Genomic DNA, 72,089 nt, shown 5'->3' with positions numbered 1-72,089 from the left:
CTGCTCTAGGCCACACCGTGTGGCTTGTTTTCACAGTTGTCGCAATACTACTGAGAGACTGTTTGTAGACTGTAGTCCGTGGTTTTCTTCCGGTACTGAACATTGGGCCTCCCGTTGTTGGTGGTCCTAGGGATGGTCCAGGACTGGCGGCTGCCTTTTTCTTCATGGTGCCGTTCTGGATCCTGCATGAAAACAGCCCTTATGGTCATGTACCTTTGTTCCTCTTAATATCTGCTGCGAGTGTTTTTTCTTGCAGTTGAAGAGTTTGGTACTGGATGGCCAACTTGGCTAGTTGTCACCCTTTGTGCTTTGATGATCATTGTTCGACTTATCAAGGCGGACTGAGGTCCATCTAGCTGCTAGACGAGATTAGTACGAGTATGAACTAAGGATCTAAAATTGGAGAAATCCTACCACTGCTACAGGCTATGAAATAGCTCAAAAAATCATATATGCAAGTTACTTCTTCCAAATTATCTATTGTAGCAATTACAAAATCAATTTCAAGTTCCGTTTCATTGTAATTAGAGATCCATAACTTTCTATATGATTTTACATATTGCAGATTAAGATGTTTGAATCAATCCATTGTTACTTTTTAGTAGGGGTGGGCGATCAGGTTTTTGGTTTTCAATTATGGCAAATGTGTACCAAACATCGAGTTGAATTAGTTTGTTTGATTCGGGTTTTCCGGTATGAGTCTGATCCATGGGCTATTTTTCTGCAAATGGGCTACCTTTTAAATGAAAGATGGACTAATCTATGTTGGACAGTGTGTTACAGTTGAGTAAACTTGCTGAACTAGGGAGTTTCTGGATCATAAACTATCCGAAAGACTCGTAGCGAAGTCAACGCTAAGCTGGAGGATTGGAGACATACCTTGGAGCCTAAAGTGTTTAAGCTGGGTAGGACCAAGACAGAGTACTTGGAGCGCAAGTTCAGTGAGACACCTCAGGAGATTGGCGCGGAAGTTAGGCTTGGTGACCAGGCCATCCAAAAGAAAAGTAGTTTCAAGTACCTTGGATCTATCATGCAAGGCAGCGGGGAGATTGACGATGATGTCACACATCGTATTGGGACAGGATGGATGAAATGGAGGCTCGCTTCCAGTGTGCTATGTGACAAGAAGGTGCCACCACAACTTAAGGCAAGTTCTATAAAGTGGTGGTTAGACCGGCTATATTATATGGGGCAGAGTGTTGGCCAGTTAAGGTCTCTCACGTTTAAAAGATGAAAGTTGCCAAGATGAGAATGTTGAGATGGATGTGTGGGCATACCAGGAGCGACAGGATTAGAAATGAAGCTATTCGGGACAAGGTAGGAGTGGCCTCGATGGAAGACAAGATACGAAAAATGCAACTGAGATGGTTTGGGCATGTGAAGAGGAGAGACACAGATGCCCCAGTGCGGAGGTGTAAGAGGTTGGGCGTGGATGGTTTCAGAAGAGGTAGGGGTAGGTCGAAGAAATATTGGGGAGAGGTGATTAGACAGGACATGGCGCAGTTACAACTTACAAAGGACATAACCTTAGATAGGAGGGTGTGGAGGACCCACATTAAGGTAGAAGACTAGTACATAGTCTCGTTACTCTTCCTTATTAGTAGGCGCATTAGCGCACTATAATTTTTTGTGCTCTAATTTCTGTTATTATCTATTACTATCTATTACTTTCTGTACTTTGATTACTCTATTTTATCTGTGTCACTTTCGTAATTTGCTTTCCCATAACGCTTTGAAATTCTTAGCCTTATCTGACCTCTTTTTATGCTTTTATTGAGCCGAGAGTCTTTCGAAAACGGTCGTCGTAGCTTGGTAGAAGTAAGGTCTGCGTACACTTTACCCTCCCCAGACCCCACGTTGTGGATTTCACTGGGTTGTTGTTGTTGTAAACTATCCGAAAGACAGACTTTTTTCTTTTGTATAATCTGATAGTTGGTGTTGAGAGAGGGAGAAATACAAATGGCAATTCAAGTGTATGGAAGGGACTTGTGCAGAATAAAGCGACGAATAGAAGAGAGGAAAAGGAGGTGAGGAGGATTGGGTGCAATGGGGATAGTTGTGTGGAGAAAGTGAAGAGTTATATAGTTTTCCCGTGGTCTAAAATGAAGCTATGGATGATAAAGGGCTACAACAATGGTGTTGTTGTGAACTTGCTTGGGCCACTTGACGATATTGGAGGAGCTTTGGGGGCCTAAAGATGTTCCAAGTATACACTACATATACACTCCATTATATATCCTTTCGTTAGTTATTTAACTAATAAGTTCCTATATGGGACATGATAATAGAATACAAAATGCATAAAAGATTGGTTATCTGATCCCACAGCTGCAAAAACTTCATAATATTAAAATGCTATACAAATTTGATGGTGGTGATGATTATATTTCCATAATGATATTAAGGTAATCCACATACTCAGAAATGAGAAGGAAAGATCATAAGCCAGTGGGATAATCTAATGGTGTATAAGGAACTGCAGATAGAATTGGCCCTTTCTGACTGTCTCTGATAATCAGATTCAAGTTATTTACTGTCCAATGTGCTTACAACAACATATCTAGTGAAATCCCACAAGTGAGGTGTGGAGAGGATGAAGTATATGCAGACCTAAACACTGCCTCATGAAGTACTGTCCAGTGTGCTTAAAAGTTAGAAATCCAATAGCTGCATAATACCATATGTAGATTACCTTAAATGTTTATTCTTCAAAAAGTAAGTTGCCGGAAACCCCACTTATTCAAATGCATTACATATGGGTTGCTGGATTGGACAAAGATCATTAAAATTGCCTGTAATTTTATTTTACAACATCTTCCAAGATATTATCACAATTCGCAGAACTCTTGATTGCAGAAGTAATGTATTCGAACAGAGAGTTATTCTTATACGTGTCACGTGTAAAGGTAATGTGTAACAGTTACAACAAAAAAGAAAAGAAAAAGACAATCTGTAAACTTGCTGGATGAGAGGTATCATCTATATTAGTGGGTAGGTTTTGGTTGCAGAAAGATTGGCAACAGAGGAGGTGGGAGGAATGTATTTTAATTCCATGATTGGCAGTTTGACCATAGATTGTTCACCAGAAAAGCAGGAACAAATAGCAAAATCTGGACTTGCACTTTGCCTTTTCACTTTTTCTTCCAGAAATTGATCTAAATTCTTGTGTACTTTTCTACAGCATATTCAACTTCTTCAATTCCTATCACTTGCTTCTGTAGGGAATCAGTTTATGTCGACAACCTGCTTAACCGAACAATGGAGCCATAAATATGTCTACAACAAATTAGATATAGTGATACTTTTCAGCAAAAGCAAAGGGTGGAACAGAGAAGAAATCAAGCCAGAGCAATATCCTAATTAGGTAGAAAACACAGTTGCAAGAAAGAATAGATCAATTTAGAAGAATCATGATCTTGATGCAAATATATACTTGGCAAGATAGAAGCAGGAGAATGCAAAATATACCTCAATGAAGTGAAAATTGGACGGACTCGTTCAAATATCTCTTCCTGAGTTCCAGTACCATCGACCTGCATGCATTTGCTGGTGAATAAAAACTGATACACCAATAAGTAGCTTGGTTCCAGCCGAGCAGTAAGTAACAGAAAGTACTGACAAATATATAGCACCTTTTGTAACATGAAAGAGGAACGAGGGGGAGAATAAAAAAGGATCCTGTCGAGCAAAAAAATTTGGACATTTTTGAACTAGTTGTCACCCTTGGAAAGAGTACCTTGTAAAGCTTTCCTTTCTTGGCATAGTGGTTGGCTACTGGAAGAGTTATATCTTTATATACTTTTAGGCGCTCCTTCACTGTATGTTCATTATCATCAACTCGCCCCTGAAAACGAAATGTTATATTATCGTTTTCCTCTTGAGAACGAAACTAAAACATAAAAGCACATAAATTCTTTTCTTTACAAGTATTAACATCACCTCATTCCGGTTCAATACTCGTTTGACCATTACTTCTTCAGGGCAATCAAAGAAAAGAACAAAGTTTGGTTCAGCACCAATCTGCATTCACATCTGAACTTCATAATCTTAACAATCAACCACAGGTCACTGAGTTCAAAGTGCAGTGGGTAAACTGGCAAAAGTTCCTTTTAAGCAACTATACATTCCTAGAGAATATCTTAATAGATAATGCTCATTACAATAAAGAAAAGATAAGCATCCAGTTAAAGAAACTTACAATCCTCTCATACGCCATTCGATTCTCTTCACTTCTTGGAAAACCATCTATTAGAAACTTACGATTTTCAGCTGATTCAATTGCCTTTTTAATCAGCTTGACAGTCACCTCTGATGGAGCAATACTTCCTTCCGTCATTAACTTTTGAATCATGGCACTGAATTCAGACCGAACGACATTACAAATTTTGTTGGGAACTGAACTAAAAATCCACAATGGGAAACGAGGAATTCATACCCATTCTCAGAGCCGGAATACATCTCTTTCCTCAATAGATCTCCTGCACCTATGTGTTCGAACCCAAAAGTTTCAGCTATTTTCAGGCATTGAGTACCTTTACCACTACCAGGACCTCCTAAAAGGACAGTAAAACTGCTCAGTAACTCCATATTTTACCCAAATAATCTAGTAAATAGCCATTTTTTCTATTCACGTGTATAATCATGTGTCTGGAGCTGGAAAACTGCCATTAAGAGGGGAAGAATCAACTAGTTTCTTCATAGTCATTAAACAAGCCGATATTATAGGTTGTCTGCAAAGGAACTATGTTTATTCACTTTCCACTACAAACTAGCAAAGAAGGAGATGAAGGCAGACTCTTTAGCAAACTTGAAAATTTTCTGATCACACAGGCATGTGGAAGGTTGACAAAATATCTCTTAAAAACTGGTTTAAACAAAACAAAAGAGATATGAGCATTTGAGCATGTAGCTCAACAACAGACATAACAAGCCATATGATATGTTACTTCTAGGCGTATTCTCTTCATTCCAACAAGAGTGTCCTAATCAATACCATGAAAATGTCCACTTTGCCATAAGGAAATCTTTGTACCTCATTATCTTTTGATTAATGTTATGCATGATTAAATGAGAACCACTATCAAAATTCTCAAGGAAAAAAAATGTTTGTATTGTTCATGTGAAGAAATGGATCTTGGGGCTAACTCAATCCCAAAAGCTAGCTCATGAGGGGAGTCCAAATTCTCCTCATCCCACCAACATGGGGACTTGGCACCCGCCTCATGTCCAGGACTGGATATCTAGAGTGTGAACAATTTAATATGGGAGCCCAACATTGAAAAATCATAAATTGGGATGAGTCTGGTACTAATAACGTGTAAAGAAATGGATCTTAGACCTCACTCAACCTCAAAAAATAGTTCAGGATAGCTCAAGTCCATATGAGGAGTCCAAATTCTCCCCATCCCACAGCTTTGTGACTTAACAGTTCGATCCCCTCTCATCCCCGGCCCTAGCCCAAAAAAAAACACCAAAAAATGAGAAAAATCAAATACTTTTAACAAACAACGACAAAAGAGTAGCACTGTCTACTTAAGAGGTTGGAGTGATATCTATCTCAGATGAGCTACAAAATTTCACCGAGAAAAAGTAGATTAACTTTTAGTATCCGAATAGTGCACGGTTAATAGACTAAATGTGAAATTAAATACCCAATACAAAAGCGACAAAAGGGCTATTTCTTCTGGAATGGCTTTCACCTTCTACCTACACGCATATAAATGATTAAAAAACAGTAGTCAATAACATTTTGTACAAAAAAACAATTCACGATTAAAAAAAAATAATCAAATGGAAGATAATGAGAGGGAGAAAATGAATAACCGTCGGTTTGATGATTTCAGTACAAAATGCCTTCAGCTCATCAGCTCTTCTCACCTATTTAGAGTAGATAAAATCCAGAGAAATTGATAACAATATTGAGAGATTTGATCAATTTGTGAAGTAAAAGTACCTGTTGAAGATGCGAAAAGAAGAGAGGGAGTGAAGTGAAACGCCTCCACATCTCTGATCCCTTGTGTGTTTCTTTTTCTTGATTTGGATTTCAATGGTGAAAGAGCGTTTGTATTAAGCACGTCGAGTGAGTGAAAAAAGTATGAGTCCCAGAAACAATACCTGTCTGCACGTTCACTAGCATACACTTTCGGGGCCGGGTTTGGGTCTTTCCACTTGCCCCTTCTTCAATCACATATTTGAGTTAGGTGAATTGTCTTTATTTTGACCGCTCTTTAATTTTTGTATATATTTTTTATTTAATAAAAAATTATAAATGAAAGTATTATTATCTATTTTGATCTAAGCTATTTCACCTAAGTTTTAGAAATTTTATCTCATTCGATATAAGTTGCATGATATTTTTCAGAATTTATATAGTGTTCAAAAATTTAAATTATGTCTTTGGGAGCATATATATATTGATCATTATTAGAGAAAAAAATTAATAGTTAATGTGAGATGCAGAATATATATGTGCGTGAGTTGCTTTTTTTTTTTAAAATACATTATGTCCTCTCGGCATACAATATAACTCGTGGGATATTGTCATCCCGATATACAATATAACTTTTTATGTTTTTACTATACAATTTATGGGATATTATGATATGAACGTATAAACTTATGTCGTAAAAAATTATTTGTTATTTTAGTGTTAAGGATTTATTTATTCTTGACCACTTATATTACTTAAAGTGCTAAAAAAATTATCAATTTAAGAGATAAAAATTAAACACCACCGCAAGCGACATCTATAGGAATGACCCCTATCTGGTACTACCGAATAGGCAAAAACAAATGATGAGTTTTAAGTTAGGTTCAATTTTAACGGTTGAACAATATTTTATTAAAGTTAGAAAATAAGACTATTTGAAGTTAAAAGTTTGAAAATTTCACTTAAAAATTTTGCAAATATCATTTCTAATATGAATATAATTCATATGGACAAATCGGTTAATTTGTGTTTGAACAATATTTGATTGAAATTGTGTATGGACAAAATTTTCATTTGGAAAAAAGGGATCTTTTGTGAATGAAAAATCATTATTTAATAAAATACTCCACTATACTTAATTCAAGACTTCTCCATGTCAAAAGTATAAGTTGATATCCAGCTATGTTTAATTCAAGATTATTTTTTTGCGTAATTTTTATTTATTATTAATTATTTTTTTATAATAAAAAAACAGCAATCAAACCATACGTTAATCAATGCTAATTCTTATGTGAAAGTTAAATTTCCTACATTTCCGACCAAATCTTATATAGTATAAATTTATACTGATTTTATAGGGATATTAACTCTTCTAAAAACAAAAGAAAACCACCCCTTATTCCATTTGTTGCAATAACTATTTGATAAATCATACCTTACTTAAAATGAGCACCTTGCTTTTCATTTCCTTTCTAGATAAGGGTTGTTCAAATCCAAAGCGAATCCGATAATTTGAATTGAAAATAAAAAGGAATTCGCTTTATCGTAATGAATTATTGATTTAACAGTTTGATAATAATTTTTATTTTATTTTTATTGGATTATTAGTTATATAATAATTTAGGTTTTTTTTAATGGATTAATCGATAACGCGATAATAATTAAGAATAAATCTGATAGATTCATCGTATTTTACTAATCAAGTTTGACAAATAATACAAAATCAGTTGATTCATGTTGTGTCAGATATTATGCTTGTTATTTTTTACTTGCAATTAACCTTCATAATATTGTGTGCATTGTGTTGTTAATACTGATTCTAAAATGGTATATCATATTCAATTTAATGTAACTTGATGTTCAGGTTCAAATTACTTTATAACTTTTACCTTATAACTAGATTTTATTTATCACATTGTTTGTAAGTGATTTTCAATTAAAAAAATAATTGACATGGCTAATAATCTTAATGTTTAACCCAATATTTTTACGTGGACAATATCCGTTTCATGCAAGTTCAGTCATTTCAATGACTAGCGACCTCTTCTTCAATAGTCCCTCTCTCATACCATTCGCCCAAAAGAAAAAAAAGGGTAAAATCGATTTGCTAATTATTATTTGAAACAAATAAAAGAAGGTTGCTCAAACTATAAACACTCTTTATATTTAATTTAATTGTGCATGCGTTCGAGTCAAAAAAGGAATTTTTTTAGGAAGGGGTGAATAAATAAAGTGATATTGAGTTTGTTGCCTTTTCATAAAGTCTTATTATTTCTTTACCACATTATGAATGTGAAGAAATAAAGTTGGCTTTTTGGAGCTACAAAATATCTTAATTATTTGTGGATCTTTTAAAAGGTTATGGAGTAATTGCCAAGAAAATAGTACAATATCGATAGTAAATAGAAATTATAATAGTAAGAAACTTATCAACAAACAATACTGTTGTGGTAAGTCAAAGAGGAATTTCTGTTCAAAAATATGAATTGTATATATAGATAGATGACAACGTATGAATTGTAAAGATTAAGATCAGAAATGATTATTCTGTTAAATTTATTTGATTAGCTTTTACTTTTAGGAAAATAATAACGATTATTTAATTTCAAGTAATGAACCTTGATTGTCTTTTAGTTCTAGTGAATGAACCTACAAAATTTGAACTAGGCCTTACGTATATATCTCGCGCACAAAAAGGCAAGTTAATTCATTTTACCTTACAAGTTCATTTCTTTACGTGTGTGAGGTCACTCCTTTTTACTAGTTTTTTACAACCCCAATAAAAGACAACTCAATATAAGGAAGAAAAAAATATCTTCCTGCTATGTTAGATACTTATGTCTTTCACATCAGATAAGAAATAAGAGTGAAAAAAGGATCCACAAGAAAAAAGAGAGGAAAAACGACCCAAAAAAAATTCGTTATTCTTTGCATTATAGAAGAAAGTTTTAACGTCGATAGTAATAACTTTGTTTTGTATTGTCCTAAAGAAATATTTAGATGTCCTAGAGGCTTAAATATTTGTAGTAGATGATATAATTGTCTAGTTACATTTGTATTTAAAATCAATCCCTAGACAAGTTTAGGTAGAGATGGCTTTAGGCATACATTTATAAGCAGGTCAAAACAAGAAAGTTGTTTTTCCATACAAAGTTCTTCTTTCATAATTTCTTTACTATTGGAACGTCCAATTCTAGAGGAGGCAAAGTAATATCAAGATGAGGTATTGATCCGATGACTAAACTATTAGATAACTAAATTTCAGCAAATGCCTTTTACTGCAGTAACAATCAGAAATCAGATAAATCTGAGTTTGGAAAAGTTTCTGGAGATCACAATGATTGGCTGATTGCTCGTATTACTTTCATCTTCCATCAAGATACTATATTCTTTGGTAAGGGAGGAGCAACTTTGATGGCCTCCCTAGATTGATTTGGTTATGTCTTTGTATCCCCAAAATTCAGGTTTGATATTGAAATTTTGAGAATCTAGGCTTGGGCTTCCCAATAGAAGGGACAAACTCAAGAACACAAAGATGTCCACTATTTGGACTGCCACAAGCATTGTCAGTGGTTCAATGGACATTCACCCCGAACACTGATAAACTGCAAAATTTTACCATATTGAAGACCACTTATGTACAATCCCTAACAAAAAGGGTTGAGGAGAAGGAAAGGGTGCAATTAAATGGTATCTACATATTTTCCACAGCATTTGAGATCTCTTCTGTCCCCCTTGAAAAACATCATTGAATGTCAAGGCAGTACCATTTACTGCACAACCCTCAATTTGGCAGGACGCAGAGCTTTTAAACTAAATGATCAACATCTCTTCACCTGGGGCCTTAGCTGAGGTGGAGAATAGATCCTATTCTGGTTGATGCCATCACATTTTTGGTGTGGAAATGTCACTCAGCACTTAGAAATAAAGTGAGACAGCATGTAACTGCAAAAGCAACAATCTATTTTTTCTCAAGGAACCGATGGATTTGCAGTTTCTACTGATTCTTTAGTTGTCTTTTTAATTAAATTATAATTAATAAAAGCCAGCTATGATAAGTTCTGGAAACATCCAAAGAAGAAAGATGGAAGGCGAATGAGATAGAGAAAAGAGGTCAGTTAAAACATTTGATTAGAGAAATATACTAATGAAATCCACTGTGCTCACTAGTTCCTCTCAAACAGCAGCAAGAACATCAGGTGAAATGTGCTCGTCAATCAATACTCAAGGATTCATCAGAAAGATACGTAAAGCCAAAAAAAATGGCTTCATGTTCATGAATGTTATTCAAATAATAGAAGAGATTAGCAAGGCAACATTTCTCACCTTAAATGAAAAATTACTGACGGAGTAGTTCACATTCAGGGAAGGGGTACTAAAGTCTGCTAGATTACCGCATTCATCTCCCTGTTATGACAAATTATGGGTTAGAATAGTGATAACAACAACATATACCAGCACTAAGTGGGTATAGAGAAATTTTTTTTTGTTAATTTATCTATTTGAATAACAAAGGGTAAAACGGCAGGCAGGTATAAACCAATAGTCCTCTGTTAGAAAGCCATGTCGTAATCAAATTTTAGTCTTTGATATGCTCTGCAATTATGAGAAACATATACATTTTCATCCTGTGGATTGTTGTATGAACTACTTCCACAAGAAGCACTGCCACTCTCACTCAACTCATAAAAATCACTATCTCCATTGACATTCTCATCTTCTGGATTTCAAATGTAACGGCTCATAAAATAGCTAGTGATATGTGCATCACCAGATGCGACAAACGTAGCCTGTAGAAAGTTAATTACAACATTATTATTCCTCCACTGTATAAATCCTTTTTATTGAAGAATGGAGAGAAGATAGAAAGAGAAAGAAAACCTTTTGCCTTGCAAGTGTGTCCTAGTTGATATCCCTAAAGAAAGGAAGTCGCGTACCTGTTAAAATAAAGGTGGTAAAAAGGAATAAACTTGACTTGTCTTTTACATTTTATATTTATAGAAGTAGTTGGATTATAGTGTAACTTGTTAATGGGAGATTTTTGCCTCTCCTTCTCCTGTTGCACCTAATCTTTGAATTGAGTTTTCGTTTAACAACCTAACGAAAGAAAAAATAAAGTTAAGCACAGAAGCAGGCAGCTTCTCAATCACGTATCAAGTATCTTCTTGATACAGGCTCTGAGACTTTTCTGAGTAGTTTAGATAGATTATTTAAACATGTAAAAAAATTTGGCAAATATCAACTTTTTTATGTATTTTTTCTAGAAAGCATATAATAACTTTGACGGTAGATGATAGGATTTTGTTGGCCATGCCAATTCAGAACCACAAGCATTTCTGGTAATTAACTAAAACCAAGATCTGATAATTTACTAAAACCAAGACCTTTGTAGCAAGACCTATTTGTTAATCAAGTCATCCGCTTCAAAGCTCATTTCCTTTGGTATCTTGGGCCAAGGTATGTCCCTATTAATGATATTGTCAAAAATTTATTGCAATAACATAGGAGCTTGATATTAGATTTTGTCACACGTTTATATATGTCAAGCAAAATGAAAACACTATAAACTAACAACTCATTAGCAAAATTCCTCAAAACTCAGATGAAATGAATATAAAGGATTTGGCCAATTGGTTCTAAGAAAAACTACTATCCACAGAAATTAACAGTTGAGAAGAAACTTGTTAGAAGCTGTGATGTTGTGTTCTTTGAAGACCAAACAATTGAAGATCTTGATAAAGCTGAAAAAGTTGATTCTCAAAGTAGTGAGAGTTTAATTGATGTTGATCCAGTTTCTTTGACTATTGCACCTAAAGAAAATCTTTAAAATAATGAAAATCAAGTTGATAATAAAGATGGTGGTTATATTCAGAATAACCAGTGTGATGTTGATGCTCTAGTGCAAGATGATGTGGTTGATCAGCAACCAACTGTTATTGATGCTTCAAAGAGTTCTCTCAAAAGATCTACTAGAGAGAAAATACCTTCATTTCGTTATTCTCCTAATGAGTATGCACTCTTGACTGTTGGGGGAGAACTAGAGAGTATCGATGAGGCCATGGAAAGTGAAGAAAAAGAAAGGTGATTTGATGCTATGGAGGATGAAATCAAGTCTCTGCATGATAATCATACCTTTGATTTGGTTAAGTTACCTACAAACATAAAAGTTTTAAAAAATATGTGGGGGGGTTTAGGGTGAAACATGAAGATGGCAACCCAATTCCACGGTACAAGGCTAGATTAGTTGTGAAAGAATTTAATCAGAAGAAGGGAATTGATTTTGATGAGATATTCTCTCTAGTTGTGAAGATGTCATCCATTCGCGTGGTTTTGGGCTTGGCTGCAAGTCTGGACTTGGAAATTGAGCAAATGAATGTTAAAATTGCTTTTCTCCATGGTGACTTAGATTAAGAAATTTATATGGAGCAGTCAGAACGCTTTGAAGTCAATGGAAAAGAGAATTATGTTTACAAATTGAAGAAGAGCTTGTATGGTCTAAAACAAGCTCCCAGACAATGGTATAAGAAGTTTGGTTCTTTTATGAGTTAGCAAGGCTTTAAAAAGACTTCTTTTGATCATTGTGTTTTTGTGCAAAAATTCTTTGATGATGACTTTATTATTGTTTTGCTTTATATGGATAACATGCTTGTTGTTGGTCGGAATGTTTGTAGGATTCAAACGTTGAAGCAATAGTTGAATAAGTCTTTTGCTATGAAAGACTTGGGATCAGCAAGATAGATTCTTGGCATGCAGATTTTTCGTGACAAAAAAGCTAAGAAGTTGTGGTTATCGCAAGAGAAGTACATTCATAAAGTACTTCGTAAATTTAACATGGACAAAGCTAAGATTGTAAGTACACCTTTAGCTATGCACTTTAAATTGAGCACGAAGCATTGCCCTTCTAGTGATGATGAGAAGGAATATATGAAGAAAGTTCCTTATGCTTCAGCCGTTGGTAGTTTGATGTATGCAATGGTGTGTACAAGATCGAATATTGCTCATGTTGTTGGTGTTGTTAGCTTTCTTTCTAATCCGGGAAGAGAGCATTGGAATGCTGTAAAGTGGATTATGAGATATGTTTGTGGCACTTCTAATCTGAATTTGTGTTTTGGGACAGAAAAGCTTATTCTCTATGGCTACACTGATTCAGATATGGCCGGTGATGTTGATACTCGTAAGTCTACTTCAGGATACTTGACTATTTTTGCAGGGGAAGCTGTGTCTTAGCAATCTAGATTGCAAAAATGTGTTGCTCTATTTACTACAAAAGTTGAGCTCATTGCTGCTGTTGAAGCTTGTAAAGAGTTGCTCTGGATGAAGAGATTTTTGGAGGAACTTGGTTATGCTCAGGAGAGGTATGTGATTTATTACAACAGTCAAAGTGCTATTCACTTTAGCAAGAATTCTACATTTCACGGTCGGTCTAAACACATTGACGTGAGATACCATTGTATTAGAGATGTGTTAGATTCCAAGTTGCTTGAAGTTGAGAAGATTCATACAAATGATAATGGTTTCGATATGATGACTAAAGCTTTGTCAAGAGGGAAGTTTGAAGAATATTGCATGATTGTTGGGATGGCGGTCTCCTCCATATAGTCGGGAAGGAGAGAATTGTTGGATTTTGGTCTTTTTTCTCTTCGTATGTTGATAAATAAAAGCCCAATTTGGACTAGCTCACTCTTGCCCATAAGCCCAATACTTACGGTGTATATGCAAGACTTTGTAAGTCTTATTTTTTGAATATTCACAAGAGAAAGAACAACAGCCATATAGAGAGAAAAGAGATTAGATTTTTGCACCAAATTCCAACCCTAGGAGTCAAACTTCAAATAGCGATTTCCACTTCGTTTCTTGCTCGATTGAGCTGATATTTGGACGAATTGTTCCTCTCAACTTAATATTTGATTGGAAACTGACAGAGGTGGATTTAAAGCCCTGTAGCTCCAGATTTTTTATAGTGAACAATAGCAACATTTTTGGTAATTTTACTCCTTTCTTCTCTAGTTCTTTAGTGTTATGTTGTAGCTGTTGTTGCTCATTGTTTGACACTTTTTTGGTGACCATTTTGGAGAAAATTTGTAACTCTTGTTGATTATAGTGGAGTTTTGACCTTGTGGTTATTACTCTTCACACCGAAGAGGTTTTCCACATAAATTTGGTGTCTCATATTGTTGATTTATTCTTGCTTTGACTTATTTGGTTTGGTTGATATACTTGCTGCCCAAATATTATTTATGCTTGAATTATTTTACCTCATTTTGGTTCAAATAAAAAGAAAAATTTAGATTTGGATTATCTTCTGCTATTGACCTATTATGCACCATTGTTTGTACTTGTTTTTTCCAACAAATTGAACTCTAGAAAATATTCCAAAAAATATAAGTCAAGCTGTCACAACCCAACCCCATAGGCCATGACTCGTGTCCGAATTGGACATCCGTACGTACCCTTAGCCAAATTAGCATATTAACAGAATAGATAAATATAGAGATCAAACGAGGTCGCTAGAATAAACCAAAAACAGATATTGCACACGGACGCCGCTACGGTCGTCACGAAATACAAAACCCAGATCATATACAGATCCCACAACAAACATCTACATACCTCTACAAAACGATAGTCTAGTCATAGGATGTGACAGGGCCCTATCGTACCCCTGACCAACATGTACAAATATACAACAGAAAAGTCAGTACCAAAGTGTGGGCCCCAGATAAAGGAGCACTGTCAAACGGCTAGGTGGATGTCCTAAGCAGGCGAATCGGCAAATCGAACATATGTACCTGCGGGCATGAAATACAGCCCCCGAAGATAGAGGGTCAATACGAAAAATGTACTGAATATGCAAAGCATGAACTGTAATAAATAAAGCCATAATTCGAACAACATGTACAAAAACTGAATGAAATGTCCAGAATATCAAAAGGTTTATCATAAACACATAGAATGCATGCATAAAACATATGCTATATCCGGTCCCCTTTATGGAACTCGGTGAATAAAACGTGGTCACCATTTCTTAACTGGCGCCCCAGCATAACATACTCCAAAGTAGGGAATATCTCCATAACATATCATGTCATATCAAATGGCCACATCATATCATATCATCGAACATCAGCATAAGTGTACATGACACAGCATACTCCAAAACCAATGTACCCATCATACCTGCCCCTCACGTCGGGGTACGGCGAACAATGCAGAGAAGTACGCTTGATAACATATCCTGGCCCAGGCTCAGTGAAAGAATAGTTACATTATGCACGAATAGAGTAGTGAGAAACTAAATGCAATTTAAAATACAAAACACTTATAGAGACTCAATAGCATAATTCTGATGACAAATCATATAAACAAAATTGAACAATAATCATAGCACATGTCTTTCTGATGTCACGTTAGTTTATGTCAAAATAATCTTTTTGAAATCGTCTCCATATTTCAAAATATATTATGGAGCTTAATGGACTAATTAAAATAATAGTCATTTAATATTTTAAATTCTACTCAATATAAGTCAAATGGAATAAGAAAAAAAAAGTTCGGAAATAGTGGGCCCACCTCGATCGAATGAGGTGGCGTACACAAATTATGTGTGTTAAACTTCATTACATTACTTATAAGAATTTTAAGGTAGTCGGATCCTATTTGTGCAAGTTCTAGATATTGAGATAATTTTTTCAACCTATTCATAACTATTTAATTCAATTATACTGAATGAAAAAGGGGCAAATTTAAGCGTCGATTTCGAAGAGTAGAATCGTCCTCGAGGGTCGTATCCAAACCTATTACACCTAATACATGCTAAGAGAAGAAAAGATAAAGTTTTACATACCTTATTTGCCTGTTACACTTGTCTGAATTCAAATCCCGTTTCCTTCAAAATCTACAATTGGTCACATTTACCAATTACTAATTATAAGACTTTAAGAATTCAATCCTAACCATTACTTCTACAAAAATTTGGGCAACATCTCCCCTATACATATAACATCCCCGAGATTTCAACTTGGCCACCAATGTCAACAACCATACCAACAACAATACCAATAACATCAACAATCGATTTAAAATGCATTCAAATATAAATTGTCTTTTTTTCTAAATAGTGCAATAATTTTCAACCCAACTATGCACTTTCAAATCAATATGAATATTTTCATGTTCATTTATTAATTTAAGCTCATTCAAACATAGGCCAAGAATATTTCAAGCAATCTATACAATATTCACCAATTTCCATATTTCACCCGAAATCTCTATATATGCAACAAAACTATCACGACACATTTTCTACTTTCAAATTCATAATCAACAACAACAATCCACACTTTAACAACTTCATTTCCATAATATCATAAAACCATGCTAAAATGACATAATTTCCTACAATCCATTTTAATGCCAACTTAAGCCATTTAACCTTCATTTACGTTGTAAGAATCACAACACCACCACTAACATACTAAACAATATTATTTCATTTCTATCTCATCCCCCTACACCACATTTCCAACTTCAACCAAATTCATTCAACTTCCATTTCCAATATAAAATCCACAAGAACTACTACTAGAATACTACATAAAATTTAATTCATCTTGCCTATACAATAATACACATACATGGCTATATACACCTATGCACACCCACCATGCAAACTTCCATATTTCCATAACTTCTACCCATTTCTACATACTACAAAATAAGCAAACCTTCATAACATTATAAAAATGAATTAATTCTTACCTTTTTCTTTCAACTTCTTCACTTGACCAAGGTCCTAAATCAATGAAAAAAGCATCCTATTTTTCAAAATAAATCCACAATGTTATAGAGGACCCTTGAATTAGGGGGAATACTAGAAGAAAATAATTTTTGGAACAAGATTTCAAGGAAAAAATTTCTCCTATGTTGGCCGATTTTCTCTTCTTCCTTTTTTTTTTCTCCTTATCAATTAGTCTTGAAACTTCTAGGAAATTTATGACTAAGTGGCCCTTTTATTCAATCATCCCATGGATGAATTACATGGGCTTGAATCTTTTTTTCCCCTTTTTGGACCATGGCTTATGGTTGGGCCTATCTTGTTGTTTCTTTTTTTTTTTTAAGTTCCAAGCCCAATCAATTAGCCCATATTTTTTCATAAAACTACATTTTGTGAAATTCCAATTTTACACTTAGTCTTTTTCAATATTTCCACCTCCAAAATTCCATAACCAACTTATGTGAAATTCCAATTTTGCCCTTAACCTTTTTCAATATTTCCACCTTCAAATTCCAATTTTGTCCTTAACCTTTTCTAGTATTTCCACCTCCAAATTTCAATTTTCATAACCGACTTATATATCAAACAAGATCAAAATATAGCATTATCCTTAACTCGTTACAAATATCCCAAAATATCCAAATATGAAAAATACGGATTATAACATCAGCTATAAAAAAAATTAAAATGGTACAAGTGGAATTCTAAGAATTTTTTTAAATGGTGCAAGTGAAACTCTAGGAAAAACTCCACAATAATATCCCTGAGTTTGAGAAGGAGACAATTCAAGCATTTAAGTCGTATATTTTAAATTTTTAGAAAGTTTTCAAACTTCAACACACTATGTTAGAATTTTATAAGTAAAGATTTCAAAATTTATGTGCTGAAACTTTTTGTATTTTAACTAAATGTATTCCTATTCGAATTTTATTTTCGCATTAAAAATGGCTTAACATTGATAGTTTTGAATAGTGATTTTATTTTAATTAGCAATTCGAAAAGTGTGGATGTTTGCCATTTTATTCAGAGCCATTGGATTTTTTTAAATATTTGACGTGGAAAGCAGAAATAGTTTGTTGATTTTCTCAAATACTTTCTTTTGAAGTCACTGTTTATATTTCGTCTTTGTTCTAAAATATTTGTAAATATAACTCTCGTTCTACACTGTTGGAATCTATGAAATTTTTCTGAAGAAATTTTAAATCGTGATTGTCTAAAATAAATTTCATGATTTTTCTTTTTATTTCAGTTATTCACTTTAATTTTAGTTACCCCTTTAACTTTGAGGTAGGTCAAATATTGTTCCCTTTCCTAAATATACCTTGAGTAATTGTAATTTTTTCAAAAGTGGACACGTTTGCTCTCCTTTAAATATTTAACAACCTCAATTGTTATATTTAACACAAGATGTTATTTTAAAAAAATTAATAACACTAGAAAAGTCAGGTCACATTCGAGAAACTATAACACTAAAAGCTACCCTAAACATCAAATATCTTTATTAAACTTTTTTCATTCATGAAAAGACTCTAAAATAAAAGACTCTTAAAATATATAAGAAAAATAATTAATATGAATAGTTTTTTTTTATCAACTTTTTAAATTTCAAAACGTTAATATTGCTTAACTAACTTTAGAATTTCAAAACCAAAATTATTTGGAACAAAAAATAATTGGACACTTCTTTATATTAACGAAACAAAGTTACTCGAAGGCAACTTGTATTTTTTGTTGTTTCTCCCTCGATTGGGTCATGTTTGTACGGCTTCCTGTAAACTGGACACTATCTATTCTCACTAACTTATTTTTATCATCATTCAAAAATTGAAGTTCTTTAATCTTTAGTATTGTTTTTATTTACTTATTTTTAGTGAGTTATAATTTATTTTGTCTAGTGAATCTTTATTTTTGTGTGTGTATTTGTGTTCAGTATCAGTCCAAATTTATTTTTTGATCAAACTCATTGTTAGTTTATTTTGGCTCAGTGTTTTATAAGAACAACGTTGATGGACGAGACAAAAATCTTGTTATCCTATTTCTTGTCCCGTCACTGGTCAGGTATATATTTATATATGTCATTATGCATAAAAAGTGTTCCTTGCGTTTGTATCATGCTTATTTTTATCATCGTTCAAAATTGAAATTCTTTAATTTGTAGTATTGCTCTTATTTACGTATTTTTAGTGAGACATAAATCTATCTATAATATTTAAAAGTTCTATTTTTTTATGCAACACACGTGCAACAGATGTAATCTAAATTCAGTAGATTAAAAGCTGCCAATAAAAATATAACGAATGTTAAAAATAGATCAAAATAACATAAACTACACCTCTACATATAAATTTTCGATAAAACTTAATTTTTCACAGTTTATGTAAAATCTAAAAATAAAATTTTTTAATATTAGGAGATCAAAATGGCAAATTTTGAGTTTTGACAAACTTAAAGATCAAAACAATTCAAAGTTTTGTATAATATAAATTATTTTAAGAGATATAGTAAATTTAGCACCCATTTTTTTAATACAAAATTTAGCCTAAAAAATAAATTCACGTCATAGCTTACTGTTTACTCCTCATTCATCTTTTTATCTTTTCCTACTCTCTTCAATACATGACTGGGATCTTTCAATCCCTTACCTCTTTTTCTTTTATTACATGAATAACAAGAAAGAAATAGCAAATCGTGATTTAGAATATTGATTTTGTAAGATTTAATTGGTGAAATAAAATTAGAAAAGTAACCTATTCATTGTTGTTGAATAAGTGAGTTAGAATTTCAATCTTTTAGAGAATTTTTAAGTTGGCGTTGTTTAGATTTGTTGGAAATAAACTAAGGAGGTTATTTACAAAGTTTAAAATCATTTGATGGAGATATAGACTTATTTTGACTTATAACTGAAAATCACAAAACAATTTTGATGCTGTAGCTAGCGACCTTTATATATTTTGTTATACATTTTTATACACATTTTAAACCATTATTATATATTATGCAGATGCATTTCATATAAATGTATACATATTTTGTGTAATAATATAAAAAGGTGCATCTATAAACACTATTGTTAAGAAACTATTGGCTATGCGGGTGTAATCATAAAAGTATGACTATGTAGGTGGTGTGTGTGCTCCTTCGGGGACATTCGATAAAAAAAATATAGGTGTAGTGTGTTAATTTATCCCAAATAGGGGTATTTACGAGAAATTAAAAAAAAATCAATCACAACAAAAAAATCGAACGAAAAAAATTAATAATATTTGATTTATTTAATTTCAGGAACTAACAAATATTGATTTGACTTAAATTTTAAATAAGAAATAATCAAAAAATTGAATCAAACGGACAATTACAAAAACTTTTACATATTTTATGGCACATTTTTAATCTTTTGCCCTTTTATTTTCTAATCTAGTTCTTTATTTATATTCGCATATATAATCGTTATTTTGATAAGTTTACTAGTTTACTTTATGATAAAAATATTTTTTTGTAAAAAAATAATTTAATTATCATAAAGATATTTTAATAAAATAATTTAGTATATCGTAGTGCTAGGTTGGAATACAGTAGTGTAATTGGAATATGTACTTACAAATCGACTCAAATCAAACCAGGAATGCCCGTAGTCCGAACTCCGAAAAGCGCCATTTCTCACCGGACTTGTTTTGCCGGTTTGCATTTTCTACTCCAATTAGAGCCGGCACCTTCTGCAGATTGAAGGAACAAGAGGAGCAGAAACCTCGTTGTTAAGAGTCAATTGCAGCAGTTTCTTCTAGGGCGAACGCCATGCACGCTCTAATTCGCAAGTCCGCCGCTGCTCATGTACGAGCCAGCTCCCACTTCATCCACATTTCAACATCTACAGCTCCCTCAATCAAACAGACCGGTCTCTACGGCTTTCATCATTTGAAAACTCCTAAAGGCTTTCAACGATTCGTTGACGATGCTATTGAGAGGTAAGCATTTACAAAACTGATAGCAAATTCTCTACTTTTGTTCAGTGAATGTCGATTGTTTCGCTCGTCTCTTATTGCAATGTTCCAGAAATTGATTTACTTTATCTGGAGTTAAATAAGTGTTTTCTGTTTCATGTCCTTCATGTGTTTGATAAAAAAAATCACATGCTTATTAGGTCACAAGAACTTGTGAACTATATAGCTGGCATGCCGTCATCTCCTGAAATTATCCGAGCAATGGATGAGATTTCTGATACTGTAAGTTTGGTTTTTTGTGGTCTAATTCTGCTTTTGTTGAAAGAAAACGCCAGACCATAACTGACCTATTTAATTTGATAGGTGTGCTCAGTAATTGATTCAGCTGAATTGTGCAGACACACTCATCCAGACAGGTGGTGGCTAGAATTGACATAAACTATGGATCCGTATCTACAGTTTCTGATCTTCTTTTCAATTGCTTTGAGTACTTACATAAAAATTGTCACATTTTAGGGAGTTTGTTGATGAGGCAAGCAAGGCATCCCTAAGAGTAAATGAGTTTTTACACGTAAGGTTCCTGAATTTTGATTGGGTTTATTAGTTTGTTTTTTGCCTTCCTGGTTATATCAAATTTAAAATAATAGCTGCTTAAGCTGTATAATTCCCTCATCCAAGAGCTCTTTCCCACTCTCTACAGGAAAGTAAAACCTGGAGATTCATTTTATAAGGAATACAAAATGACGTTACTTGTGTTTGCACCGACTGTTGTATTGGACCTAAATTGCCTCAAATTTCAGCTAGCTAGTGATGTCAGAGAATAAATAGTTGAACTATCTAATGGTAAACAAGAGTAGGATCATTAGGATTTAACATTTTTATGTCACTTGACTGTCTCATTTGGTGTATGCTCCTTGATACACTTTGTGATCTTTGTCTTTTCTCACACTTGATGGTTGCCAATAACTAGACGTAAACTTCAGTAGACTACTGAAGTTTGAGGTGATCTGGTTTCAGTTTATTCGTGGTATAGTTATCTATTCACATCCAGTAAGCATCATTTTGATATATTAGCTAAATTTAATGTAAAGTTCTTTTACCTCCCTGTGTGTCGTATAGCACTGATTATCCTTTGCACATGTCTTTGTCAAATTAGCAACAAGGGCCATGAATTGAATAATCAGATTAATACCAAGTAGAAAATGAAGAATGTAAATGTAAATCCACCCTCATGTAGAATCTGTTCCTACCTCCTCCCCACCCCCTCCTGGAGGTGGAGAACCAAAACTGTCTCCAAGTTGGCAATGTTCACTAGATTAATGAAATACTTGTATAAGGGTAGTCTTATTCTGGAATTTCACTTGCCAGTGATGGATTCTCTTCAAGATGTAGTTGCTTCAGAAGATTCTCAGTGCAATTGGTTTATTGACTCTTTTGCTCCTTGTTATGCAGTATCTTAATACAAACCATAGTATATACAAGGCAGTGAATAAAGCAGAAAAAGACAGCAATTCACTCACACATGAAGCGCAGAGGGCAGCCCGCTTTCTACGAATGGACTTGGAGAAGGGTGGAATCTATCTTTGCTCTGGTACTTGACTTCTTACAACTGCTGTTTTTCTCGGTAAATCATTTCTGTTGCACTAATTTAAGAACCTTTTGTGGCTTCACAGAAAAACTGGATCGAGCTAATGAGCTTTCCATTGACATTATTCAGTCGTGTAGAGAGTAAGTGAAAATCGCCTCCTTATTGGTCTTCCTGGAATTTTATTAATTGATGGACCATTTTGATGTTTTCTGTAATTTTCACGTTGTTGTTAAAAGAGATCACATGATGCTTGTAGGTCTAGAATTGGTTTTATATTTGAAATGGGATTTCCTCCCCACTAAAAAGAGCGATTGAGAATCTCGAGAACCTAAAAAAAAATGCAGAAGTGAGCGTACCCTAAGGCTCTCCTCTCGTTCCGTCGTTGCTATTTCTTTTCTCCCAGAGCAGAGCTTGAAGCAAGGGACGAAACCTAGAAATCGATCACTGATCCAACCCACTATTTCTTTCCCTCTTGTGTACTGTTTCTTTTATATCAATTGATATTTGAATCACAATTTATTCTTCAAATAAGTGGATTTACGCCATGGAACAATTGAATTTTGACTATATGTTGGATTCAGTCTACTGAATCTTTATCAATTATGCTATTCTAACTTAAATTTAATTTCTGGGGGTGGTTATCAAATTTACTCATATTCCCAAGGGAAAAAATTATTTTCAGTTCTTCACAGATTTGTAGTTGAGTTAAAGTGAGCACCCATACAACCAACTTTTTTTAGATGATTTACTGAACTAGCATTTGGAGAAGTTAAAATTTGGTGTTTGACTGAGATTTGTTTTTTTTTTGAGAAAGTTAATATTTTATAGATAGTAGTAATTATAGCCTGTGTCCAGGAGACAAAATGGGTCGGCTCTAAAACTAATGAGGTAGACGGGTATAAGCTTTGGTTTTCTGGTAAATCGAAGTATAGAAATGGGGTAGGCATTTTAATAGACAGTGATTTAAGGGATCAGGTGGTGGAGGTTAGGAGAGTCAATGATAGGATGATGTCGATTAAAATGGTCGTTGAAGGGATCACGTTGAACGTTATTAGTGCTTATGCGCCGCAAGCAGGCTTATGCGAGGGGGATAAGAGGCGCTTTTGGGAGGAGTTGGATGAGTTAGTGGGAGGCATACCACCTACTGAGAAGCTTGTCGTGGGAGGGGATTTCAATGGGCACATCGGGTCTATTTCGGGAGGGTATAATGATGTGCATGGGGGCTTTGGCTTCGGGGATAGAAATGGGGGAGGAATCGCACTTTTGAATTTCGCAAGAGCTTTCGGATTGGTGATAGCCAACTCGAGTTTCCCAAAGAAGGAGGACCACTTGGTAACCTTCCGTAGTTCAGTGGCTAAAACTCAGATAGATTTTTTACTCCTTAGGAAGGATGATAAAGGTTTGTGCAAAGACTGTAAGGTCATCCCGATCGACAACCTTACAACCCGATATAAGCTCTTAGTGATGGATTTAGAGATCAAGATAACGAGGACGAGGAGGGTCGGGGAAGAATGACCTAGGATCAGATGGGGGAGTTTGACAACTGTTAGTGCCCTAGAGATGGGAGAGAAATTGAAGGATATGGGGGCCTGGGATAGTAGTGGGGATGCGAACGGTATGTGGGATAGGACAGCTAGTTGTATTAGGACCGTAGCAAGGGAAGTGCTAGGAGTCTCGACAGGTAGTCGTAGTCAGCATCGAGGGGACTGGTGGTGGAATGGAGAAGTGCAAGGGAAAGTGGAAGAAAAGAAGGTGGCGTATGCTAAGTTGATGGAGAGCAAGGATGAGGTGGAGAAGTGGACGAATGGAGAACTGTATAAGATATCGAGGAAGGAGGCGAAGTCAGCGGTTGCAACGGTAAAAATGGCAGCTTTTGAACGCCTTTATGCTGAACTGGAAGAGAAAGGTGGGGACATGAAATTATTCAGGCTAGCCAGGGCCCGGGAGAGAAGGGCACGCGATGTGGATCAAGTGAAGTGCATTAAAGACGAACACAAAAAAGTATTGGTAGAGGAGACCCTTATCAAACAAAGATGACAGTCATACTTCCATAAACTTTTGAATGACAAAGGGGACAGAGAAATTGTGTTGGGAGATTTGGAACATACAGGAAGGAGTCACGATTTTGGGGGTTGTAGGAGTATTACGGTCGATGAGGTTAAAGATGCTGTTCGTAGGATGCGCTGGGGAAGAGCGACCGGACCTGACGAGATCCCTGGAGAATTTTGGAAGAGTGCGGGCTCGGTAGGTTTGGAATGGCTGACTAAGTTATTTAATGTCATCTTTACAATGGCAACGATGCCCGTAGAATGGAGATCGAGCATCATGATCCCGCTATACAAAAACAAGGGGGATAGCCAGAGCTGCGATAACTATAGAGGTATCAAGCTTCTAAGCCATACTATGAAAGTGTGGGAAAGAGTGGTGGAGATGAGGGTGAGGAGAGGTATGTCTATTTCAGAGAACCAGTTCGGATTTATGCCGAGACGCTCAACTACAGAAGCCATCCACCTTATGAGGAGACTAATGGAGCAATATAGGGAGAGGAAGAGAGACTTGCATATGGTATTCATCGACTTGGAAAAGGCTTACGATAAAGTCCCACGAGAGATACTATGGAGATGTTTGGAGGCTAAAGGTGTACCTGTAGCGTACATAAGGGTGATCAAGGACATGTACGAGGGTGCCAAAACCAGGGTAAGGACAGTAGGAGGGGACTCAGAACACTTCCCAGTTGTGATGGGGTTGCATCAAGGATCAGCTCTTAGCTCGTTCCTATTTGCCTTGGTGATGGATGGATTGACACGACAAATTCAAGGTGAGGTGCCATGGTGTATGCTTTTTGCGGATGACATAGTCCTCATCGATGAGACTCGTAGCAGAGTTAACGCTAAGCTGGAAGATTGGAGACGCACCTTGGAGTCTAAAGGATTTAAGCTGAGTAGGACCAAGACAGAGTACCTAGAGTGCAAGTTCAGTGAGACACCTCAAGAGGTTGGCGCGGAAGTTAGGCTCGGGGACCAAGTCATCCAAAAGAAAAGTAGTTTTAAGTACCTTGGTTCTATCATGCAAGGCAGCGGGGAGATCGACGAGGATGTCACATATCGTATTGGGGCAGGATGGATGAAATGGAGGCTCGCCTTCGGTGTGTTATATGACAAGAAGGTGCCACCACAACTTAAGGGCAAGTTCTATAAAGTGGTCGTTAGACCAACTATGTTATATGGGGCGGAGTGTTGGCCAGTTAAGGTCTCCCACGTGCAAAAGATAAAGGTTGCCGAGATGAGAATGTTGAGATGGATATGTAGGCATACCAGGAGCGGCAGGATTAGAAATGAGGCTATTCGAGACAAGATAGGAGTGGCCTCGGTGGAAGACAATGTGGGATTTCACTGGGTTGTTGTTGTAGTAATTACATCAGGAGTTTACAGTAAGCAAAACCAAAGATATCTATCGCCTATATTCCTCCTAAACTATCTAGAAAGTGAGTAATATCCTCCACCTTTTTGGGGAGGACATAGTTACACCAAAAATAAAAGGTTATAAGACAATTCAACTTCAAAATTTGGAAAGGGATGCTCTTGTTTTCAAAACATCTTTGATTCCTTTCCTTCCATAGTGTCCACAGATGCAAACAGGGACAATCTTCCATCTCTCTTTGTGGCCTGACATATTTCCTTCTCTATTCCAGCATGTTAGAGCTTCTGAGGTATGCCTTGGCATGGACCAACTGAGATCCCTCAAGTTAAAAAACACCTGCCACAGTTTCTCTGTCACTCTATAATGGATGAAGGGATGGTTTGTTGTCCCTATGTCTCTTTCACAAAAAAAACCACCTGGAACATAATTGCCTTCCCCTTTTCATTAGATTGTCCTGAGTTAGTACTGCTTGCCTGGCTACCAACCAGGTGAAACAAGCCACCTTGTGAGGTACTATAACTTTCCATATCATCTTCCAAGGCCATGGTAAGAACATTGCAGCTGGCCTGTCAAGGTGTCTGTAGGCTGATTTTACTGTGAACTTCCCATTATTGTCCCTCAACCAGTGTAGATTATCTTCATTAAAGTGAAGGTTATTGGCCTGCTCCAGAGAATTGTAGAAATATGCTAGGTTGTCAATCTCCCAGTCATTCAGAATTCTCCTAAAAGAGAGGTTCCATCCTTGGTTGTCCCTGACATCAGCTACTGTTGCCTCCTTCTGTTGGTTCAGATTGTAGATCACAGGGTACAACTGTTTTAACGGGTATTGACCAACCCACACATCATTCCAGAATGATGTCCTCCTTCCATTTCCTACTACAATTCTTGAGTTTCTCCACATTTTAGGCCACTGATTCCTGATTGTTTTCCATAGATCTATCCCATAAGGGCTTCTAACTTCCCTAGTGATCCATAAGTCTTCCATTGTGTATCTAGAAGCTATAGCAGCTTTCCACAAACCTTGTTCCCCTGTTTCTTTTTAATTAATGTTTCATTGAATTTGTTGTAACAAAGCTCGTATCTCTTTGGCTAAGTTTATGCATCTAATTTGAAATGCATCTAAATTTGCGTAAGTAGAATTAAATAGATGTTCAGTATTTTGCTTTTCAACTATGAAACTCTTGAGTAATACCTTTGAGGGCCTCTAGCTGGTGCAGGGTCAAAAAGAGCCGTTCATCTCCTCCTTCCTTCTCCTCTTCCTCAGTGTCAGTCCAATTTTTTCTCTCTGTTCATTGTAAATGGCATTTATGGGACCAATGATGTAGTCTTTGCAAATTCATCGCTGGGTTATCTGCAATTTTTCTTGATGGAACTAGACTCTATTCAGCTCTTAATTGCAGTTTGACTATTGTTTATTGCATAATGTATCAATTTGCCCTTTAATGTTTCTAGTCATGCAGCTCTGCATAACTGAATGAATGCTCAGTTTTCCTTTTTCTTCTTTGTCAGGTATAATGAAAATATTATTACTGATCCAGGTCATGTGGATATATTTCCAGCATCTAAGATCCCTAAAAAATTGCACCACCTTGTCAGCCCTATCTATCGTAACCTGCCAGGTGCATCTAAGGGATCTCGGGGCACAAGAGATAACATCAAAGAAAAAGGATTTCGCTTAGCAACTGAGTCAAGTACTCTGCAAGGCTTTCTTCAATGTGCACCAGATGCTGGGGTAACACTGAGCAACCTCAGATTTCTGTTAGTTATAACTTAATCCTGTTTAGAATTTTTTAAGAGTTTTTTTAGAGTAATCAAAATTATGCATATTTATATTAGTACATCGACTTCTTCTCTGTTCACTCTCTCCTAGTGTTAGGAAACTAAATCGTTAGCAACTCAAGGTAAACCTCTTACATTAACATAGATAAGCTTGGATGACAGTGCAAGCCTAATAAACATAATATCTATTACAACAATTAGTGGGTTTATGTATGGGAGTCTTGAATGATGAATTTAGGGCTTAAGACTTTAGGCTTAGGGAAGGAAAAGAGAAGATCACCTAAGAAAAGAAAAGAAATGATTCTGGCACCAATTCATGAATTGTGCATCATTTTTGGACTTGGCAAATTGGAGAACAGAAAAGATGTTGATGATCCTTTGCTTTGTGAATCATGATTTTTTACTTTGTTTCTACTAAGTACAAGTACTTTGTTATTTGTTTCCTCACATAAACACCTTTCTACGTCCAAATGATTCCATCTAAATCTCTCTATACATTGGCAAGTCAAGAAGAGACTACAACATATATATATATATATATATATATATATATCTCCCAACTGTTGTTACCTTATTTGTTTGTTTTCATGAGGTCTTGTTCAAATACCGGTGGGAAAAAGAAAAGAGATTTACCGTTCAATGCCTAAATGATTTAGTGTATTTTTCTCATGATCTTGTCCAGGTCAGGAAAGTGGCATATGTTCAAGGAAATTCTGTTCCACATGCAAACCTTGAGGTTCTTGATAAGCTTATTGCAACTAGACACGAATTTGCGCAGGTTGGTGTGTGAACACTTCTGGTCTAGCAAAGTGATTAGTTTTTGTTGAATTGTGTTATGTTCTCATCAAAAGAATTGAGTGATCTTCTCATCAGGAAACTTAAGCTATTAGAGAAAGGGCACTTCTAAATTACTTAGTTCTAGAACAAGCCTCCTCATGTGCAGCCAGATTCTAATTTTTGGGCCAAGCATGTGTGATTTTGTTTATTGGTAGAAGTAAGGATCCTACACAGAACCTCTGCATGTTGTTGTTCTATGTTAAATTTGGTGACCATCTAATTTAAAAGGTTAAGTTGTTAGAGAAGGGCATACTTAATTACCATTTTAGTTCTGAAATATTGTGTGAAATAAGAGAGGACAGTTGATTTGATGATAATGAAACACAAGATACACTTATTTATTGGTGTGAGATGTATTCTACAAAAGGTGATTTGATGATAATGAAACACAAGACACGACTATTTATTGGTATGAGATACATTCTATATATCTGCATTTTAAATTAATCAATGAGCGGCTACCTTAATATTAACACGTAATGTTGCGACACTCAAACATGTCCCTTGAACTCGTGGTAGAGAAACCTAGTTGAGTTTGCTTATTTTGAAAACATGTAAAGCAAATAGTCCAATTGGTTGTTGAAAAATTTGCAGCAAAATCAGTAAAAAATTTATCATCGCAGAATCTCATCGGAGAAGTCTAGTCGTTGGAATCTCATTGGAAAATTACGGCTGGAAAATGGCTGGAATAGTGGCTGAAAAGTGGTGTGCCACTGGAAGATTCACTGAGGAGGCTTGTTGAGAATACAATTAAATAATAAAAAGTGCACTCTCTCTCTCTCTAATAGCTTTATGAGATGGTGACACACTTCAACATTGTATCAGTGGTTTCAGACCAGGCTGAGGTCCTTGGGGATCGAATCTCACCGCCATCCATTATCAAAAAAAATCCATATGCTTTCCCCATGCAAAAGAATCAGGCTCGCACACGAGGAGCATGTTGAGAATACAATTAAAATAATAAAAATGTGCTCTTTCTAACAACTTAAGCTTTTAGATGAGATGGTCACACACTTTAACAAGGTTGGATATTTCATCATAATTACAGGAAAAAAAATAAAACAAAAAAAACCATGGGAACATGGTGCAAAAAGGTACTATTGGAGTAGAAGACATATGGACCTTCCATTTATAGTTTCCATAGGAATAGGAGCATAAGAAGATATGTAGTAAAATGTCTTGTCACATCTAAATAGGAAAGTAAGATAACCATTTCAGGACGGAGATTGTAACTCGTGACTGGTAATGCTGAATTTATATTTTCCTGATTCGGTCGATCATTATTCAATATTTATTTTCCATCTTTGGTTCAAATCGAATTTCAAATGGAAGAAATCCAAAGATATTACAGCCAGATAGCTCTCCTTGATTCTCATTATTCACTATTACTTCCGCTTGTGCATTTATCAATGATCTTTTTGATTTTACTAAGCATCTTTGGCAAAAGAAAAAAAGAAGAGAGATTGTTGTCAATACTAATATGCTTTGTCCTGTTAACTTGCAGCTTATGGGGTATAAATCTTATGCTGAATTTGCTCTGCATTCTACTATGGCTGCATCTCCTGAAGTGGTCATGTCCTTTTTGCTTGAGATGAGCAAACTGGTCAGACCCAAGGCTGATAAAGTATGTTCTGGAAGTAGATTTTACTTTACACTGATTATGTTACTCTTGCAGCAGCTGTTTCAAGCCCTTCTAAATGTTCATATGTTTGAATAGGAGTTTGAGGCGATTCAGGATTTCAAGAGAGAGAATAGTGGTGATCCCAATGGAGAGTTGGAGCCATGGGATGAGGCATACTTTACGTGGTTGATGAAGTCTGCAACATACAAGTTGGACTCCTCGGTAAAGAGTTAAGCCTAACGGTTTTTTTATTATCTTTGCTACTTGTTTGAGCTTTTACTGTCAAGATGTATCAATGATCTTCTGACTCCGCATTTTTAGACTATTGCTAACTTGTGCTCTACTATTGATCCTTCGTTTATTTTAGATTATCCTTTCACTAGCGTATATCTGCTTTCTGGCTTTAGTGAGCGATGGTAGACTAGGGTCATGTTCTTGGCTGGGATCGAGGGCCAGGGTTGGGGGGGCTAAGGGGGCTGAGGGAGCTTCTAGATTGAGAGTAGGGTCTTGGAATATTGGGACTTTATCGGGAAAGTCCATAGAGTTAGTTAAGATTCTTAAGAAGAGGAAGATTAATATAGCTTGCGTCCAAGAGACTAAATGGGTAGGACCTAAAGCTAAGGAAGTGGATGGGTACAAACTTTGGTTCTCGGGCAAGTCGAGGTATAGGAATGGGGTAGAGATCTTAGTAGATAGCGAGCTTAGAGATCAGGTGGTAGAGGTTAGGAGGATCAATGATAGGATGATGACGATTAAGTTAGTCGTTGGAGGGCTTGCCTTGAACATTATTAGTGCCTATGCGCCACAAGTGGGGTTGGACGAGTAGATAAAAAGGCGCTTTTGGGAGGACTTGGACGAAGTGGTGGGCAGTATACCGCCTACTGAGAAGCTATTCATAGGAGGAGATTTCAACGGGCACATTGGGTCTATTTCGACAGGCTACGACAAGGTGCATGGAGGATTTGGCTTCGGGTGCAGGAATGGTGGAGGAGCCTCACTCCTGGATTTTGCAAAAGCTTTTGGATTAATGGTGGCCAACTCGAGTTTCCCGAAGAAGGAGAAGCACTTAGTAACCTTCCGTAGCTCAAGGGCGGCGACGCAAATAGACTTTTTGCTTCTTAGAAAAGATGATAAAAGACTCTATAAGGATTGTAAGGTCATACCAAGTGAGAATCTTAAGACCCAACATAAGCTATTGGTCATGGATTTGGAGATAAGAAGGAAGAAGAAAAAGAGGGTCGTGGATGACCGAACTCCGTCTAGTGCCCGTATCTTGTCCTTGAGTCCTCTCTATGCCTCTCATGTCGATCGGAGTCGCGGTTTGAAGATGATGATTTGAAGATTCTCGCTATTTCATTCCTGGTTCTCTCTTTCAAGCTTCTTTCCATCTTGGGGATTTCTTTTCATTCCGTGTTTATCTCGTAATCATTCGATTCCGCCCCTAAAGCTAGCTCTTAGGGGAATCAATGCCACATCTGTGATGCCACTTCGAGCATCCAGCTTCACCACTGCTGCTTGGGCGATTTCCGACAAGTCTTTCTGAATTGGAAGAGCAAGAAGCAGTTTTTGCTTTTTTTGCTAAAAACTTTGGAAAAAGTCTTCAAAGAGCCTATGGCTATGGGGGCGTGGGATAGTAGGGGGGATGTGAGTAGTATTTGGGATAGGACGGCCAACTGCATTAGGGAAACAGCTAGAGAGGTACTAGGGGTCTCACGAGGCCGCCGTGGTGGGCGCCGAGGGGATTGGTTGTGGAATGGAGAAGTCCAGGGGAAGGTAGAAGCAAAGAAGCAGGCATATGTGAAGTTGATAGATAGCAAGGATGATGAAGAGAAGCAGACGAACATGGAAAAGTATAAGATGGCGAAGATGGCAGTTTTGGCGGCTAAAACGACAGCCTTTGAACGCCTTTATGCAGAACTAGAGGATAGAGGTGGGGATAAGAAGCTATTTAAGCTCGCCAAGGCGAGAGAGAGGAAGGCACGCGACTTGGATCAAGTGAAGTACATCAAGGACGAGGATGGTCAAGTGTTGGTACAGGAATCCCGCATTAGACAGAGATGACTGTTATACTTTCACGAACTCCTGAACGAAGGAGGGGACAGCGACTTTGTGTTGGGAGACTTAGAGCACTTGGATAGGCGTTGCAACGTTGGGTATTGTAGGAGTATAAAGGTTGAGGAGGTTAAGGGAGCTGTTCGTAGGATGTGCAGGAGAAGAGCGACCGGACCTGACGAGATCCTTGAGGAATTTTGGAAGAATGCAGGTAGGGTAGGATTGGAGTGGCTGACTGCGTTGTTTAATGTCATTTTCAAGACATCGAAGATGCCGGAAGAATGGAGGTCGGAGTACAATGATTCCCGTGTAAATCATTGAATTCATGATCAACTCATAAACTCATCTTTAACTCATAATCATAGCTTGAAAATAGCTTTATGCATGGGCATCTATAACTCAACTTAAAATCATGCAATTCATATGAGAAGATGCATATAATGATTATTGATAACATCTAAAAACGGAATTAAATTAGCCTAATGCAAATCATCAAAATTAGGGTTCATAATCAATTATAAATTGAATAAAAACTTTGAGAAACTTTGGAACTTCATGGGTGAAAAGAGTCCATGAATCAATCCCCAAATACCTTGCTTGAATTCACTAAGAATTAAAGAAGAACTTTGAAGAAATCTGAAAACCCTAGCTTGAATTTGGAGAGAAACCTTGAGAGACTTTGTTCTTGCCTTGGTCAATTTTTTTTGGGAGAATGAGTTGAATAGGAGGGGAATTTGAAGAATTGAATATTTATAGACTTTGAACTTGGCCATAAATGTGTCTAGGTTCATTGAACTGAACTTTGAAAAAGACACAATTACCCTTCATTAAACTTTGAATTTTTGAACCTACAAACCTACTCCTACGGGTCGTCGAAGGGATGACGAAACGACTCGTCCTGCAGGTCTGAGAAAAGGTCTGAAAATCGAGTCTCTAAAGTTTGGGAAAGCGTCAAGTTTACAACCCGTCAATTTGAAAACGAGTCGCTCCTGAGGCTTGTCCTGCAGGTCCCAAAACCTGCAATTTTTAGGGTCTCGGAAGTTTTGCGACAGGTGGTTCTTACGACCTGTAAGGTCTTCTACGACCCGTCTTGTCAAGTCGTCACCTTGGCCTTGGGGAAAATTTGAACAAGGCCTCTGAACTCTGGTTGACGAGGGGTTTCTACGACCCGTCAATAGGACGACGACTCGTCTTGTTGAGTCGTAGAACCTCTCCTGAGGGAAACATCTATTGTTGCTCGAGGGGTCACTCTACGACTCAATTTTACGAGCTGTAAAAGTGACTCGCATACTTGGGTCAGTTCAAGATTTCGAGACTTTTCTCCTTGGTTCCAACTTTCCGACTTTCGGGGTCTTACACATTGAGAGGTCAGGGTTCTCCTGGAGCTTAAAGCATTGAGGTAATTACTTGGCCTTCTAAAAAGGATGTTTCTCCATCTTTTTTTTCCTGCTTGGTTTGCTGAAGTTTTGTTTATTTGTTGGAACAATGCTGTGGATTGATGATGTGAGTTTAGGGAAAACTTGAATCTTTAATGGCTTGGAAGAACTAGTTAAACACATAGACAATTTGAAGTTGACCTTTCTATCACCAATTTACTTGTTCAACTTAAGTCTATAAACCATCTCATAGATGTTTGCCTTTTGAATTTTTCATCCACCTGCTTTGCCATATCTACAAGAAGTGATCATTGCAATTCGTACTGCATTTGCCAATGGTCCTTTGGGAACAACCTCTCTACCTCCACGAGGTAGGGGTAAGGTCTGCTCACACTCTATCCTCCCAGACCCTACTTTTTTGATTTTACTGTGTATGTTGTTGTTGATGTGCTGCATTGGCAGAATTGCTATATGCTATCATAAGAGTCTTGGTAAGTCTTTTTGCTCTACCAACCGGAAAAAAAGAGAAGAATTTTCTACCAGTGTACATCGATGAGCTATGGCTCCTCGCTCAAATGTCATAATTCCCCAGTGCGTGTCCATTTAAAGGTTTTGGAGTAGAGACTCAGGCTTTGTCAAAGTGTAGTCTATTTCATGTGTAATTAACATGATCGAGTAAATTGGACTTGGTCTTGTATTCCTTATTTTTTCATGGAAATGTCACCTTTATTTGTGCTTGTTGGTATGTTACCTTCTCAAAAAAAAATTGTGCTTGTTGGTGAAGTTAAATACAACAACATACCCAGTGAAATTCCACTAAGTGGGGTCTGGGGAGTATAGAGTGTACGCAGACCTCTACCTCGTGGAGGTAGATAGATTGTTTCCAAAAACCTTCGGCTTAAGCGCATAAAACCCAAGTAAAAGGTGAAAACAATGAAAAAATCATAGTAGTTGACAATGTAAAGTTTACAAGAAGGAGCTATAACAACAACAAATAGTGTGATAATCAAAACACAATATGGCCAGAACTACAAGGGTACTTCTAGTACTACGACAGGCACTAACAAGCCTAAACCCTTGCAAGGCAATACAATACTCTATTTCTACAAACCTTCTATCTTAATATGCAATCTCTCTTCCTTCCTATCTAGGATCATGTCCTCGAATCTCCCAATACTTTTTTGATCTACCTCTACCTCTCTGCGTACCCCCAATATCCCGCCTCTCGCACCTCCTCACTGGGGCGTCTGCGCAACTCCTCTTACATGTTCAAATCATCTCAGTCTTGCTTCCCTCATTTTGTCCACCACAGGCCACTCCTACCTTCTCCCGGTTAACCTCATTCCTAATCTCGTCGCTCCTAGTATGCCTACACATCCATCTCAATATCCTCATCTCCGCAACATTTATCTTCTGAACATGTGAGTTCTTAACGGGCTAGCACTCCACCCCATACAATAAAGACGGTCTAACTACCATTCTATAAAACTTACCTTTAAGTTTAGGTGGTACCTTCTTATCGCACAAGACTCCAGAGGCAAGCCTCCATTTCGTTCATGCCGCCCCAATGCAATGTGTGACATCATTGTCGATGTCCCGACAACCCTGGATTATGGACCCGAGATACTTAAAATTTTCTTTGTTGGTAAATGTAAATCTTAAAAAGAGGTGGACTGAGGAGTGAGCATACACTTGAAATTATTGAGGTGTACTTGTTCCCTGTTTCCGCCTACTTTTGTTGTGAATGGGTATGACATATAGACTATACTATCTAGGCGTACTAATAGATTTCTGATTCAGCTTACATATGAAGTGCAGAATGCTGCTCTCATGAAGACTTTTACATGCTCTGAATGTTTTTTTCCTTTTTTGATAGAACTGTTCTTGTCTATTAATATTGCAGGTTATAGCATCATACTTTCCTTTACAACAGTGTATTGAGGGTTTGAAGGTTTTGGTTGAGTCACTCTTTGGTGTGACCTTTCATGGAGTACCCCTTGCACCTGGTGAATCATGGCATCCTGATGTGATGAAGATAGTGCTACATCATCCTACTGAGGCAAGTCTACTGAACTGGAAATAGTGGTTGTCTTGTTATATTGTAATAGTCATATTAACTATGAGATTACTGAATTCCCCAGTTCTGACTTATTCAAGAGAATTCTTTTTCTTTTTTATTTTAGCCATTTCCTTTTGAGATGATAAATTTGGTGTGGCAAAGGGGAAATTCCCTTCATGATTGTTATTTGCGAATGCTATTTATTTACTAATCAACCTATCAGTACATTGACATAAATCATTCTTTTTCTTTTCAATATTGACCTTTGGTTAGCGAAAATGGACTAGTTGTCAATAATTCGGAATGTTGAGAGATTTAACTAAACTTTACCTTTCTTTTTTCTGTTGAGTTGATCATTTAATATCCTGATGTGCATTTGGCTCTTTAATTAATGTCCATTTAGTGGTAATCTTAACATCCATCCAGTTGAACTAGTTTATAACACGTGTTTTCAGGGAGACCTGGGGTATTTATACCTCGATCTAAAATCAAGAAAAGGTAAACATCCCATTTGTGCTCATTTTGCTATCCGAGGAGGACGTCGAGTTTCTGAGACAGAATACCAACTTCCTGTATGTAAGAGCATTATTCTCTTTTTCTTCGTTTCAGTTTTTCATTATATGCTATGCATGTAGTTTCTTGTGTCTCTATTAAGCAACTGGCTATAGTAACTTGTAAGTCTGAGGAGTACAGAACCCCCTAAAAATGCTCTGTCGATCAGTCAACCTGTTTTACCATTGACTTTTCAACTACCTATTTAGATTGGGTATGATGTGGGCATTGGTACTTATCTTTCACAATTCCCTGGATATTGATAGAAAATAAGTGTGCTTGCATCTCTCTTGCTTAAAACTGGACAATAATTCTGAAGGTCAACCACTAAGTTTATTATAGTATTTTGCTTTATTTTAATAGACCTCAAAATAATGTTTGTTTCTATTTGTAAGTTGTAGATTCTGTGATTTTTACTTCCTCTGTCCCAATTTGTAGGATACATTTTCCTTTTTAGTCTGCCCCAAAAAGAATGATACTACCTTTCTATATTTACTACCAACTATTTTGCTTCAAACTTTCCCTTTTACTCTTATGAGATGATTTATAGCCACACAAATATCTATGGCTTCTTTTAAACGACAAGTTATAAAGTAATTTCTTTCTTTGTTTCTTGAACTCTGTGCACAGTCAAACCGCATCACATAAAATGAGGAGGGAATATTATTTGAATGTGTTTTTAAAGGTCATCCAGGGAAGTTATTTTTACTTTATGCTAATAGAAACTTGTCCCAAATAAAATTTTTGTTTTTACTAGTAAATTTTTCGGTTTCTATAATCTCAGGGTAGTAAAAAAATTTTTTTGAATGGTAAAGGTATTATCAATAAAAGGTACCAAGATGGTATAAAAAGTATGAGACTCAAGAGAGATCAGAAACTACTGTACAGTCTTTACTACAACAAAGATGCAACTACTATTTTCCTCCTAACATTTCCAAGAAATCCATATACTGCTCCATACTTCCAATTTGCCTGCTGTTACTCCAGAAGAAAAGATTGTGCAAACAATTGTGCTTAATTCTAGAAATAAACGATTTTTTGTCCTTCAAAACAAGCTCTATGCCGTTCCAACCACAGAGTCCAAAAAATTCATAGAGGAACAGTGATCCAGATTTGTTTCAAGTTTTTTGAATTCCCTATCCCTGCCAACACTCCAGCAGACCCCTTGTGCTATTAGACATTGTCAAAGAACCACCACCAGATACTTAGGAATAGAGCCCAGCACTGCCTGAACCATTTACATTGGAGAAACAAATGTTCTATTGATTCCTGATCTCTTCACACAAATAACACCTGTTAACAATAGAGAAACCTCTCTTCTGTAGTTTATCCTGAGCTAAGAAAGCTTCCAAGGCTTCAATCCAATCAAAACACACCTTTGATGGGAGCTCTATCTTCCAAATATCTTCCAGGGCAAATTAAGTTACCAACACTCTGATTGGCTCATCAATATTCCGTAACAGTTATCAACTGAGAACTTATTATTCTTGCGATCTGTACTTATCAAGGAGTTCCTTCTGTTCTGATCAGTAACTGAATCTAGCTGCTGCAACATCTGACAGAAACCATCCACTGATCCACTTCCCTTTCATTCAAGTTTCTTCTAAGATATACTTCCCAGCCTGAACTTGAATGACAATTCAGCTATAGTACCACTCTTATTAATGGAGCAACTGTATAACACTGGAAATTTGATCTTTAAGCTGTCCTATCCTGTCCAGATATCTTAGTGGAACCTAACTTCTTCAGCGTTTCCCACTTCTAGTATGTAATTGAAACTCATCCCACAACGTGCTAATGTTTTTCCAAATCCATCCTCTCAAATGTGAGTTCTAGGACAAGGTCTCCAACCATCTCTTTTACCATAGACAGCTTCAATTATCTTCTTCCAGAAAGCTTCATCTTCTGAATTATATTTCCATAACCACTTGAAAAGCACTCTCTTTTTGTGCATCTTCAGATTTTTTAATCCCAATCCTCCCCCCTTTCTGTCCCTCATGGCCTTCTCCCATTTAACCAGTTGAAACTTTCTGTGTTTGGCATTCCCCTCCCTGAAGAACTGATTCCTTAAATGCATATATCATGCTAGAGTCTACTTTAAGCTCACTGTTTATGGATACTCTGTGGATCGTTGCAGTAATTCTATTGTATTTTAGCTAATTAAAAATTATTTGTGCATGTTAACTTATAGGTTGTAGCGCTTGTTTGCAATTTCTCTGGGTCAAGTTTGGCTCCTGTGAGGCTTAACCACTCTGAAGTAGAAACACTTTTCCATGAGTTTGGGCATGCTCTACATTCATTGCTTTCAAGAACGGTACTAGTTTTATTCTGATTCTATTAGCTAGTCGTTTTCACTTTCGCTTTGAAATCGTCATTGAACTCACTTGATGGCTGGCTACCTGTGCAGGAATACCAACACTTTTCTGGTACGAGGGTGGTTCTCGATTTTGCTGAAACGCCTTCAAACCTATTTGAGTGAGCCAAATGCAGAGTCTTTGATCCATACTTTTCATCAGCAATGAAGAGAAATGTTTAGACGCACACTGCTCATTATATTATATGCTGTGTATCTACCTTTTTTCTTTCTTGTGATATAGTTGTCATTAGTTTTTGCACGAAATGGAAAAGTCTTTTATTCCTAGTTTCAGGTTTAATCCACCACTATCATGCAATGTACATGCTATATTTCTATCTTCAGGATAAATGCTGCATGTGCATGTTAGTGCTGTCTTATCAGTTGTTACTTAAAAGTTTTTTCACTGTTGTTGATCCATAGGTCCTATGCCTGGGATTATCGGGTGTTACAGACATTTGCTAAACACTACTCAACTGGTGATATCATTCCCAAAGAACTTGTAGAATCAATGGTGGGAGCTAAAAAGATGTTTGCTGCAACTGAATTGCAACGCCAGGTATGTTTTACGGTGCCTTTCCTAGTTAACTCTTTTTATAAGCATTTCTTCAATGCCACTTTATCAAACTTGAGGCAAGAATTTTGACCTATGCAACCTTTTCATCTATTCAGATCTTCTATGCACTAGTTGATCAAACACTCTTTGGAGAGCAGCCATCCATGGAGAGAGATACAATAGCAGTTGTTGCAGATTTAAAAAGACAACATACAAGTTGGACACATGTGGAAGGAACACATTGGCATACCCGATTCAGTCATCTTACAAACTATGGTGCAGGTATCAGAACACTAGTAATTGACTCATGATTGTGATATTTTGCCTGTATATGTGAGAATATTGCCCTATGTTTTGTCTGATATACCATCTGCATACCTACTGTTTGGCTATTCAGTCATAATTTAGTAGAAATGCATGATTCATAGTTGGTGGTCCAATCAGGATGTTTTTTTATCAACTTTATACTAAGATCTAAAGTCCGTTTTGAAAAGTGAATTAAGTGGTTGATTGATTGTTAGATGAGGTGTTCCTCTATATTCAGATGTGCGATTCTCAGAGCTGAATGGTAGTGAGAGACAGTGATGGGGCTAGTAAAATTTTTGGCAAGATGTTATGGTGGGTGATATTTTCGGTTTTTTGCCTTTTCTTCTTAGCGAGTGGTTAGATCACGTGTTCTCCTTTTCTGGATGTCTATTTTTCACTCTTAGTCTCTTAGAGACTTTTGTAATCATATTATATGAAAGGGGATTCGATTGATGAACCAAAATTTTGAGATACCATTACGACTACGAATATAAATTAAAATATGTTTTGTAGTCAAATAAAAAAAAAAAAGGGGCAGCCCGGTGAACTAAGCTCCCACTATGCGCAAGGTCCGGGGAAGGGCCTGAGCACAAGGGTTCTGCCAGAGGCTATTTATATGCAGCCTTACCTTGCATTTCTGCCAGAGGCTATTTTCAAGGCTTGAACCCGTGACCTTCTGATCACATGGCAGCAACTTTACCAGTTACTCTAAGCTTCCCTATATGGTTAGATCATGTGTTCTCCTTTTCTGGATGTCTATTTTTCACTCTTAGTCTCTTAGAGACTTCTGTAATCATATTATATGAAAGGGGATTCGATTGATGAACCAAAATTTTGAACTAAGCTCCCACTATGCGCAAGGTCCGGGGAAGGGCCTGAGCACAAGGGTCTATTATATGCAGCCTTACCTTGCATTTCTGCCAGAGGCTATTTTCAAGGCTTGAACCCGTGACCTTCTGATCACATGACAGCAACTTTACCAGTTACTCTAAGCCTCCCTATATGATGTTCATAAAGGTTTTTTATCCCCTTAAAAAGGTGGTATTTGACTAGGAAAATTCACTGCTTCATATAGTGTAATGGAGAACTGTGGAAATGGCAGATGCAAGAAATATCTATTCCACAACGTTGGACCTTTTTATTTTCAACTTGTTTTAGTTTTAGAGTTCTGTTCTTAAAGCTGTACCTGCAGAAGATTTTAGTTTAGAGTGTCATAAATAACTTTCTTTTCCGGAAGGTAGGGCAACATTCATATTAGATAATTATGAAGATTTTGTCTTCATTCTTATTTGATTTATTTCTTTTCTTTTTGATAAATATTGCTATTTGGAATGTTTGGATTTGAATCTGTGGGCTTTTAATTTTGCTCATTACACTTAGAAAATGGTGCAATAACTTTTGCCTTACTTTTGCAGGTTATTATAGCTACTTATATGCGAAATGCTTTGCCGCGAGTATCTGGCAAAGGATGTGCCAAGAGGATCCTTTATCATTGGACACTGGTTCAGCTTTAAGAGCAAGATTCTTGCAGCATGGAGGAGCCAAAGATCCAGCTGATATACTGAATGATCTTGCTGGTAGTGGCATTGTAAGGAGTTGCAATGGGGGAATAATACCGGACATTACAGGCCTTTGTGAGGAAATGGAACTCTTGAAATGCTAGCAAAAGGAGTTCTAACCCCTGCATTGAGAAAACAAATTCCTTCCCCTGTACTAAACCATGACGAGGCGAAGTATTTGTGCACACAGATAGCTGATCTGAAGAGGAGATCTCATCACGGCTAAGCAAGCAAATTAAATTTTTTTCAAGCATGTCATTCTTTAAGTTGGCGTTCAGAGGAAACATCTCATGGCCAGGCTATTTATTGAGCAATTCTTCGAAGAAGCTAATTTATTTATTTTGGTTAAAAGGAGATTTTATTGAGTATTTATGCATTCATACACAGAAGTAGCAGCATTGCTACCAGCCGAATAGTTTTTAGGTCTAACAGTTTGATTACAACCCAAGTGACACAATTCTTGCTGTATACAATGGCTAAGGATAATTTAAGTAATTATGGGGTCTGACCTACTGAAATAACTTAGTTTAAAATGAAAAGAAAAGAACGTATTGAAATAATTAATAAAATTAACTTTCTGGTAAATGTTTCTAGAGTTCTAGAGATGATATAATTTGTAGTTCAGTCAGCTTCGTTTAATACATACTACTGAATAATTGTTGAATTGTAAATCATTGATTTTACTTTGAATGTCCGAACTCCAAACATTGGGGTTCATAACGTGGGTACAACTAATATTGATCGTCTGATCAAGAACATATAAATTTAGTTGAATGATTTTATTGTATAAAGGTCTAAGCCACTTGGAATTTTTTATTAAAGGTGACAAAAAAGCTTCAAAACTAAAAAAAAGTAACACAAGTCTTAATTATTCAGTAGATTAGATGTGACAACAATCTTCTCCTTCGCCACAACCACTAGCTCCTTCACTAGTTCCTCCTATGTACACCTCATTCTATATCAAAACATTAAACAATTATCGAAGCTACTGCAGCAATTATGTAGAAGTTGTTGCAGCAACTATGCAGAAGTTGCTACAATAATTCAACAATTGTTGCAACAACTTAAACAATTGTTAAAGTTGCCGTAAAAAATCAAGCAGCTGCAATAACTATCATAGTTGCTGCAACAACTATCATAATTGCTTGATTTTTTGCAGAAATTTTTTCAACGGCTTATTTTTTTGAAATTCTCAAATGAACGATGGTGACAACAATGGTGATGACGAAAAAGAAGAAGAAGAAGATAGAGGAAAGGACAAAAAAAAAAGAAAGATGATGATGGAGAGAGGGAGAGAGAAAATCTGAAAAGAAAGAGAAAAAGATAGTAAGAGCCCGTTTGGTCATGCTATATGAAATCATGATTTGAAATTATGATATGAAATTGAAATTTTGTTTGAACATGCAATTTGGACTTTTTGTGTTGTATGTTTTCTCATAAACATAAAAACCTCATAAGTAGTAAAACTATTAAAATTATCTCAATTCTTTATATAATCATACCAAATAAGAAAAAGTTTATAAAATTGCATAATACACTATCACAAAGCTATTCTAAAAAAATACAATATTTATTGATCAAGCTTTAATTAAATAAAAAAATTGAATATAAGTTATAGTGTATTAGTCTTTAATATAATCCCCCACATAATATGGATAATCTTCTCACATTTGAACTTAAATTTGTCAATCATATGACTGAGAAGATAATCATATGATCAAGAAATCCTTAGTATATATCATTTGTCGATCATTTGAATTAGTAATAAATTTGGTTGACAAATAAATTAGATAAAAAATAATGAATTTGGTGAATATAAATCGTAAAGTAGGAGTTTATTTGAACTAATAATAAGTTTTATGTTGGTGAGAATAATCGAGATATAAATGATTTAAAAAGTAATTATATGAATTATAAATTTTATTTACATATAAAAAATGGTTAGTTGATATAAATTTGGTTTTTTTTCAAAAGATAAATTTGTGGATCAATTTTTGTATTTGAAAATTTTCAAATCATGATTTGAAATTTCCAAATCACGCTTTTTGGAAAATTTAAAATTCCATCTCATGATATGAAATTATGAGATGAAATCAATTTGCATGTCCAAATGTTGATTTCATCTCATAATTTAATATCGCAATATGAATCTCATGTCCAAACGCCTACTAAAATTGATAGATAATTTAAAAAAAAGGAAAATTTTAAAATTTAAAATAAAACTACAGACATTTTAAAATTTCAAAATTCTAATAAATACACCTTCAAAATTTTTAATTACTCTAATCAGATCCATATTCTATTTAATTCTATATGATCAAGTTAATATCACCATTTTTTTAATTAATTTTTTTTTTATCACATGGTACTCATTGAGTGTGATAATTAAAGAAAGAAGAAACGAAAAAAGAGGCAACTGAAAATGGCGCTACTACTGAACTCACCACTTACGAAGAGACCTCATCTTCTTCTTCTCCACTCCCAACCCCATCAACACCCCACCCCCAGAGGTTTCTCTATCAAATTCCAGGACTCTTCTTCTTCTGATAATTCTACAGAGGAGACAAAGAAGGCCGCCAGCTCGAGTTCCTTAGGTTTTGGGTCATCGGTTTCCACCACATCAAAGAAGAAACAACAAAAGGGAAAAAGAGAGAGGGATTCAATTATCCGACGAGAACCCATTCAGAAGCCCAGCTTTGCTACCCAATCGGCGGAGGAATCTGGATCTAAGAAATTTCAGAAAAATGAGAGTGCGTTTCTTCTTGCTTGGTTAGGACTTGGTGGAGTAATCCTTGTCGAGGGTATTCTCCTTGCTGCCTCAGGTAAAATTATTGTCCACCCTTTAATTGTATTTGTAATTTGCCCCCTTTTTTCTTCATTCTTAGTGTGGTTTTCCATTCAGCAACTATAAAGAGTAGCGCTTCAATTCTTTTGATATAAGTGAGTGATTAACTGATTAATTCTCGAAATACCTATTGATTAGATGCGCAGACGCATACTTGTATATGGGTCTACTCCCAATTTGTTCTTGGTTACCTCTTCCCATGCATGTATAAGCAGGGGTGCAGCTAAAGGGAGGAAAAGGGTTCAATTGAATTCCCTTTATTGGATATTCAGAAATTGTACTGCGCAAATCGGGCAAAAACAAAGTATTTTGGTTATATATATGTAACTGTTAAATCCCATTGACATAAGAGAAGATTCTATTGTAGTGGCAAAGGAGTTTTTTTTTTAAAAAAAAAAACCGAGAAATCCGTCTATGGCCCGCCCTTTGGACCAACCATAGCCTTCTAAACTCGGTGGATAATGGGCCCGCCCCTCTACCCTTCTCCACTTAAATACCAGGCTTCGCTCTGCATGGTGTGGGGCTTGAACCTGTGACCTATGCCACAAATCCTCCACCCTTTGCCACTTGAGCTAGGCCCTGGGGCCAAAGGAGTTTTAAAATTGCTTTAGATCATATGTCAAAATCCTCTCTGTGAGTGACATCTAGTACTTGTTTTAATTCCCTAGTATGAATTTCTAACTTCGTCGCATATAACCTCATTATTATGCTGGGACTCAAAACATGTCATTGGGAGCAATGAGCAAATAATTCTTAGGATATATCATTAAAATCATTTCCCATATATAAAAATATTACTAATTCCCAGGGTAATCTTCTGAAAATCAGTAATGTACATTACATCTGTGAAAATTTAGTGATATGTGTACCAACTTTTGAAGTGGTTGTGCCTGGACAAAGTGTGTGTCAGGTAGATATTAAAGCTCAATTGAGTTAAGGAGAAGATAGCGATGATAGACAATAACATCATGGTCCTCAATAGAAAATGAAAACCAGAAATTGTCATCAGTATTGATAAATAATATAAAGGATAACTATGTTATATACATGTAATGTAAAACTTCCATGTAAATGTAATAAGGTGTATTTGGGATTTCACCTGTGATACGACACTATAGTTGTGAAAATGAGTACCAGACATGCATAAGCACAGATAGAGGAAAGCATTAATTTGGAATATAAGCATGTAGAAGAAGTAAAAGAACAAATCTACTATGTTTTTGTGAATGCACCAATAGAAAATACTATAGATGCAGTTTATATTTATTAAACTACATCAATTTAAAATAATTTGATATCTAATGCATCATAGACAAGTGATGAATTGTGCTTGACCTTTGAGAAATAAAGTGAAGATAATAATTTATATAAAGCATTTCATAGAATATGATTACCCGGGCCTAATCATTATAATCATACAACACTTAATATTCAACAGCTCAATCTTTCTTGATAGAGCCAATTTTAATAGTTCTGACTATGTTCCAACCCTTTGTAGTAAATCTCCTAGTTCACAAATGGACACATTTGCCTCTGATAAAATTGAGGGTGTAGATTCCCAAAGTGCCAAGAGAGTAAGTAGACACAAGATCTCCTTGGTGACCTATCCAGGATTCTTGCCACAGTTTCCTTTTTAATATATTGTTGTTCTCCATATACCATAAAGTTTTCAATTCATACCATCTTCACTTCTGTTGGAAGTTTATTTAACAGATTACAATTTAGAATATATCTTAAAACATATGTAACTCAATGTTCACAAGATCATTTGTGCTTAAATAGTGCTAGGTTCACTACAAGTTCCGAAAATAAAAATCTCCAAGTTTTCTATTTTTTGTGATGGGTCTGCTCATTGCCTACTTTCTTCAGTTCTCCTCAAGAAAGGGTGTCAATCAATAAGGTGGTGTTCAGTCTCCATTCCTCAAGTTGGTCTGTGAGCTGCACTCATTCTGGAGAATGTTATTTGAACCACAACATGGTTCTCTAGCTTCAAACTATGAAATGCAACTTGTGTCAGATTAAAATTCCTATTAAGGCAGAAAATTTTAAAACTACTATCCTAATTGGGTGTCCAATAGAGTGGTAAGGGTGGAAGATTTAAGAATATAAAAATTAGGAGACATGTATGAGTTGGTCTCTCACAAGTGCCTCACTAGTACTCTATTACGGGTCGTTTGGTAGGGTGTATAAGAATAGTGTTAAATATGGTGTATTAGTAATGTTGTCATTAGTTATTTCTTATGCCACTATTTTGTTTGGTGTATTAAAAATAACATGCATAACATAATTTCTTTAAAAAAATATTTGTTTACAAAAATACCCTCCACAAATACGGTGGGCAATTGTAGCTTTAACCATGCTAATGCATGCATTACAAAATCTTACATTCCTGATACCATAGTTTGTCATTTATTAGTTATGTATAGCATAATACCAAATAGAGTTATACCAACCTATTTATAACTTAGGTTGAAAAAGTAAACCAAGCAAGTTATTAGCAATACACAAAGCTAATGCATGCATTATTTTTTTAGTGCATCCTACTAAACGACCCTTTAGTGTTGATGTTGGACATGAAAACAGTTCAAATAGGCAGCATAAAGTTTGGTGTTCATGTTTCCTACAAGTTCTCCTTAATAGCATTTGCTTGGAATGAAATAGCATTAACGGACCAAGCACTTCCCACAATATGATGATGTTTGATAACATCAAGTTAGAAAACATGAGCATTATTACAGTCTATAATCATAATTTTTCACAATTTTTTTTGATCGAAGGTTAAACATTTGTTCTTGTAACTAACAGAGTGAGTAGATTACAGTATCAGAACAACTTACAAAAAGTAGTTTGACATGAGTTGTGTTGTCACGATGCACATCGTAAATCTTTCTCTCTTTAAATATCTCCATAGATAGATTATAGATATGTTTGGATTTGATGAATTAGTGTGACATTACAGCTGAATCTATGAGCAACAACTTTAGATATGTATATCTCCACGTGGAAATTTTCTAACTCTTCTGCTGCATCTAGGCTTTTTACCAGAGGCATGGGACAGTTTTTTTGTGAAGTATCTGTATCCATCCTTTACTCCGACAGTCTTCCTGTTCGTGGCTGGAACAGTTGCCTATGGAGTGTTGAAGTACCTGCAGAATGAGAAATTTAATAGTGAAAACTGATACTTTTTGCATGTTATATCAAGTATTTAGGTAACTTTAGTTAGTTTGTTCAGTCATGTAAACTACAAATGTAAAACTCTGACAATGTAATTCTAAAAAATACTTCTGAAAGTGGATTGTACCACAAGCTAATGTGTTATACTGTATCTCCCTCATACAGAAACAGTTGTAATCTATCATTCCAGAGTTGATGTTACCATATTTGCAAGCTCAAAATGGAAAACTAAGTACAGATTTGGATTCGTGGGGTTATGGGAAACCTAGGTATGGACGGTTATATAGTAGTCCTTCATTCCAAAATACTTGTCACCGTTTTGTTTTTGAGAGTCAAACAATACGATCTTTGACTAATATTTTAAGATGTACCTTTTCATCACATTGATATGAGTACTTTCTATATAGATTTTGAATATCTAAAGTTTAATTTTTAGAATATCAAATTAATCTAATTAAATTTGACTTTGAAAATTAGTCAAATTGACCCTCGAGGAGTGAAACGTGTGACAACTACTTTGGAACGGAGGGGGTATTTTTATTTTGCAAATTCCAAGTCAAAATTTTAATTTCTCACTTGCCCTTTCCCTATTCTTCCTTCCTTTCATTTTTTGTTTTAAGCATTGAATTTTTATAGCTTGAGGATGACATTGTGGGTTGATAAAGGCATTTAACACATTAAGGTGTATCAACCGAAGTTTATTTTTGTTTCTATACTGTACAGATAAACGATAAGCGATATGCAGGGGTGGAGCTTGAGTTTTAATTACCGGATTGGCAAAACCAATAGTTTTTGTCAGAACTTTGTATTTGTGTTAAGAAAGCCACTTGGTATGTATATGTAATTTATCCATAATTTATAAAATTGTCTTTTTTAGAATTCAGAACTCATAAACTCAAAATTCTGGGTCTGCTTCCATCAATATGCTTTTATGCCAAGCATGTTAGTTTATTAAATACTCATGTAGTAAATAACAATAGATATGAACTAGATATTTAGATATTTAAAGTTGTGACTTCAACTTCCATATTGAATACCATGTTTCCAGGATTGCTTCTTAATTTATTTCATTTACTGCAACCGTAAATGAATTGGTACCATCCATTTATTATTCATTGGTCTCACAATTTAATTTTTTATATTATGGTAAAGAAATTCAACGTAACCTAATAAATTTATAATTCATCTATTTAATTACATCCGCATTCATATTGTATATGTAGTGCATCTTAGCTTGCAGATGGCTACCTTTATTAGTCAGTCAGCCAGCCAGCCTCATAATATTTCATCCACCCATTATTATAATTATGCCTATCTATATTATTAATCAGTCTCATTCATATATAGTTCCAAATTGTAGTAATTGTTATAAAATAAACTAACTTAGCAAATTAATAAGAAAGAGAGACAATAAGAGAAAGAGAGAGTTGATAGAATCTGTGTATTAATTCCATAACACATAAGACTATTTATAGCCGAATATGTTAAGAAGAAAGCTATAATAATAGAAACACAACGATGGTCATTAAGTGGCAACATCATTGTGTAGGAAAAAAAAGTAGAAGAAACATTAATGAATAGAAGAAAGTGATAATGAACAGTCACAAACCCACAAACTATTTCACAATAGCAATATTCTGATTTGTATTTAGAGGAATTTTTAAGGACCACTGAGATTATCAGCTGATAGTTACATTATATATAAAACTCAGGAAGCTGTCTTTGATGTCAAAAGCTAACAATGAAAGGTCCCTAATTGTTGTCATTCTTTGCCTCCACCTTTACCCTTTTAAAGCCAAACCAGTAACATCAAATCACATTAGGACTTTGTCCTTTCCCTTATTCTCTTCTTACCCACTTAACCAAGTTGACCACAATATAATTTCTAAAAAAACAAAAAGAGAATTTTTTTTGTCTTGCCTTTCCTGCCACTTAATCTCTGTGCTGGGGGTTGTAAATAAATTTAAACGGGTTAAAATGAGTTGAATCGATAAATGGGTGATTGTATGCTAAACAGGATGAAGTGAATATTAGGAGTTGTAAATGAATTTAAACGGATTAAAATGAGTTGAATCAATAAATGAGTGATTGTATGCTAAACAGGACGAAGTGAATAAATATGTGAATTTGAAATCGTTGTTTAAGTTATATCCAAAGTTATATTGTTTTTACAAATTTAGCGGGAGCTTTAGTGCATCGGACTGCCTTTTTTTTTGGAATCATTTCGTATATGCGTGAATGAAACTGTAAAAAATTGTCTCTGGAATTTGGCAAATTTCGAATGTTTTTTTGTTGGAAGTCTAGCCTTGGCAAGATCAAACTTTTGATTTTTTTTTTATCAAGTTTGGCCTGATTTGACAGTTTTGACTGAAGTTGTGGCCTTTGACAAAATCAAAATTAGGACATTTTAAAATAAAATTGTGGTTTTAGTAAGGCCAATTTCGGACATATAATAGTTTGCCAAGGTCAATTTTGGACAATTTTACTGAAGTGATCTTGGTAATGTTAAACTTCAAGACATTACTAGTATAATGGTTTGCCAAGGCCAATTTTGGATCTTAAGTGGTGGCCTTGGCAAGGCCAAACTTAAGACATTTTTGATGAAGTTGTGGCCATGACAAGGAGAACTTCAGACATACAAGGTCAACTTTGGATATTTGTTTTACTGAAGTTATGATCTTGGCATTGTTAAACTTCAGACATTAATAGTATAATGGTTTGCCAAGGCCAATTTTGGATCTTAAGTGGTGGCCTTGGCAGGGCCAAACTAAAGACATTTTTGATGAAGATGTGGACATGACAAGGAGAACTTCAGACATACAAAGTCAACTTTGGATGTTTTTTTTACTGAAGTTATGATCTTGGCAATGTTAAACTTCAGACATTAATAGTATAATGGTTTGCCAAGGCCAATTTTGGATCTTAAGTGGTGGCCTTGGCAAGGCCAAACTTAAGACATTTTTGATGAAGTTGTGGCCATGACAAGGAGAACTTCAGACATACAAGGTCAACTTTGGATATTTTTTTACCGAAGTTATGATCTTAGCAATGTTAAACTTCAGACATTAATAGTATAATGGTTTGCCAAGGCCAACTTTGGATCTTAAGTGGTGGCCTTGCCAAGGCCAAACTTCAGACATTTTTGATGAAGTTGTGGCCATGACAAAGAGAACTTCAGACATACAAGGTCAACTTTGGATACTTTTTTACCGAAGTTATGATCTTGACAATGTTAAACTTCATACATTAATAGTATAATGGTTTGCCAAGGCCAATTTTGGATCTTAAGTGGTGGCCTTGGCAAGGCCAAACTTCAGACATTTTTGATGAAGTTGTGGCCATGACAAGGAGAACTTCAGACATACAAGGTCAACTTTGGATATTTTTTTACTGAAGTAATGATCTTGGCAATGTTAAACTTCAGACATTAATAGTATAATGATTTGCCAAGGCCAATTTTGGATCTTAAGTGGTGGCCTTGCCACGGCCAAACTTCAGACATTTTTGATGAAGTTGTGGCCATGACAAGGAGAACTTCGGACATACAAGGTCAACTTTGGATATTTTTTTACCGAAGTTAAGATCTTGGCAATGTTAAACTTCAGACACTAATAGTATAATGGTTTGCCAAGACCAATTTTGGATCTTAAGTGGTGGCCTTGGCAAGGCCAAACTTAAGACATTTTTGATGAAGTTGTGGCCATGACAAGGAGAACTTCAGACATACAAGGTCAACTTTGGATATTTGTTTTACTGAAGTTATGATCATGGCATTGTTAAACTTCAGACATTAATAGTATAATGGTTTGCCAAGGCCAATTTTGGATCTTAAGTGGTGGCCTTGGCAGGGCCAAACTAAAGACATTTTTGATGAAGATGTGGACATGACAAGGAGAACTTCAGACATACAAGGTCAACTTTGGATATTTGTTTACAGAAGTTATGATCTTGGCAATGTTAAACTTCAGACATTAATAGTATAATGGTTTGCCAAGGCCAATTTTGGATCTTAAGTGGTGGCCTTGCCACGGCCAAACTTCAGACATTTTTGATGAAGTTGTGGCCATGACAAGGAGAACTTCAGACATACAAGGTCAACTTTGGATATTTGTTTACTGAAGTTATGATCTTGGCAATGTTAAACTTCAGACATTAATAGTATAATGGTTTGCCAAGGCCAATTTTGGATCTTAAGTGGTGGCCTTGGCAGGGCCAAACTAAAGACATTTTTTATGAAGATGTGGACATGACAAGGAGAACTTCAGACATACAAAGTCAACTTTGGATATTTTTTTTACCGAAGTTATGATCTTGGCAATGTTAAACTTCATACATTAATAGTATAATGGTTTGCCAAGGCCAATTTTGGATCTTAAGTGGTGGCCTTGGCAAGGCCAAACTTAAGACATTTTTGATGAAGTTGTGGCCATGACAAGGAGAACTTCAGACATACAAGGTCAACTTTGGATATTTTTTTACCGAAGTTATGATCTTAGCAATGTTAAACTTCAGACATTAATAGTATAATGGTTTGCCAAGGCCAATTTTGGATCTTAAGTGGTGGCCTTGGCAAGGCCAAACTTCAGACATTTTTGATGAAGTTGTGGCCATGACAAAGAGAACTTCAGACATACAAGGTCAACTTTGGATACCTTTTTACCGAAGTTATGACCTTGGCAATGTTAAACTTCAGACATTAATAGTATAATGGTTTGCCAAGGCCAATGTTGGATCTTAAGTGGTGGCCTTGCCACGGCCAAACTTCAGACATTTTTGATGAAGTTGTGGCCATGACAAGGAGAACTTCAGACATACAAGGTCAACTTTGGATATTTGTTTACTGAAGTTATGATCTTGGCAATGTTAAACTTCAGACATTAATAGTATAATGATTTGCCAAGGCCAATTTTGGATCTTAAGTGGTGGCCTTGCCACGGCCAAACTTTAGACATTTTGGATGAAGTTGTGGCCATGACAAGGAGAACTTCGGACATACAAGGTCAACTTTGGATATTTTTTTACCGAAGTTATGATCTTGGCAATGTTAAACTTCAGACACTAATAGTATAATGGTTTGCCAAGACCAATTTTGGATCTAAGTGGTGGCCTTGGCAAGGCCAAACTTCAGACATTTTTGATGAAGTTGTGGCCATGACAAGGAGAACTTCAGACATACAAGGTCAACTTTGGATATTTTTTACTGAAGTTATAATCTTGGCAATGTTAAACTTCAGACATTAATAGTATAATGGTTTGCCAAGGCCAATTTTGGATCTTAAGTGGTGGCCTTGCCACTGCCAAACTTCAGACATTTTTGATGAAGTTGTGGCCATGACAAGGAGAACTTCAGACATACAAGGTCAACTTTGGATATTTGTTTACTGAAGTTATGATCTTGGCAATGTTAAATTTCATACATTAATAGTATAATGGTTTGCCAAGGCCAATTTTGGAACTTAAGTGGTGGCCTTGCCACGGCCAAACTTCAGACATTTTTGCTGAAGTTGTGGCCATGACAAGGAGAACTTCAGACATACAAGGTCAACTTTGGATATTTGTTTACTGAAGTTATGATCTTGGCAATGTTAAACTTCAGACATTAATAGTATAATGGTTTGCCAAGGCCAATTTTGGATCTTAAGTGGTGGCCTTGCCACAGCCAAACTTCAGACATTTTTGATGAAGTTGTGGCCATGACAAGGAGAACTTCAGACATACAAGGTCAACTTTGGATATTTGTTTACTGAAGATATGATCTTGGCAATGTTAAACTTCAGACATTAATAGTATAATGGTTTGCCAAGGCCAATTTTGGATCTTAAGTGGTGGCCTTGCCACGGCCAAACTTCAGACATTTTTGATGAAGTTGTGGCCATGACAAGGAGAACTTCAGACATACAAGGTCAACTTTGGATATTTGTTTACTGAAGTTATAACCTTGGCAAGGTCAAATTTTTAACATTTTTATCAAATTATGGCCATGGCTTTGTCAAACTCTAGACATATAATGGGTGCAGTTCAGAGATTTTGGCATTTAGTTCACTTGTATATATGACTACACTTTTCATATTTTGGCATGAAGTTCTAATCAATAATTGTTTTTCACAAATAACGATTTGTTTTTTGAATTTCAATAATTTTACACATATTCTATACTCAAATCTATCTCAAATAAGCTCAAAATTACAATATAAATTTCAAATATCATAAAAATCAAACTTCAATTATCAAATTATCTAAAGAGCAACAAATTTAACAATAGTAATTTGACAATGTGTTCAAAGTTTTCTAACAAACACATTTAATTTTAAAAGGAAGAGGAGAAATAGCAGTAGTTTTGTTTACCTATGGATATGGACTAAACTTTTTTAAGAAAGTGTGTACATGTAGATGATCAAGTAGAGTGCCTCGTGAGTTTTTTCTCGATCAGAAGCTAATTGAACTTAGATGGATTTAATTAAGATGAGATAAACTTAAACGGAAAAAATATTTATAAATCATTTTAGACAACACATTTAGCCTAAATCAACTAGTAACTTTTTAGATTGGCTAAATTTAAGCGGATTAAATAAACTGAGTTAATTAATTTGCCCAAATTTAAACAAGTTGAGCAAAATATATTCTCATAAGCTAAATATTCTTCATCACCTGTTTCGTTCCATCTTGCCACAAACACTAAAATATAATGTTCACACAAAACAGATATAGCTGTCATCCAAACATAAGGAGAATAATTAAAGCCAAAAGATTGGATGGAACTTGCTAATCAAGTAATTAAAACCAAAGATGATCAATTAATGTGGAAAAAGCAATCAAAATTATGGATTAATTTACAAATATCGAGGAACATAGAGACAAATCTATTCTTTTTATTTTATCCCCTCATGGAGAGAGGTGGGTCAAAAAACAGTTTCCCTTTAGGCGCCGCTATATATATATTTTTTGCTACTATTGACTATTGATGTCATTTACTAATCACTACTACTGATGTTGTCTAAACATTAATCATGTTTTTTTAATCAAATCTTTAATCCAATATTCCATTTATGTCCTAATATTAGAATAATGTTCCACCTTTTGCTAGGGTCCCTACTTTTGCTTTGTTTGCGGAATGAGTACTCCATCTTTTCTTTTCTTTTTTTATTTTCCACCGATGTCCAATACTCATTTGGAGTCCGATATTTATTTAGAGTTCGATTAAATTCGGATCACATCGAAAAGTCTCATATTAGGAAGTAAAGGGCTTCCTAGCAAAGGCTACTCTATATCCTGAAGGACTTAAACTCAAGACATCTGATTAAGGATAAAAGAGTATCCGATCTATAATTTATTGGGAGCAAATGAATATTCGATTGTACCCCCTTTTGATGTGAGTATATACTATGTTAATCATCTTTCGTAAGAAAATTTCTAAAATAACAATCAATGTATTCAGCGTGATCTTATAAATATAATTTTAGATAGTGATTTTTTTTTAATAATAATATGAATATTCTATATATTTAAGATCACAAATTTTATAGCTATATAAATACCATTTAAGTTCATAAATTTAAAAAATATATATTAAATTTTGTATCGATTCAAATTGTATCATATCTTAGATATCAATTGTTATTGGGGGCAAGGTTCTAACATAAATGTAGAGAGTACCCATTTTAAAGCCAAAGAAGTATATGAGGCTCTTTTAAGATCTTATTTGTTTTGCATTTAATGAAGGTTTGAATTTGAATGGTTCATATCTTTAGTCATAAAGTGTATTTGTTTATACTGTAAGATATAAATATTTGTTGATCTAAATAGGTCTTAATATTATTAAGAAATATTTTGTATAGTTAATTTTCATCACTATTCTATCTATAATCACCAGTCGTCACTACTATCCACATTTATCGTTAAAACTACCACTAGAAACTACGACCTCTACCACCTCCATCATTTGAATTAGAGTATTCACTACCACCATTATCGCCATCGCCCTCTCACCACCATTACTACTACAATTGCAAATTGCAATCAATCTCTATTATCAATCACCTACACCATCATAACTGGCACCGCCGTCAACTATAATTAACACATTGTCAAACATCACACATTATTCAACCAACACTATCAATTGCTAACATCAACCAACTTCACCATCACTAACTACTAAGATCAACCATTACCATCACCACCACTGCAAATAATCTCCAACATCACTAGAATAAGGCCTAAATATGCATGCAAATTTACTAGAACATAGAAGTATAGAACCAATAATGTGATGGTGTCTGATGCTTCGAGCCTATTTGGATGGATTTATTTTCAAAGTTAAAATAGCTTTTAGCATTTTTATAGTGTTTGAATACAATAATTTAAATCATTTATAATAAATAATTTAAATTATTTTATATTCAAATCTAACTATAATATCTTAAACATTCAAATGCATTTATCTTAAATCATTCAAATGCATTTAGATATAGACGTTACACAAATAAAGCCTAAATGTGCATTCAGATTGGTTGAAACATAGATATATAGAACCAACAATGTGGTGGTGTCTAAGGCTTTAGAGCCTATCTGGATAGACTTAAAGCCTTAAAGCCTATTTGGATAGACTTATTTTAAGTGTTTTTAAGTCAAAATAATTTTTAGCACTTTTATAGTGTTTGGATAAAATAAAAAAATATTTTTAAACATTTGTTTTAAATCACAAAAATAAAACAAGCCAAAAATTATAAGTTAAAATTTCTAACTTAGCCAAAAAAATATAAGTTAATCGATTAGTCTCTTAGTAGGCGTTTGGACATGCAATTTCATCTCATAATTTGAAATCATGAGATGAAATCTCAAATTCTCAAAAAAAGATGAAATTTCCCATAAATTTATATTTTGTAGAAAAAATCGATCATTTTACATCTACATAATTTTTTGCTAGAATATCAAAGGAGTGATGAAATATTAATTTACGGAATATGAACATGATGACATATTACTAATGATATTGATCAACAAATGGCTCAAAACAACAATGTTGGTTTGTCTTCTTGGATATCTGATCGAAATATGCATGTTCAACGTGATGAGATTGTTCTTACTATGAGGAGGATTATCAAAGACAATTTTGATACTTTTCACAACTTATGAGATTTTTATATTTATGAACAAAAAATACAATTTAAAAAATTCAAATTTCTTGTCCAAATAAAACTTTATCTCACATTATTCCATATCATATTTTCAAATCATGATTTCACTTCACATGACCAAACTTGTTTTCAAAAAAATATATATTTTTTCTTTTTTGACAACTCTTTAATTTTATTTTTCACATAGCAATGTTCAAGGCTATAAAATTAAAAAATTTTTTGGTGTATTATACATATCTTTAACTTAAAAACTGTAAAATTCAAAAATCTTATCTATTTTTTAAAATTTTATGTCAAATCAAAATCAAAAAAGCAACTAAAACAATAATTTTTTTGGTGCCTCAATATCTTTAGGCCTTATGCATAGGCTTCACTTGCTTGGACGAAGCAGCTGGTCCGGGATAAAATGGTATGTAATAATATGTAATTCCCTTAGTAAATATTTTAGTAAATTTTACCTAAATTACATAGTGATTCTTCCCAATTACGTTTTATCTTTACTTTTTAAAAAATTATCTGAAATCCTTTTTTTTGGTGGAATCCAGATACATCACGTACTTCTTAATACATCACGTAAAGTAATTTATCCAACCGATTCATTGCATAAAGAGATGTATCTGACGTCCTAATAAATCACATAAATAATGTATTCCATTAATACATTGCATAAAGTGATGTATCTGACGTCCTAATAAATCACATAAATAATGTATTCCACTAATATATTGCATAAAGTGATGTATCTGACGTCCTGATACATCTTACGCGATGTATCTGGCGTCCTGATACATCACGTAAAGTGATATATTCGACTGATTTATCGCGTATAGTGATATATCAGAGAATAGAAAAAAATAGAAATTTTTATAATTTTTCAAATAGCAAATTTTAAAAAATATAGGAAAATAAGTTATACATTTGGTTAATTTTTTCAAAAAATTACGCGTGTCTTATTTTGGGCCCCCCATTAAAGAAATATTCGTTTCATATATATATATATATATATATATATATATATATATATTATTTTTTGCATGAAAATTCAATGCTAGACCACTTTCAGATGAATGACTATATTAATTTTCTGTTTTTTTTCTTTCCGCATTCAAACGTATATGATTGAAATTTTAGTTATTTTAATATGTGCTTAGTTATGTATGACTGAGCAAAGATATATGAAAACATTAAAAGGGAGTTAAATATATTTGTTAGATTTGTTGTTATATTAATAAATTGATGATTGAAATTTGTTCTTTATGATAATATATGAAACTTCTGTTTTAAACTTGAGCTTATATTTGGAGTAATTTGGGTGTTGAATTTTTTTTTAAAAAAATATTATTTATTCAACAAAAATTTTCAGACTCACATGTCTGAAATTTCATCCCTTTCTTACATGTAGTTTAGCCATGTATGCATGACTAAAGTACTCCCTAAAAAAATTAAAAGGGTATTAAAAGAGTGTCAAATTTTTGTGTTTTTTATAAATTGATGATTCTGATTTTCTTTAATTTATAATATATGAAACATATATTTCAAATTTGAGTTTATTTAAAGTATATTTGAGTGTTTAATTGTGTGTTGAATTATTGAAATTAAAAAAATAAATTATTGTTCTTATTCAGCCGCATGCCAGCATGTGCCCAAAATTTCAGCCTACTTTACATATATTTCAGTCATTTATGACTAATGTGCAAATATATATGAAGAGATTCAGATATATAAAATTAAAAAGTGTAACTAACTTTTACATACATCTTAATCAAAAATATCTAAACTTTGATCTTTACAAGGTATACTAAATGCTAAGGGAAAACTTCTAATGTTTAATTTTCACAATGCGACACTTTTAAACGCTAATGTTTGAAGTTATCGAGCTTCTAATGTAATTGTTGGACCTTTAGTCCAAAGAAGATAAATTTGCATAAAACAATTATGAAACATGCATTGGTTAAATAGTGACCTGAAAAGTGGGTATTTATTTGCTCACTTCTCCCAACTCCCTATGATAAACATAATTTGATTCATAAATAATTTTAAAAAAGATGTGCTCTTAAAATATAGCTTTAGTATAAAAATTCTCTGTCTCATTTTATTGGCATTTTTTTCTTTTTAGCTAGTTTATCTTAAAAAGAATATTTCTTATTAAATTTTTTAAAAAAATTTCTTTTACCTTTAAAGAAATGATTTTAAGCCATACAAATGTCTAATGATTGTTTTAGATTACAAATTTCAAAAGCATTTTTTAAAAATATTATGTTAAGTCAAAAAATACCACATGAAATGAGATCGATGAAATATTAGTTAAATCCTCGACAGAGATAGCGTCGAGTCAATTTCAGTAGGAGAGTTTCTCAGAGTTAAAAGAGACAGCCTGGGTTTTGTTTTTCTCTCAACTTGATGCATTTCACAACTTGTTCTCTCTACTTAACCGCTATCCTAAGTGAATTTGGATAACACATATATATGCATTATATTGCTTATTTAGCACTTTACTTTCATTGGACATCGAATCGAATCGAAGTTAGAATTTTAATTTTATGGACTTTGATTTAAAAATTATAGTTTATAATAATAATAATAATAATTGAATTTTAAATTTAATATTTATATGTATTTAATAATTCAAATCCAAATTCATATTAGGACTTTTAGCTCCACTGCTGATTAGTCAGGTCCTAAACCCCTTTAATAATTACTTGTTTAGTTTTAATTTATGTGATGTAATTTTGACTTTGTGAGATTTAAAAAAAATAAAATGTATGATCTAAAATAAATTATAGATATTTGTATAATAATAAATTATTTTATTAAGAATAAATTAAATATTTCAAAATTAAATTATTATACTAAATATACAAATATATCATATATTTTTTAGAATTGATTAGAAAAAAAGTAAGAGAGGGGGCAAAGGAGAGAATGTAGCTCATTTAAACTAACACAATACCAAAATATTTTAAACTATTTTACTCCATTTAGTGTTAATGAAGGTAATATGTTAAAATTTGTAAATTGATATTCTTATAAACTTTCATGCACTCATGCTTGCCCAAAGAATAGTACAGAGTGGTAACGTTTGTCTATTATGTCAACTAGAAGTAGCAGTGCTTTCAAATATTAATTTAAAGTTGAAATTTTATTTATATAATATTTTGAAATGAATAAATTGTAGTTTATAAATAAAATATTATAAGATACTATATAAATGAATTGCATATTTCTATAATTTCTTATAAGTAATTATTTGTTATTATAAACTTTTAAATATATATGACAATTTTTTATTTTTAGTTAGTTTTAAAAAATGACTTTTTTGTATTTAATAAAAATTGAATGTTAAAATGCTAATTTTATTTTTAATAAAATAATTTATAATCCAATAATGAGCCCGTTTGGATTGACTTAAAAAAGTAACTTTTATGTATGAAGTGCTTTTAGAACTTTGAAGTGCTGAAAGTTATTTTTATAAATAAGCAGTTGAGTGTTTGGATAAAAGTGCTTATGATGTGAATTTTAGGGTTAAAAAAATAAAAAAAAATAGTTTGAGAATTTAGTTAAAATACAAGGGATATAAAAGTAATTTCCATGGTCAAAGAAAATGATTTTAAGCACTTTGGAAAAAAAAAGTTAGAAATCCTAACTTTTCATTTTTGACTGACTTTAAGAACTTTATGGCTTAAAGTCAGCATTAGGCAAACACGTCCAAAAGCTAAAAAGGGGCTTTAAGTTGGTTTTGACCAACCTAAAGCCAATCCAAACGGGCTCAATATTTATAACTTATTTTAGATCACAATTTTTTTAAAAAAATCTTAAACTTTATGATAAGTAAAACTACTGAATTGGTAAAGAGAGTAAAATTTAACAAATATGGGCATTTGGCCCTGCATTGTGAAGTTTGAAAAAAAAAATATTTTCAGAAAAAAATGATGTGTAAAAATTAAAGTTGTATTTTACCATAAATATAAATTGAAATTATTTTTTGTTGATTTTCAAATTTTTAAATTTTATAACCATACGTAGTTTTCGAATTTCACTCCAAATGCCTCTCCCAAGACAAAGACGACCAACTTGTCTGAGAAGTCATAATATTTGAATTCTCTAAGGGAAATGTGAAAGTGTGACCAAGAAATGTGTACAAACCAATTCAAATTCAGACAAACTGAACAAAGTACTCTGTATACAAACTTAACTACTTTTATTACACTATCTTATAGTAAAAACATAGCTTAATTAATTAATTAATATGCATCATCAACAAACTGAACCAAATTACTCAAAATTTAAACATAAATAAGAAAGAAAGAAGAAATCAACCAAAATACTTAGATTTTTGAGTTTTGTAAACGAAACATTTACTGATCAAGTGCATTAGGTCCACTGCAATAATTCAAAATATGATTCCACACCCACTGAACCAAAAATCTCCTTCTCACCCCATTCATATTATACGTAGCACCATCTTCTCCGTTCAACATTTGCCCTGTATACGAACCTCCACCGCCGGTACCGTAAATCCCTTCACAAAGATCCGCTATCTCTACCGGAAAACTCGGGTCCTGACCCGCATACCAAGCGTTAACTAACGGGTTCGTCGATACCTCTGCAATCTCATGAGCTATCACGCTTATCATTCCGTCAACACCAACGTCGTTGTTCGGGGATTTTACAGCTTTGAAACCCGGCATGTATGTGGGTACGGAAAACGGGTATGCACAAGTACCCGGACAGAGCTTAGCTGAGTTACCCACCCAGGCGTACGGTAAAGTGTAACCGACGATGGACGGAAAAGTGAAGTAGTGAAATCCGCAAACGTTTTGGCAGAAATCCTGAACGTATACATCATCGGAAGTGAGTAGTAAGTAAACGCCGGTTTTGGGGTTTAACGGTAATGGACGGGTACGGGCCGTGACGGCGGATTTTATCACCGATTGTACGGATAATCGGGTTAGGGATTTACCGTGAGAGTAAAACCGGTCGTTTTTTTCTTCTCCGAGATGGACAGTACGGGAAATGTTGGCTCCGGTTTGATCGGTGTAGAGCTGGACGGTTTTCCACCAACCGGCAACGGAAGGCCGTTTAGAATCGACGGCGGAGAAAGAGCTGATGAAATCGCGGATAATATGCTTCTGTGAGATTCCCCACCGACCGTACCAAATTGGATAAACGGTGATATTTGCAGTGAGAACAGGGCCCATGTGATATTTCAAATGGACAAACTCCGATGACCCCTCGTACTTTTTGGACCCCCCGTAGAGTAATTCGGTGGAGTTTGGTTTCTGGTTGGGCCATGGACGCCACCCATTTACAGGCAAACTCAAGAAAAAGAATAAGAAAACTCCGAGAAAGCAGAATATTACCGATACCGGAGCTTCCGGCCGGCGGGGAAGGGAACAGTGGGACATGTTAAAGAGTCGTAGCTGAGAAGAAACTAACAAGTGTGAGAGTGGAATAAAGGGTATTTATATGCACAAAAGGAGAATAAATTCAAATAGGTACAAAAACAAAAGATATTGAACTCCCTTACTTTAGCTTTAGAACTTGTTTGGGGCCTTGTTGCCTATTGTATTATACTTCATCTTTGTTGCTGTTGTTAGTATACATATAAGGTGTATTTTAATATTTTTATCATATCGTCAAATTATTATTATTTTGTAAGATGATTTTGTACTCCGGACTCAAACTTTAAATTTCAGATTAAAAAGATGAAAGAGTGCTTATTATTTTATTATAATTTTTATTGATTTATATTGTTGACATGTCTGCTTCTATGGTATTTATGAAATTCTTGAACTTTCTCTATTTACTTTATTTATTTTATTTTTTAGTTTTCTAAATATTTGAAAATTACGTAAATTCTTTTTATAAATTACTATAATTAATAATTTAAAAGACATAAAAAATTTAATTGATTCTCAAAATTCTATCGATGCAATATAAATTGAGATAAAGGAACTAACATATATTATTTGAAAATAACATAAAAAAATATTATAAACCACAATAACAAACAAGTTAAAATATTTAAAATCTATATAAAAATTTAGATGACTTTTCAAATTTTATACAACAACAACAAACCCAGTATAATCCCATAATGTGGGGTCTGGGGAGGGTAGAGTGTACGCAGACCTAACCCCCCCCTTGAAAGGTAGAGCGGCTGTTTCCGAAAGACCCTCGGCTTTAAGAGAGGACAAGATAAAAGGTCAGATAGGGGCAAACATATAGAAAACAAGATGAAAACAGGAATAGCAAAAGGAAAAGTTGTGGTAGAGTGGTACGGGAAGAAAGAGGCATAACTACAATAAATAAATAAATAAATAAGATAAGATAAGATAGATAAGACAGTCAAAGTACAACGGCGCCACAACTATAAACAACAATACAATGCAGAAATCAAAAGGCGATAAACAATGAGCAGAACTACAACTACTATGGTGCAAAAGATGAATCACTTAGCCTTTAATCCTAATTTGAGTCCTCCACAAAGGAAATTATAGTGCGCTAATGCACCTACTAATAGAGTAGGGTAACGCGACTATGTACTAGCCTTCTACCCGAATGCGGGTCCTCCACACACTCCTATCTAAGGTCATGTCCTCAGTAAGCTGTAACTGCGCCAAGTCTTGTCTAATCACCTCTCCCCAATATTTCTTCGGCCTACCCCTACCTCTTCTGAAGTCATCCATGGCCAACCTCTCACACCTCCTCACTGGGTCATCTGTGTCTCTCCTCTTCATATGCCCAAACCACCTACTGAGGCCACTCCTACCTTATCCCGAATAGCCTCGTTTCTAATCCTGTCGCTCCTGGTATGCCCACACATCCATCTTAACATTCTCATCTCGACTACTTTCATCTTTTGGACGTGAGAGACCTTAATTGGCCAACACTCCGCTCCATATAACATAATCGGTCTAACAACCACTTTGTAGAACTTGCCATTAAGTTGTGGTGACACCTTCTTGTCACAGAGCACCCCGGAAGAGAGCCTCCATTTTATCCACCCTGCCCCAATACGATGTGTGACATCGTCGTCAATCTCCCCGCTGCCTTGCATGATAGACCCCATGTACTTGAAACTACCTTTCTTTTGGATGGCCTGGTCACCAAGCATAACTTCCGCGCCAACCTCATGGGTGTCTCACTGAACTTGCACTCTAAGTACTCTGTCTTGGTCCTACTTAGCTTAAACCCTTTAGACTCCAGGGTGTGTCTCCAATCCTCCAGCTTAGCGTTAAATCCGCTACGAGTCTCATCGATCAGGACTATATCGTCCGCAAAAAGCATACACCATGGCACCTCACCTTGAATTTATCGCGTCAATACATCCATCACCAAGGCAAATAAAGAACGGACTAAGGGCTGATCCTTGATGTAACCCCATCACAACTGGAAAGTACTCTGAGTCTCCTCCTACTGTCCTTACCCTGGTTTTGGCGCCCTCATACATATCCTTGATCACTCTAATGTACGCAACCGGTACACCTTTAGCCTCCAAACATCTCCATAGTATCACATAAATTATGACAGAGAGAATAACATGTATTGATATTGGGACAGACTCCTACATCTAGTGTATTAATAAGAAGTCTCATTTTGTGTGATCATATTGTTATATTTTTAAAATAGCTCTACATCGTATTTTATTTTTCTTATAGATTTATTCTTTAAAATTTTTATGTTTAACATTGTATAATGAAGTGAATAATATAATTTATTTCAAACTTTATATTCATCAAAATTATATAATATAATACGATATATTTGTATGTCTCAATTTATGTGAATTTACACGAAATTTAAAAAATATTGATTTATTTTGCAATGTCTCAAAATTGTCCTTAAGATAAATATTTTTTAAATAGAAAAAGTACACTTTTGTAAAAAATAATTCAAATAAAAAAATTGAACATGAATAAAATATTAATAATATGATTAACTATTTATCAATATATATATATATGTCCTTATTTTTTGAACCAACTAAAAAATGAAAGTCCTTCATATAAATTAAAACGAAGAGAATATGATGATATATATGCAACGATAGGTAATTTGTTCACCATCCAAACAAGGTGTTGTTAGGGAGGTGGGTAATGGAGGACAGTCGGATTCTTAAAAGTGTATACAGAAAAAAGTAGGACCCACAAACGGTGGGGTGGGGTGGGGCCCAAAAGGGAACCTGTATCATTTGATCTGATGAGCCATTATTTTTTGGAGTATCTAATTGCTTAAGTTGCGCGGGAGGGAAATAGGAAAAAAAAGAGGGTATTTTGGGAATTTAAAAGTATGTAGCACGTCTTTTAATCCATCATCGCTTTTTGGGGACCACAGGTGCTGCTGTCCCTTTGTTTTGCTATGGGAAGGCAAAAAAAGTTGCTTTCAAGTTTGAAATGGAAATTCTCCCATGCAATCACAACACCAACAATAAGGGTAAAATCGCTTTATAATTGGAATTGACGTAATTATTAGGGTAAAATCATTTTATAATTAAAATTAATATAATTATTAGAGTATTAATTATTAATTTAGTAATTATATAATTTAATAATTATGATGATTTATTTATTTGTCATAATGTAATTATAATTGTTTTATTTGGTTATACAAGTGTAATTACAAGGTTAAACTAAAAGTATAAGATTTTTATGAACATCATGAAATGTATGTTTGACAAAAATGTTAATATTATAAATATAATGTCATAAAATTATTAAAACATTAGAATCTATCAAGTTTAACTAAAAAATAAATGTTTTGCAATGTGAAATATCAAGTCAATATAGTACTAAAACAAATGAAATTGAAAACATGACATAAATCCTAAATTCAAAACAAAAAATTTAACATAATGCTCTTATATCAAATTTTAACACAACGTACATAAATATGATTTTAAAAATTAGAATACTAACAAAATTATTTTAAAAAAAGAAATAGAATAATAAGAAATAAATAATATGAAAAATTGCATCAATGAAAATGTAAAGATTGAGAAAAAAAATATATTTAAAAAATATTATAATATAAAATAGTAGAAATAAAAAAATTAAAATGAAAAAAATATAAATATAAATAAAAGAAGAATTTTAAAAAGCTTAATGTAATTATATGATGTAATTACACCAATTACTTACCCTCTCTTTGAAATTGAAGAATGTAATTACTCTCCTTCAATTACACCAATTTCTCTCTTACCAAGTAATTACTTGGTCTACCAAACATGCCAAAAAATATAATTACACCCAATTACACCAAATTTCAATTACATTGTGGCTTTCCAAACATGTTTTAAGGGAAAAAATGGAGTGTAGTGGATGATGTTATTCCTCTTTTAATTAAATGCCTTGAGTTTAAGTTTTGAGTATGATTTTTTTTTGATATTTGAATAGCATTTTATTCAACGCAAATCTGAATTAGTCGAACTCTAATACATGTGAAAATAAAAATAAAGATAAAGATGTGTTTGGTAGGAAGAAAAATGATTTTCTAAAAAAATCAAAAAATAATTTAGTCTCTTATTTATTTTTTAATATTTAGTAAATAAGCAAAATAAATTATTCTATAAGCATTTATATTTTATTTAACAAAATATTATGGAAGTGGGTAGAAATGGAGAGTGGGGGGTGGAATGGTCGAGGGATGAAGATTGAGAGGGTTGGATGGGTGGAGATTGACTTAAAATGTCATGTATACAACTTATTTTTTCTATTTTCATTCATTTTTTATTAATGAAAATAGGCACATATTTTTAGTTTTGAAATTTCGTGTTTTTTTGGGTAGTATTAATTTCAATGATAATAAGACAGGAGGGTCTATAAACTCCAATAAACAAACGGTGCTAAACTAAGTTTTGTGGAGAAATTTAAAGTGATTTTATGTATTTTCTCTTTTGTTAATTAGCTAACTATTACTCAAAACATGCTTATTCCTTTTTCCCTTCAATTTCTTTTATAAGTAATTGTTAATTGTTTATTAATTAGTTATCATTTTATTACTTGTTAATTATTTGTTATAATACAATTTTGTAATTAATTATTAATTCCCTTTTAAGTTAGATTAATATGCGTGTTAGTTGTAATTATATTTAATAAGCTCTTTAGTTAATTTTATTGTAATTACTTAATGTGTTACCAAAAGAAATGGTTAGTGTCTTAAGCTAATTTAATTATAATATTTAATTGTAATTAGATTTAATTATAATTGGAAGTATAATTAGTTAGCAATCAATAATATAGTACAGTTGAAAATCATTTAAACACGAAAACTATATCGAATTTTAATGTGCTAATTAGTTAGATAAGTTAGTTGTTAATGTATTATTTAGATATTTATTAATTGTTTAATTATTGATTTATTAATTAGATAACATCATAATACTATTGTGTTTGATTAGTTATTTTTCTATTGATAATTTAGTTAAAATTTTAATTAGTTAAAATTTTGTTAATTAATTAAATAATTGTAAGGTGAAAATTATTGATTTAATCTGTTTTCCATATATTACATGGTAACTGTAAATTAGTTATATATTTTTTAGAAATAATTTGTTAATTAGTTTTGGGCTGAGAATCATAAACGTGTGATAAATTTCAAAACTTTCCAAGAAGGGTATGAATCATCTGTCATACGAACAAAATAGGTGGAACCTATCGATGGCCTTCTAAATTTGGCACAAACTTTCACTTAGACACCTCAACTAAACTTTGTTCATTTTAGACACCTCAAATAAGATTTTGATGTGTCATTTTGATTAGATAAATGGTACGAAGGGAGTATAAAATAACACACTTTTAAATCTTAATTCTACAACAACAAAAATAAGGTAAGTGTATATGACTTCATTGTCCTCAACAACTGTTAAGGTCTGGTCCATTGAAAACTATATACTGTATCATTTTTCTTGGTCCAGTAAAAATTGTCAAACAAAATCCTTTATTAAAAGGTTTAAGGTTTACTACTAATTATTAACTTTAATGCTTTGCATTAGGTTTTTCTAATATGTACATTGGAAAAGGTTTGAGGTTTTACGGCTTAATATGGTTAATGTGTATAATTAAAAAATATAATATATTTTAAGTGATTAATTTATTTATATATATTGGACACTTGAAAATGCATGCACGTAAAAGCTTTTTCAAAATTTGAACTAAAAATGATTAATATGAAATATTTATTATGTATTCAAATGCTTAATTAAAATAAGTTATACTTTGAGTATTCAAATAAAATTTACTGAAAAATTTAAGAAGTCATCAATGTATTAAATCAAAGAATTTGAGCAATTTTTTTCTCATTTTACCCCTATATGTATAATTTGCACCTTCTCTCATATGATAGAATTCTAAACGTCTCTAATCTTGTGTGATTGCTAGTGCGTTTCGTTGTGCTTGTAATATTATAATCTTAGTTTTTTATTACCTATTTTTGTTTCATTTTAGCCTTAATACTAAAACATCAATTGTTGTCAAACAAAATCCTTTATTAAAAGGTTTAAGGTTTACTACTAATTATTAGTCCTCTACTAGCCTTTCTACTAAAACATCAATTGTTGTATCTTATCTTTGATGGCTATTGGGGCTATCACATTACTCATGTATGCGATTTCTTTTGCTATTACTATCCACTGCTTATTCTTGTCTTCAAATATTCTCTGATTTCTCTTCATCCACATTGCGTGTACATATTCAGTGTACACCAATTTGAGGATCTGAGCATTATGTGTCTTGCCTTTTGTGTTCTGAATAAGCCACTCTAGATGTTGTTCCCATGTAGTGGCTCGATATGTTATTATGTTCATCCAATTGAGTAGTCTATGGAACATGCTTTGAGTGAACATGCAGGCTGCAAATAGCTGGTCTCTCGACTCCAACTCTCTTTGACATAGTTTGTAACACCCCGGATTTTTTTTTGCACAGACTCGAACATTTTTTCACGTGTGTGTAGACTCGAACCGAAGGACTTGTAATTTTATATATGAGTTATGATCAATTTCTAAGTATTTGAAGTGTGTTAGATGTGTTTAGGGGTCATAAGGGATCTCTAACACCAAACCGAGTCCAAAGAATTCCAATCAATTAAGTTTTCGGATGAGTTAGTATAAGGCTCAACTTCAAACGAGCATATCTCCTAGAATATAATGAACTGAGTGTCCCATAGCCTATCAAATTAAAGGTCTTTGAGTCTTCTTTCCAACTCCACCAAGATTGCACTTTTTGGAGTTCGGAGTCAAAAGTTATGACCATTTTACCGCATACTATCACTGCAGAAATTTCAGGCAACTAGCCTCAGTAGTTTGGGTGCTGGCGCGACGCGCCAGCTATCGCGCCAACAGGGTTTTTAACCCATTTTCCAGATTTTCTTTGATGAAGGGCATTTCGAACTTTTTTCCACCCATCCCAAATATAACCCTAGCTATTTTGGGACAAAAAAATCAGTTCTTCATCACACCAAGGAGGGTTTTCTCCTCATTTTAGGCATGGAAGACTTGGAGAGAAGAAATTAGAGAAGAAGAAGAGGAGTTAGATTTCAAGCCATTCCTTCAAGTCTTGGTTTTCTTCAATTTCCAGGTATGTAAGGCTAACCAAATTATGGATTGAGTTCTTCCATATGCCCATAGATGTGATGGATGAAAGTTGTGAAAGATTTTAACCTTCTATGAATGTTTCTTGAATTTTTGTATATAAATCCATATGTATTAATGATTTTCTTGAGTTGAGTTTGTTGAGATTATGAATTCATGTATTCATTCACATGAAACCAAGATGAGATTTTCTTTTTAGTCATAATTTATCTTGAGGTTGAGATTGATGGTTTTTTATGTATAATAAAAACACTATTGCTTTCAAAGTGAAATGAGGTATTATTTTATATGAATTTGATGAAATTGAATATTGAGTAAAAATGAGGATTTTGGAGCAAGATGATTGATAATGATGTGAATGATGATGTTTGATGATGGTGTGAATGATGATGTGAATGGTGGTTATTTAACATATGTAGAATGATTGATGAAGGGGTATGTTGATGATGATGTTTGAGGTGAAATGGATTGGAGTCTAATGTGACTACATGATATGTGATTTGCATAATTTGATTTGATTGGATTCATATGAGTATAAATTATTAATTGAGAAGAAGTTTTAAATAAATGAATTGTGAACATTTTTGCATAAACTATGTATACACTATTTTGAGTTTAAGGAATGATTATTTTTTCATCTTTGATTTAAAAGAGTTTAAGCATGGGTTGAGTTTGAGAAGTCTTTTAATTATTTTGAACATTAGTATTTTGAATATAAACGAGTTGAGCATTTTTACATAAAAATGCCTATTTTGAGTTTGAGTTGAGGAGTTGAAATTTTATTTTAAAGACATCTAATATTTTCTGCCTTCATTGAATTGAGATGGTATCAAATTTTTAAAAGAAGAGTTTAGTGGTTTGAGATGAGTTGATTTTAAAGAAGGTCCAATGAGGCCAGATTTGATTGAGTTTTGAAAAGAGTCCAATGAGACTAAATGAGTTGATTTGAAAGAGTCCAATGAGACTAAATGAGTTGATTTGAAAGAGTCCAATGAGACTAAATGAGTATTTTGAGTATTTTACTCACTTGATAGATATGAGCATATTGAGTCTTGGAGGAGTATTGAGCACCGAATTGGGTATGAGTATAGTCCATACTTGAATCCCATGAACTATGTAGCCAGCGTAGGAAGGGATTGTACAGTGTCATATGTTTCCCTATTTCATTGTCCTGAAATGATAGGACTTGATTGATTGATGGAACCATTATTGGTTGATTCGTTCATACCCTGGCAAAGTATGAATGGACGTGGCAACAACGTCGGCTTGTTGTACTATCACTTGCTCATATGGTGATGGTTGTCGGTTAGAGAAACTCCCAAATTGAGTGGATTGTGCATGATATGATTGGTTTGATTAAGATTGTGATGATTGAGTTGGATTGTATAACATTGCTAAATTTTAAATTGCATACCTATTGAATTGAGTCCTTTGACGTGATTGTTAAGTTGATTGTATGTGATTGGATTGGATTAGATGATATGCGATTGAATTGAATTAGATGATATGTGATTGGATTAGATTGGATCGAATTGTATAGGATTGGATTGGATCGGATTGTATATGATTGGATTGGATTGTATATGATTGGATTGGACCGATTGTATATGATTGGATTGGATTGGATTATATATGATTGGATTGGATTGAATGACTTGATTGAATTGTATTATACATGATATATTGGATTGGATGATTTATGATTGCTCTCTGTCTAAACTGTGTTCTTACTTTAGACTTATGACACCTTGATTAAGTCTCCCTTATCTTTCTGATTTGAGATATCCGAACTAACATTATTCTACCTTGAGGAATGTTTCATTCTGCCATATTACATACTCGTACATTCCATGTACTGACGTCCATTTGGACCTGCATCGTTTTATGATGCAGAGACAGGTTTAAGAGATCGTCCATAGGAGAACCATTGAGGATCTATTCACACTCAGCTTATTGGTGAGTCCTCCCCTACATTCGGAGGACACCGCTTATGTTATTCTTGCGTTGAGTTTAGTCCTTTTTATTCTGATTTAAGGTAGCCATGAACATGTCATTGTCACCAATTAGATAGTAGTGATAGAGGCTTCATAGACTAAATAGTGATGGGTCGATTGAGTATCTTATTTCTTGAATTATTCTGTCAAACTATTTAACGACATAGATTAGAGTTCAATTTGTTGGTCCATGGCCTTTATTATTTCTTTATTTTAAACTTTCCGCTGATTGATTGATATGAATGGATGTGTGATTGGATCAAGTGGTTCGCTTGGGGACCAGCAATGGTCTTCGAGTGCCGGCCACATCTAGGGTACCCTCCCAGGGTGTGACATAGTTTACACTACTGATCAATCTCTATGCCCCATGTAGCTAATCTATCAGTAGTCAGGAGTCTGTTTTGCAATTGCATCCAAAGTGTGAATCTGGCTTTAGGCCTTGCTACATTTTCATACATCATACCTTTCCAAGAAACTCTATCTCTCTCCCTAAGAAGTTGTAAGTATATCATCTTGATGGTAACTTTACCTTGTCCAATCATTGAGTTTGTCTGGTAAGCTTCTAGCTGAGATAATCTTTTTAACCATCTAAGATGCTTGTTGTGGTATTGGAGATGATAAGATCCGGTAGTTCTTAATGTAGAAGTTGTGAATCAATCTTATCAGCTTTATGAGCTAAGTCCCAGCATGTCCTTGCCACTGTTGCCTTGTTCCATATTTGTAGGTTAATAAGGTTTAGTCCACCTGCTGACTTGGGGAGACACATCTTGTCCTATGATATTAAAACTTTTTTGTAACAATGTTGGTACCTAACCAGATGTAACTTCTACAATAAGCCTCAATAAGCTTTAGGATCTTAGCAAGAATCACAAATAATTGAGCCCAATAAGCTTGAATTTCAAATAAGACATATTGTACTAGTTATGTTCTGCCTGCATAAGAGAGCTTTTTTTGCAGTCCAGGAAGAGATTCTTGTTATAATTCTATCAATAAGAGGAGTCCATTGGCTTACTAACATCTTCTTGGTAGACAAAGGTATACCAAGATATTTGAAAGGTAATTTCCCAAGGGTAAAACAAAACTGTAGTAGTAAGCTCTCTTGTACTTGTGCATTGATGCTACCAAAGTAGAAAGAACTCTTAACAATGTTTGCTTGCAGGCCAGAGGCTTGAGAGAATTTTTGGAAACATTGATATAGGGCAGCAATAGAGGGCTGATCACCTCTTGCAAACAATAGAAGATCATCTACAAAACATAAGTGAGTAATACCAAGATTGGAGCATTTCGGATGATATATGTACTGCCTATTTTATCTGATATTACCTAGACATCTGCTCAAATACTTCATAGCAATAACAAACAAATAGGGAGAGATAGAATCTCCTTATCTAAGTCCTTTAGAAGCATCGTAAGGTTCAGTAGCTTCTCCATTAACTATGATTGAGTAGTGAACAGTCTGCACACATTGTAAGATCCATTGAATGAATTTAGAAGGAAAGCAAAGTGCTTCTAGCATCTCTTTCAGATAGTTCCACTCTATAGAATCATATGCTTTTTGTAAGTCAATTTTGATCATACATCTAGGTAAGATATGCTTTCTAGCATAGGCTTTCACTAACTTAGTGGCCAGAATTATATTGTCAGCTATTTTTCT

General features: G+C 34.4%; 4 protein-coding genes across 4 annotated transcripts; 2 read left to right on the top strand and 2 right to left on the bottom strand.

Moving 5' to 3' along the window:
- Positions 1-2,864: 2,864 nt before the first annotated feature.
- Positions 2,865-6,174, bottom strand: LOC129896103 (UMP-CMP kinase). The gene is made up of 9 exons (XM_055971927.1): positions 5,954-6,174; positions 5,824-5,877; positions 5,652-5,706; positions 4,436-4,553; positions 4,199-4,355; positions 3,940-4,020; positions 3,737-3,844; positions 3,469-3,533; positions 2,865-3,243 (listed from the first exon to the last, which is right to left on the bottom strand). The coding sequence occupies exons 1-9, from the start codon at positions 6,002-6,004 to the stop codon at positions 3,231-3,233; spliced, it is 702 nt and encodes a 233-aa protein (XP_055827902.1). The 5' UTR covers positions 6,005-6,174; the 3' UTR covers positions 2,865-3,230.
- Positions 6,175-20,273: 14,099 nt separating this feature from the next.
- Positions 20,274-41,194, top strand: LOC129894983 (mitochondrial intermediate peptidase, mitochondrial). Its single transcript, XM_055970587.1, has 17 exons — positions 20,274-20,665; positions 20,842-20,923; positions 21,005-21,057; positions 21,158-21,212; positions 22,094-22,232; positions 22,315-22,369; positions 27,159-27,381; positions 28,111-28,206; positions 29,770-29,889; positions 29,983-30,108; positions 35,218-35,373; positions 35,829-35,945; positions 38,117-38,239; positions 38,333-38,400; positions 38,702-38,837; positions 38,951-39,116; positions 40,556-41,194. The coding sequence occupies exons 1-17, from the start codon at positions 20,496-20,498 to the stop codon at positions 40,801-40,803; spliced, it is 2,133 nt and encodes a 710-aa protein (XP_055826562.1). The 5' UTR covers positions 20,274-20,495; the 3' UTR covers positions 40,804-41,194.
- Positions 41,195-43,054: 1,860 nt separating this feature from the next.
- On the top strand, positions 43,055-46,862 carry LOC129896426 (protein LPA2). The gene is made up of 2 exons (XM_055972328.1): positions 43,055-43,521; positions 46,578-46,862. The coding sequence occupies exons 1-2, from the start codon at positions 43,122-43,124 to the stop codon at positions 46,721-46,723; spliced, it is 546 nt and encodes a 181-aa protein (XP_055828303.1). The 5' UTR covers positions 43,055-43,121; the 3' UTR covers positions 46,724-46,862.
- A 13,195-nt stretch (positions 46,863-60,057) lies between these two features.
- Positions 60,058-61,303, bottom strand: LOC129896326 (protein EXORDIUM-like 3). Its single transcript, XM_055972190.1, has one exon. The coding sequence runs from the start codon at positions 61,258-61,260 to the stop codon at positions 60,211-60,213; it is 1,050 nt and encodes a 349-aa protein (XP_055828165.1). The 5' UTR covers positions 61,261-61,303; the 3' UTR covers positions 60,058-60,210.
- Positions 61,304-72,089: the final 10,786 nt, after the last annotated feature.

This window comes from Solanum dulcamara, chromosome 7 (genome assembly GCF_947179165.1).
Source record: "Solanum dulcamara chromosome 7, daSolDulc1.2, whole genome shotgun sequence".
NCBI classification, from domain to species: domain Eukaryota; kingdom Viridiplantae; phylum Streptophyta; class Magnoliopsida; order Solanales; family Solanaceae; genus Solanum; species Solanum dulcamara.
This window is presented reverse-complemented; position numbering and strand designations above follow the sequence as displayed.

Coding starts and splice junctions, on each gene's coding strand:
- LOC129896103 (XM_055971927.1), bottom strand. CDS start 6,004: ATGTGGAGGCGTTTCACTTCACTCCCTCTCTTCTTTTCGCATCTTCAA. Junction 4,021..4,198: donor GAATGGCGTATGAGAGGATT/GTAAGTTTCTTT, acceptor ATGTGAATGCAG/ATTGGTGCTGAACCAAACTT. Junction 3,534..3,736: donor AGAAAGGAAAGCTTTACAAG/GTACTCTTTCCA, acceptor AAATGCATGCAG/GTCGATGGTACTGGAACTCA.
- LOC129894983 (XM_055970587.1), top strand. CDS start 20,496: ATGCACGCTCTAATTCGCAAGTCCGCCGCTGCTCATGTACGAGCCAGC. Junction 22,370..27,158: donor ATTATTCAGTCGTGTAGAGA/GTAAGTGAAAAT, acceptor CTTCTTTGTCAG/GTATAATGAAAATATTATTA. Junction 38,838..38,950: donor CAACTGAATTGCAACGCCAG/GTATGTTTTACG, acceptor TCATCTATTCAG/ATCTTCTATGCACTAGTTGA.
- LOC129896426 (XM_055972328.1), top strand. CDS start 43,122: ATGGCGCTACTACTGAACTCACCACTTACGAAGAGACCTCATCTTCTT. Junction 43,522..46,577: donor TATTCTCCTTGCTGCCTCAG/GTAAAATTATTG, acceptor TGCTGCATCTAG/GCTTTTTACCAGAGGCATGG.
- LOC129896326 (XM_055972190.1), bottom strand. CDS start 61,260: ATGTCCCACTGTTCCCTTCCCCGCCGGCCGGAAGCTCCGGTATCGGTA.